The sequence below is a fragment of the Cheilinus undulatus genome, linkage group 2, assembly GCF_018320785.1.
Source record: "Cheilinus undulatus linkage group 2, ASM1832078v1, whole genome shotgun sequence".
Lineage (NCBI taxonomy): Eukaryota > Metazoa > Chordata > Actinopteri > Labriformes > Labridae > Cheilinus > Cheilinus undulatus.
Genome location: NC_054866.1, coordinates 47,528,303 through 47,600,391, shown reverse-complemented (window position 1 = coordinate 47,600,391; position 72,089 = coordinate 47,528,303). Strand labels below are relative to the sequence as shown.

Sequence of the window (72,089 nt, the reverse complement as noted above, 5' to 3'; positions counted from 1 at the left end):
CTGGCTACCACTGGTTCTGCCCTTAAAACCCCATTGGTACTGCTATAAGCCTTGGTGATCCATCAGGGCATTATAAATCAAAATATTGTTATAAAGTTAGTTGCCAAAATGTTTTCCATTGACAGTGTGGCCTTCATTTAGTCACAAAAAACTCAAATTAATCAATTCTTCTAGTCAAAATATTTGTTTACCGAGATGCATGATAGCACTGCCTTGTGCTGAAACAAAGAAAATACAATACAGTCAACTTCATGTTCGAATGTGGGCCCCATTTCATTTAATGTTTAGACCAATCAAAAATGGACCGCAGGCCATTGTTTGGACACCACTGCGTCCCTGTTCCACTTTTTCCTAACTGCATTCATTTAAATGGAAATTGCAAACCCCATTAGAAGGAAATATTCAGGTAATTTTGTGTAATTTCGTGACGATGTTTAATCACATGACTGGTGAACAGCTGATGTGATGTGCTTTATATGCTTCTTTTTCTCTCTTCACACTCTTCTCAGTGTTTTCTTTTCCAGCCATTTTCTGACACTGTAAATTTGTTTGATAACATGTAGAATAGATATTAAGGCATAAAACTGTCATTACAGCTTCAGACTTTCCTCTGTGCTCTTATTTTGCATATCTTTCATTGCATCATGTCTTTACTCCTTGACTAACTCAGGTAGAAGTTAGGGGCAAAGTGTCCAAAATTTGCTGTCACAACATTAGCACAATAAAGAGCTGTAAAGATTGTCTCACACTGTTGATTCCAGGGACACACAGTTTAGACATTCATAGGTGGACATGCTGTAGGCTGCAGCCTCTCTGGATAATTTGACTGCACAAGTGATGATTAGCAATAAGAATGTACGGTGTCTGCAGTGGCCCAGTGCGTCGGCTTGTTTTTAGTCTGTGATGTGAAAATAAGTGAAGCTTGTCTACTTGAGCGTGAGAGGCTGTCAGGCTCTCCTCAAGGAGCCCCGTTCACTCTCACACACACACATGGACTCAGAGTATGGAGCCAGCAGACATAGTAGCTCTCATTCATCCCCATGCAGCGGCCACCTCCCTCCCCCCTCCGCTGGCCTTCAATCCTTCCCTCACCTTTTTTCGTCTCTCCAGCCTCCTCCTCTTCTTCATCATACCTCTCCTCAGACCATGACCATTTTAAGGTTTTGGGAAAGTAGAAAAACAGTCTGATGGGCGAAGAGACAGGATGGACACATCCATAACACACGCTGTCTCATTAAAGACGCCATGATGTGCCAAACCATATTATCCTGCCGTGTCCACTGGCCATCTGTCTCCACAGTCCTGCCTTGTTTTTCTCTGTTTTTAGTGGAAAGGAAGAACTTCTGCCATGAAAACAGCATGGATGAGGACAGGATGTATCAGTAATGGCTGATCCAGGTCATCAGGGGTGACGTACGACGTCTGTGCCTGACCCTTAGACTAGACTTAAAATGGTTAAGGGAAAGAAATTAATAAAAGGCCCCCCAGTAGGTACCTCACAGATAATTGTTGTTTTTTTTTTTTTTTTTTAATTTTGTGATTCATCTACTACTTCATTTGAGCAACCTCACAAAAAGGACTGATCAGCTTATCAATTTATTTCACAAGGATACCCAAGGATGTCCATAAAAACACACTTTGATCAGAGCTACAACAGAACTGAAGTTTTTGTATTTTCTCCTCTACTGGATATAAGCCATCTAGTGGGCAGTTTAGAACAATTCGTCCACTGGAAGGGCACTTTATCATGTTTTGTCACATGAAAGCGCAACCTGGAGGACACTTTATCATGTTTTGTCCTCTGAGAGAAGACCCTGGAGGGCACTTAATCATGCTTTGTCCATTAGAAGAGCAACCTGGAGGGCACTTTATCATGTTTTGTCCTCATAAATGACATCCTAGAGTGCACTTAATCATGCTTTGTCCTCTGAGAGGACACTCTGGAATGCACTTTGTCATGTTTTGTCCACAGAAAGGGGAACCTTACAGTGTATTTACCATGTTTTGTCCTCTGAAACTACACCATGGGGGGCACTTTATCATGCTTTGTCCTCTAAAAAGGCAGCATAGAAGACACTTTATCATGTTTTGTCCTCTTAAATGACATCCTAGAGGGAACTTTATCATGCTTTGTCCTCTGAGAGGACACTCTGGAGTGCACTTTGTCAAGTTTTGTCCACTGGAAGGGCACCATACAGTGTATTTATCATGTTTCGTCCTCTGAAACTACACCATGGAGAGCACTTTATCATGCTTTGTTCTCTGGAAGAGTAGCAAAGAAGACACTACCATTGTTTGTCCACTTGAAGAGCAACTTGGAGGGCACTTTATCATTTCTTTGCCCCCATAAGGACACTTTAGAGTGCACTTTGTCAAGTTTTGTCCACTGGAAGGGCACCATACAGTGTATTTCTTATAATTTGTTCTCGGAAGTGAGAACCTGGAGGGCACTTTATCATGTTTCTTTCCATGAGAGGGCAACTTGGGGGGCACTTCTCATGCTTTGTGCCCTGGAAGGGCAAACCCGGAGAGCACTTTATCATGTTTTGTCCTCTGAAGAGGTAGCATAGAAAACACTATATTGTGTTTTTTTTCACTGGTGGGCACTTGGAGGGCACCTTATTGTCTTTTGTCCTCTCTGAGAGGACACCCCAAAGGGCACTTAAACACGTTTTGTTCACTGGGAGAGCAACCTGGAGGGCACTTTATTATTTTTTGGCCCCTGCAAGGACACTCTGGAGGGCTCTCTCATGTTTGGTCCACTGGAAGGGCACCATGCAGTGTATTCTTCATGTTTTGTCCCCTAAAACGTCACCCTGGAGTGCACTTTATCATGTTTCTTTCTTTGAGGGGCTACTCTGGGGGGCACTTTATCCTGTTTTGTCCACTGGAGCGGCATCAAAGATGTAACTTAACATGTTTCTTCCTCTCAGAGGGCACCATGTAGTACACTTTAGCTTGTCTTGTCCTCTGATAGGGTAGCATAGAAGGCACTTAATCATAGTTTGTAATTTGAAGGAGCATCTTTGAAGGCACTCCATGGCAGATGTCATATTGAAAACACTTTCTTTAACTAACTTTATGTTACCTTAGAAACAGATGAAGATGGAGCTGAGACAGACCTGAATCTCCTGTGTGCTGGCTAGCTGTCATATTATGTACACCCATGATTATGCATTACTCACATTCTTCTTAAAACTTAAAACAGAGAAGCTTTAAGAAGTTTTCAGTGTTTGCATCTTCATTTGTCAACACTGGAGGTTGCAGCTTGGGCGTATCTCCAGTCTTTCAGCACTCTTAGTTTATTCACATGTGCACTGAAACTGTGTTTACCCTTTCTCAGTGATCATTGTCAGGTGTGTTAATCCATGCAGGTACTGTGCAGAAACGATAAAAGAGGTATCCTGCTCTCTCTTTAATGTTTTACCTGTTATAGTATCACAATGGGTGCTAATCTGGCCCATCTGGGTGCTGCTGTAGCTTCTCTGTGAATGTATAAGTGTCTGTGTTGGGGGGGCAGGGTGTTAATTGGTTGTAGCCAGGGGGTCTGTGATTGGGGGTGGTGGAAAAACAAATGAGCATCAGTAACAGGTCAGTGAAAGTGAGAGGGAGCCTCAGATTCCTCTGTAACATGACAGCTAGGTGTGGGAAGGGGGGCAGTCTGAAGCTGTCAGTCATCCCTCATCTGAACACACTGACATTGGCCTTTGAAATAACATAGATTACGACTGAGTGCATTTGTGGATCAGCAACACTGTAGCCATGCTAAATTTTGCCAGGAGAAAGGTTTCATGGCTCGAAAGCCCGATTGAAAATTTTTTTCCACACTTTTGAGGCGTTTGCATAAAAACAGCACACACCTAGAGTCTGAAAATGTGAGGCTTATGCAGTGTCAGCGTTTGTGCTTGGATGACAGCCAGTTTTATCTATGTATATGAACTCTTGTGGGGAGATGCAGTTTGGAGATAGCTAAAAATAATACAGGGCCATCACTCTAACTTAACCAGGAAATTTGCCATTTTGAATAAAGTACCAAAAATCTGGATACTTTTGACCACTCTTTAACACTGTACCTAGTTAAGGAATATGTTGATATATCCTAAAAACTGTAGGGCTAAAAACTTGAAGAGGCTTTTAACATAGATTTAAAAAGCTGCTATAAGATACTCGTACAAACAGCATCAAAAGTAAAAACATGAAGAGCCCAGAGTTCCTGTCTTGAGCCTGATCCATCCTCACATCTGTCTCTGTATATTTTGGCTCATGGTTCTGTCTCATGTTGGCAAAGCTGTGCAGCAAATTTCCTCATAAAATCAAACAGCCCTTACTCCATAGTCATAAAGGTGTGTATTGTCCCGCCCCCTCAGATTAAAGCAACATAAGAGCTGTCAATCAAACTCTGCCCGAACATGCCTGACTGTTGCCAATGAGCTGTGCACCTGTGTCCTCCTGTGGACAGGTGCAAAGACCCAACACAGCAGCACACCTTTAACTTTTCATTCACCTCTTATTGTGTTTTCATTCAGTCTGACTGCTGCTGTTGACCTCCCCACGTTTGTAGCTAAATCATCTTTGCTCAGCAGTGAGAGGTTTCATTCCCCCGCTGGTTTCTGTGGATTCAAACCTGCATCTATAACCTCTCCTCCGGTCCCTGCAGCTCTCCAGGCCGCAGCTCCAGCTGTTGTATTGTCCTCTTTTACATATGTGTGTGTCCAGCTGTACACACACACAGCTAATGAACTCTGAGTGCTGCTGCAGTTGTCACGCTGGTGCGACCGTTTCAGTCAAAGGCCACAAAAAAGGCTTGATTTAGGTTCATTCCTGTCTGAGGTGGCGATCCCGAGAGAACAGATTCAAAGAGGAGAGGTTAGAAAAATGCTGAGAATGTGAAAGTGCTCAGTCCCACTTCTTTCTGCTTTTTGAGCTTGGTAAAATAGACCCCAACACTGTTCTCTGTCAGTAAATTTTTACCTTAATTAGCTAAGAGTAAAGCGTGTTCAGAGCATGTTCTTGCTTTCTTAAATGGTGCTGATAAAACTTTTGCTCACAAAAAGTGTTATCTGCAGAAGAATAAATCAGATGCAACTGAGTTACATTCATATTTTTAAGTAATTCGACCAAAATTATCAGTTAAACTTACATTTTTTAGGTGTCTTCCCTTTGAGCTAAGGTAGAGTTTCTGTGAAAGAAAATGTAATAAAAGCAGAACAGTTTGAGTCAAAGGGCCTAAAGCAGATGGATAAAGTTCAGATGAAAGCTCCACTAATTTTTAAGTATAGCTGGGGCAGCATTTCAGCCATAATAATTGGCTTAGATAATCTGGTTCCTAATTAGTGCTGTCAGTCAAATAAAAGATTCATCAAAATAATTAAAGGCTTTGCAATTTCGAGAATTTGAGAAAGACTGCATTACAGGTAGATTTATAGATATAGCAATCAGAAAGGACATGCTTCTGATTGCTTTCTCCTAACATTTGAAATAGGAAAAGTTGAGACAGTAAAGATTATCCACTCACTAGTTAATCTAGGATGGTTTTAATCTGTGGAATACCGATTTTATCCATGAGATTATAGAAATTAAGCGCAGAGAGAATTTTTATACAGCGCTTAACAAATTTATTAGACCACCCTAAGCCTAACCAAAGTAAGGTTTATGCCACAGCTGCCCTAAATTAACAGCTTTGATAATTACCAAAATCATTTTTTATGTTTCTGCAACGGTTAATACACCAATACGTAGAAGCTCTTTAACCCAAATGATATTTTTAATGCGAAAATATCATTATTATTGTTATCCATAAATTTTCAAATTTACTGATTTACAAAAAAACCTGAAAAAATAGTAAAGCACATTAATATTTCTTGATTAATATGTCAAATTATAGTTATTTACTTGCATTCCTGAACAGAAAAATGAGTTTTAGTGGTTGAACGTTATGGTTGATTAATTTCTGACTTCTCAGAGAAGCCCAGAGAGCCGGCTCAAATTTGGGTGAATTCAGTTTGAAATTCCTCATTCCTGTTCAAAATGGTAAAATGTAGAGAGCTCACTGAAAATGAAAGAGTCCGCGTTAAAGCATTTCATGATGCTGGGTGTTCTTTGAGACAAATTTGACAGGTGGTCTAATAGATTTGTTAAGCACTTTATGTGTTTCAAATCAAAGTTACAAAGCTACTTAAGCTAGTCATGTGATGTCATTAGAATGCGATTAAATACTGTACATTTTTTAAATCACATTTTTCACCCTGTGATTGATAAATCGAAATTAATCCAAAATTTTGACAAAACTGTTCCTTTTATTATAATCTATATTTTCTGAGGTATACTGAAAATAAGTCCACAGATCAGGATGTAGAAAAACCCTTAAGTCTTAGGAGACATTGCTGTCTCTCTCCTATGCTCTCTATCTGTTAACATTAACGTGTGCGTTTTAATGAGAGGCTTAAAAACTTATATGCCGACCACTGTGACAGAGCGGAGCAGTTCTGGCAATACCACCTAAGCATATTTATCAAACTGAACCATTTCTCCTTCTCACAACTTGACGACATTTCTTCATTAAAAGAGGGACAAAGAAGAGGAGTGAGTTGTTTTATTTTCAAAAACAACAAAAGTTGTGTACTGACATGTCTACAGTCACCATGGTTCACGTTATGCAGTTCTCTATGGAGTGTACATCCTGGTAGTGGCGCAGCTTATTAGAGTTATCAAAAGAGGTATTGCACATCACTGATGGTAAAAAAGATCATTCTTACTTTTGTAATTTAGCACATTTCATATCTTTACCTTTTTACTTTATTTAAGTAAAGGAGTTGAATAGTACTTCTACTTTACCTGAGTATTTTTTTCACACAAGTATCTTTTACTCAGGTACAGAATGTGAGGACTTCTGCCACCTCTGCTTTAACCTCTTTGTAGCTTTAACCTTCTGAGACCAACGTTATCATAAAAGGCAAGAAGAGACAGAGGTTATAAAAAGTAACTTTTGAACTATAAATCATAACCACATACTGTTTCTTCCTCTGACAGCCCTCTGTTTTTCTGTTCAAATAACACTTTCCATGCCTTTATAGCCCTTACGGTAACTTTCCAAGCAAACCTGCAACTTGGGTGACTCTCCAGGGTCTTTAAAGATGAAATCCACACCAGAGACTCCAATATTGAAGGTCTTTTTCTGTATTTTTAAATCCATTTTTGACCATTTCTGCTGCTAGCTTAGCATTAGCCATCATCTTGAGTCCCCAAAACGTCTAACCAATGGCAGGCTGTTCCTTCATCATGTCATGCTTTGCCACACAACACGTGTTTACACTTTGAAACTGTAGGAGAGAACTTGAACGACTCATAATCGAGAGAAAAAGACACGTAGAGGTTGTGACGTGGCCCTCTGTGTCACTGCAGACAATATTTAAATACTTTAAAGACTTTCTGTCACAAAATGATTATTTTTTCACTTTGTCTCCCCAAGAGATGGGAGACCAAGTTTGTGCAAAGAAAGGTCTTGGTCATTATTGGTTACCGTATCACAGATGAAAATCTTTCAGTTTTAATTTCCCTTTATTTTTTACTTTTGTCTTAATAGTCGCATAACTTTTTTCAAATTAAAGTGATATTTCCACAACGCATGTATTCTTAAAGCCCAGGTTTCATGAAAAAAAGGATGATTAGAGCTCAATTGTATCACAGGGTTGATGTTTCCAACCATTTCTCTAACTCTGACTCTGACTTTTCAGAGCTTGTAAAGGTGAACTAAACATCCGTTCCTCTGCCTCTAAATAAACAATGGAATAAAAGAGACGGGAGGATAGATGGGTAGAGTAACCCTCAGACAAACCTACAGTCTGCATGTATGTAAAGTGAATGTACATACATGTAAAGGTACTAAGACATGCTCACACAGAGGCGAGCGGTCTAATCTACATAAACACACAGTAGACTGAACACACAACCCCACACATGGACACATCCACTCCAAGAAGGAAACCGGTAATGGGTGTGGTCTCTGACATGCACACCTGTGATGACTGATAAGATAACTGTACGGCTCTGTGGTACCTGTGTACACTACCATGCACCTGTACACAGGATGTTGTCAGAGTTTATTTTACTCTATTTTCTGTGTCTGTAGATGAGCTCTGGTATTTTTCTTTCACCTCTCGGTAAAAATAAACTTTGCCGTCTTCCTCGGGGCGATCACACTCACAGCGATACTTTCCCTACTTGACTATAGGATACACAGATAAACTCAAAGTAAATTTGATTTTCAGCTGGTAGAATATTAAACAATCAGAGATTGCCTGTGCTGTAAACAAAGATTAATTCTCTGATTCGCAGCAAATATTTGCAGCAAATAATCAGTGTCATGAGGATATTTGCCGACTCACGGCTGTCTTCTTTACCATTCTACTATTTCCTCACAAACATAAAGTCCCAGACAAAGTTTATTTATACTTGATTTACCTGTGTGGACAGAGGAAGCTGTTGTCTCTGTGAAGGTTGTGTGCTGATTTAGAGACATCAGAGGTTTTATTTGCCCTCAGAGTCAAATCAGAGGAAGTTTGGAGCTGCTTTAACTCTCTGAATTATTTACAGGGTTGGGAAACGTTACTTTTCAGAGTAACTCATTACACAACAAGATTACTGCCATTAAAATATCTTATGTTACAGTGATGCACACTGAGAAAACTTATCAAAAAAAATTCAACCCTTTGTTGAGCCTACACAGCTGTGTTTAAAACTGTCTACTCTACCATCAGTGAACAGCCCATAATCTGTAATTTTACAGTCTGACAATGAAGTGTGCAGAGACATAGTGTTTGACACAGCTGCTTCCTTAAAAACAACCCATGGACTTTAAACTTGTTTTATCATGCTGTAGTTCTGGTCCCTTTCTTTAAAAAATGGAAGAAGTCTAACCTGGCTAAGCTTTGCTGCTCCCTCTGTAAGCCTCTTTTGCTACCCCCCTCCACCCCAGCTCCTCCTTTATGCTACATCTGACTTAATCAATGTCACTCTGCCTAATCTGCTAATCTGGGTTTATTCCAGCTTCTTCTCTTGCCTCAGACTCTCCTCGTATGCACAGGAAGAGCAGGAACGTGTGCTGTTCCTGCTTGATGCTTTTCACGTAGGCTCACTGAAGGGCAGGGGGATCCCAGAACAGCCACACCGTCAAACATAAATATCAGCAATGAAAGCAAATTAATAACTGCTAATGAGCTGCCTTGCCTCTGGTCTTATTGCTTCTTCTTGTCATGTGTGAAAGTTTGGATGTGAGGACAGGAAACAAACATTAAATCTGAACAAATAAAGGAAAATCTAACTCAAATGAAAAGGGAGAGTCTAGCTGGGCCAAGCTAACACTTAACTCTCTGATTCCCACCTGGTTGCCCTCAAACCTTCTAGTTTAGAAATCAGATCAGAGCCAGGATCAACAGACAGGTCTGATATCAGACTCTGCCCTTCAGTGAAGGACGGATGACTTTGTCTCAGCCTCTGACATGCTGCCTGCATCTTTATGCCAGTGATTTACAAGGCAGCGGACAGTAGCGGCCGTCATGTCAATTCAGGAACTGTTGTCTTAAGGTCTAGCCAGCAGCTTTGTCTCTCGCTGCGTGTTTGAGCCGACACATGCTCTCCAGATGTTGGAGAACATTCCTGAAGGTCTCATCACACTCATGGACATTTTATGTCTCCTCACACCATTCTGACACCGTCCTCATCCTCGTTGTAGTGTGGTCAAACTGAAGGGGACGGGATGGAGAAACAGGACGTCCACTCTACAGCAGAACAGGTCAATAATTCTTTGTCTGGACACTTTAAAGTTGTGAAAAAGGTTAAATAGAAGTACATCACATAAACAGGTTTCTGCCTCGTCCATTTCAATCATTGCCTTCTTTGCAGTTATGAAAAACACTTACAGGAATGCATGTTTTATGAATATACTACTCCGCCCAGTCAGTTGTTGATTATAAAGTGTCAAAAAGCAGGATAAAATGACGTAGATAAGAAGCATATTAATCCTGAAGAAATGTCTCAGGCTAATCCAACATTATGGTACAACAAAGTGACACAAAAGAGCATCAAATACCAGAGAAATGTATAGAAAAAGAAGTCCCCTGCTGTACTATAAAATGATGAGCAATTAGTGATGGAAATCAAAGGAACTGTGCCTTAAAAAAATAAAGGGATGATGATGGTGCTGATTGAGGACTGATAGGTGGAGTTGTGAGTAACTTTTGGATGCTCTTCAAAGCTCAATTATCTGTGGTTTCACTCTGTTTAAATGTCACGCAAGGCTTTAATTTACCACTCTGTGTGCAGGTAAACATGCTACACCAGCAATGCAGAATGGAAGACTTAAAAAAAAGACTTTTAACATGGATTTTCAGAGCTTAACCAACTGAGAAAAGTTATTTCAGTTATTTTATTTTTCAGCTAATGCAAAATCAATAACACTATATATGCCAGTATATCTCAAACAGCCAGTAAACAGTCTACGGGGCTGGTCGATATACCAGCTTCCTACTTAGTAGCTTCCCCCCCAGGAACTAATAAAAGGTGTCCGAGCCCCGGGGGAATTCTTTTACCTGAACACCCTGGGAGGAAGAGAAGAGGTAGAGGTAAGTTTTCCGCGCATTCGTATACACATTTAAATCAGTCATTCTGTTTGTTGATTTATACTCACAACTACACAATTTATTTCTACACCTGAGTAAGGCTCAACTGAGTATTTCTTTCTGCTTATAGGAGAACGATGAGGCAGAACGGCCTAGCATCCCCGCTGTGTTGGCTGGCTGACACACAAACTCCTCACCCAAACGTACAAACTCACACACACACTCACGCAATTCCTTTAACTCAATAAGTCCATAAAATACATGCCGAAAGTGTCAGCATTTACCTTGAACAAAGTTTTATTTATACTAAATAAGTGTTAAAAGTACATATCTATAAATCTCACTAGAAACACACTTAAATGGCCATCTTCAATATTACACCAGTACCTGGTAACGGCGTGCCGTCGTTACAACCCCCCTTCACCCCCTCAAACAAACCTATGATGGCACACTAAACTCATGTTGGAGCATAACATCACAGAAAAATGATCTGTGTGTTCACTTCCTTGAAACTGCACCTGTAGTTTTAAGTTTCATTTCTCTCCTGCTGTGGTGTATCAAGCTGCAACTGACATCTAGTCTTTTCCTGATGTGGGCCTTCACAATAAAAGCGCTTCAACAAGATAACAGCAGAATTTTACTGGGAAGAAACGAACAGAAATAGTGCGTTTATCATTGAATTAACTCAGCTTTAGCAGAGATGCTCAACAAATTCTGCAATAGACGCACTTTATTCAACCCATTTCTACACATCCCTTACATGTTGCACATGATGCCTTAACAATGATTTTGTATCAGTGATTCTTCTGGATGCTTTTTGTGACATATTTTACTATGTTTTAATTTATTTTATGTGCTGTCATCTGGATTTTAATGTCTTTTGTTGTTCCTGTGTTTATTCTCTTGGTGCAAGACAAATTAGGGGTAATAAAGGTGTCATTCATTCATTCATGCATTTAAGTGTACAGAGCAACTGTGTTTGCAGCTGCTTATCTGTCCTAGTTAAACCCTCTGAGCTCTACGCTAGCTTTGCACCGTTGTATCTCACCTGGACTTTTTGTCTTAAAAAGCTTGTGAAACATCAAATCTGTGGTGCACAGTCAAGCTCTAGACATCCTTTTCACAGGATAACCTGGACTTTAAGTGGGCTGCAGTAATGCCACTGGACTATTTAAAAAAAGTTATGCAACAAGACAGAAAAACTAAAAAACTAAATGGAAATTAAACTGAAAGATTTTTTTGTGTGACACACAGTGAACAATAATGACTGAGATTTTTTTGTTCAAGCTTGACTGCCCAGCTCTTGGGGACCAAAAAGTGAAAAAATTATAATTTGGAATATTCACTTCTTTGCCAACAATGTGCCAGTACTCAAAGCATTTCCTATCTGCAAAGACACAGGGAGACACGTCACAGGCTCTCTTTCTCTCACCTCTCCAATAAGCACTACTCAGGCTGTGTCCTGAATAGCTCTGAGAGTAAAGGCCTGCATTTTGGCAAAGCACAATGCAATACAGGACAGCATGCCATTGGTTGTCACAGCCCATGTGACAAAACAATATGGTGGATTGCGTTAGCTGCTAGCAGCAGTAAGGATAGTAGAATTGATGAAAAATGGATAAAAAAGCATTCATCGTCTCAGTTTCTTGAGTAGATTTAATCTTTAAATGCCCCGGAAAGTCGCCCAAGTTCCATAAGGGCTATGAAGGCGTGGATAGAGTCATTAGAACGGCAGACCAGAGGGCTTCCACAGGGAGAAAGGAAAGAGACTGTGACTCGTGGTTCAACAGTTCTTTAACTTTTTGTAATGTTTGTCTCTTCTTAGTGTACGCAACGTCTGTCTCAGATGGTTTAACTTGAAAGGGGGTGCAAGATACTTTCTAAAAAACAAGGAATATTTCAAATATATTTCAAATCGTATATTTTGCCCATTTTTAATTAAAATATATGCAGGACACTAGTTAAACATAATATAAAAACATGGTCATTGCTTGATATTTATGCTGAAATCAAAGCAATTTTTAATAGCCCTTCAAATGTAAGTCTGCACATGACTATTCTTGACATTGTTGTGTTCATTTATGCCTCAGCCACCTTCAGGTACAGTGGAGGTCCCCGGTCTTTTGCACCCTTATTTTGGAGGTTCCAGGCTGAGAAGTTTGAGAACCCTGCTCTAGTCTACAGAGACTGGCTGACAGTTTAAATGGTAACTGATACATCATTCATTCGGCTCTCCTGATCAGAAGCTCTTGCTCTGCCAATTTCCACTCCTGCTCATGTGGATGGACACTAAATAAAGTGATCAGATTAATACATGCATATCCATGCATAAAATCAGAATTAAAGCATTTATGCATGCCCAGAGATGTCCTGTCCATCTAATCTGTCAGACAGCAGTAGAAGAAACTTCCCCTTCCTGTTAGAATAAAGACAAATGTAGGAAACTGATCTTTGTTCAGCATCAACCAGTGTTATCAACATTAATGCAGTTATCGCAGTGGGATTAATGCCCATAATAAATGCATCATTTTTTTGATAGCTTTAATTGCTTTAATTGTCCCTTCAGCACTCTGCAAGCCACTTTACATCAGCCAAATCCCAGTTAGGTCCTTAACTTTGGGTAAAAGTGTCTGTAAAATTGTAACATCAGGAGTGCTGCATCCATTTCCTGAGAGGGGTGTGGTCAGGGGTGGGGTCAGAGAGCTCATTAACATTTAAAGCCACAGACACAGAAATGGCTCACTCTGAGCAGGGCTGAAACAGAGGGGTTTTTAGACATGCAAAAATCCAATACTAGAGTGTTTCTCCAGCAACAAACTTCACAGAAATCCTTTGGGGACCTCTGAGAACAATATAAAGTTGTCTTGAAAGGGCAAAATATGTCCCCTTTAAGACTGACCCGGGACTTCCAATCCTGGACTTCCACAGGACTGTTTGTCTCTGGTCCGTCAAAGTTATGCTGCAGTTTGACTGTTCTCCAGTGTCTTTTTAATTGAGCAGCACCGCCGGATTGCTCGATCCAACCGAAAAGTTCCTGCGGTAGTTACAGAATCACACCAAGCTGTGCGAGGCTGCAACAGGAGAAGAGTGGACTTGCTTGGATTTGTCTCTTTTTTTGTCCTTTCATTTGGATTTTAATCAGCGGCGTGGGTTTGATTGTGACACTGACAGGGACACAAAACTGATGCAGGAGGTGTCCCTGTCAAAATATCATTTTATTACATTAATAAATTCAGTAGGGAGCTGACTATATTGTTTATTATTTTCTCAATAAGAACATATAATTGGACATCATTTGGTCTATTAGGGTACATCACAGATCTTAAAGAAAAACTAAAGAATTTTTTTATACAAAAATATGTATATATAGTTATATTTTCTTTCAAATGTATTCAGTTTTAGACTACAACAATGAGATCAGTCCCTATATGGCAGCCAGCCACAAGGGGGCGACTGAGATATTTTAGCTAAATATTGCAGTGGCTGTCATGTTGTCTATGCTGCGTAGTGATAAATGGAAAACCCAAGCACTCCCAAAACACTTCAAAATGGCATTTTTTTTTAAATCAAGAATGAACTGATAAATACACATTTAACATGCATTATATTTGTTGATAAGGGCTTACAGGCAGATTTCTGATTAAACTTTTCATTTCTGATTAAACTGTTTCAATCCCTTTTTTTTTTCGAGTCATCACTCACCCATTGAAATGACTTGGACTGATGCGAAATTTCACATAGAATCGAGCCTGTTCCGAAAAAAATGTCAGCGTTAGTAGGGGTGAGTATTGGCAAGAACATCATGATACGATATGCATCATGATACTTGGGTCACGATACGATAGTATCACGATATATCAGGATATCATGATATTGTGATATATTGCGATATTCTACACAGTTAACTAAGAAAAATATAGAGATGATGTATATGTAAAACACACAATACGTTGGTGGTATTCCTGCTATATTTCACGGCAGCAAGACAGCATTTCCTTTCTTTAACTCGCTGTTTATGCTCACACAAACGTGTGAGCAAGTGGTATTTTACCAAAAACTCGGCTAAAATATGAATTTTTATTTTTTATCAAAAAATCCATATAAAGAGTTGAAGTATCAATATTGTATCGGATTTCAAAGTATCGCGATATATTGCCATATCAATATTTTTTCACAGCTCTAAGCATTAGTGTGCAACCTTGATTAGAACAACATGAGCTCGATTTTCTTTTTTAATGTGCGAAAAATTCGGACGAAAAAACTGACTCAGTGTGCAAAGGCCTTAATTGGTTAGAGCGAGGGCTGGACTCTGCTGTCGTTTGTACTGCGGTAGCATTTTTCGACATAGCAGCAGAAATCAGATCACCGGGATCGAGCAAAAGTATAAGTCCTGCTGAAATCTGTCGGCACGTTGCTGTGACGGAGCAGAGACGAACACACATCTGGTGGAATTTAGGAGTTAGACTACATTTTAGCTAGCTGCCAAAATTAACAATGCACATTTGGAACAAGCATATATTTGGATGCTAGCTGGCATAAATTTGACTAAAAACCATGCTCTCCTTTCAAATAAATTGTTCATTTCAGAATCATATTATGGTTTAAATATTGTACTTTTGTCCTGATCAGGCTTTTATTCAGATTATTGTGGCCATGTGAAAAGAACGATTGTCATAAGAGCGGATCACTTTGGTTAAAGTGCCTTGCTGCTGGAGCCTGGTCGGTGTAATTGTTGACTGATCTGATGTTACAGGAAATCTGCCGGTCCTATTCAAAGAAATTACAGCGTGATTAGTTAGTTTGCATACTGGGTTAGATGCCTCCTTCAGATATACAGCGTGAAATCCACAGCTCAGGAAGCAAAGCTGATTTTGCACATCCAGGTTTATTAAAGCGGTAGAGACAAGCCGTGTGGGGTTTTCCCCTTCGTCTCTGCAGGCCGAGCTCACAGCCTGTCATAAAATCCAACCTGAGGACCTCGGCACTCACAAAAGACGGAGAGCAAGTCTGGAGGATATTGAAGCACACGCCTCCTCGGCTGCATATCCAAACATCCTGAAAGTGGAGAAGAGAGGCAGGAGTCGCAGCTGAAACCCAGCCTGAGTGTTCACCTGTGAAATGACAGGTGAAATTACCGCCCTTATGTAAGCAGACACCACAATAAACAAGGAAAGTGTTCAAAAGCAAGGCACTTTATTTTGAAATCTACAGTGGATTATGTTGCAGAGTAGACTTGACAAAGCTTTGTGTGTAGTCACAACAGAGACACTGTTACTCACAGAAATTAAGATAAGATAAGATGAGACTTAAATGGTCTTTGAGGAGAAACTGGGTCAAAGCAAACAGATGCAAGGATGCAAAATTAACTATTTAAGATAAAACAGAAGAAACAGGAAATAGATGCAAAAATAGAAGAAGAAATGATACATTTTATCAGTATCTGTTCACCCTTTAGTTATTTACAACAAAGTTGACATGTTTGCACACAGCTCAGTTCAACTTTTGCTCCAGGGGCCAGAGAGCGAAGACAGAGCATCCTCTGAAGCAGTGACTCTGGGATCTGAACCAGCAACCTCTTCAGAGGGCTGCTGGCTGATCTTTGATCTGTGTGTTGTTGCTGCTGTGCCGAGAGGCCGCCTGCCTGCTGGGAGTCTGCTGTGAGTCTGCTGTGTCCCTGAGTCGATGGCCGTGTTCTGATCGATACTGTCCTTACCGTCCATCCTCCCACACACATACACAGAGTCAGGTTAAATGTAATCAGCCGCCTCCTCAGTGTTCGTCTCTCAGGCCAGCAGTTTTATCTCGGCCTTTTTGCAACACCCACGAACGACAGAGCAAAGTCCAAGCGCTTATCTGAGCTGCTGCTGGCCAACCTGTCTGTCCGTCTGTAGCCTGTCTGTCTGAATGAAACACTGGATGGCTGTCTCTCTGTAGCTCCATTTTTCTGGATGTCTCTATCTTTAAGATTTATTTACAGCTTTTTGTCCTGATAGCCTGTCTGCCTTCATCTTTATGAGCTCCATCTGACTCATACAGACTCTCTGTTTCATTCTGCACATTTCTGTTTTAAAAACATCTGTTCTTATTTCACTAGTGATGCACAACATTGGATTTTTGCAGATAACCGGTATGCTGATATTTCCAAACTCATTTTAGCTGACACTGATATATACTCACCTTCTATACAGTAAAAAACCACCAAGTGTCTCCTGTTCTAACAAAGGCTGAGTAAAGCACTGAGAGAGAAGCGGGAAAGTAGAGAGTCTGGTAGTTGTTTTAAGTTTGGGGCTTTATTCAAAATGTTCAGGCTCACGATGGGCCCCCTAGGCATCATATATACTTCAGTCAGGGACACTCTCTTCATACTATTGCAAAATCGATCTACAGTTTGACTTAGCGGAGACGGCTCTGCTCCCTGTTAGTCAAGCAGCATGCTTTAACTTTCCAGGGAACACATGACTAGAAACCCCCCTATGGACAGATACATTAATGACATGTGTGTTGAATACAATAAAATTAGTTCAAAAGCAATAAATCCATGGTGGCATGCCTATGAGGATGCAACAAGCTTTATGCTATAAAGGAGGAGGCTGGGGTGGAGGAGGTTAAGTTTTGCCAGCAGCAGTGTGGTGCATCAGCATTAATGCAAGCAGGGATTAATGAGAATATTTAAATACACTGCTGTGTTGAAATAAAGAGCTATGATTGGCTGTTATTTGGGATGAGCTAGTGGTCAGCTGATCACGGCTGGGCGTATGACTACTGTGCCCTGCATGAACTAACGCTGAGCTTCATTGGATGGTGCAGTTGTACACTTTGCCGATTTTTAATACTTTGATTTATATGATCGATACGTACAGGAGGTACAGTGCTGAAATTTATTAGATCACCACCCAAAGTAAGGTTTATGCCACAGCTGCCCTAAATTAAAAGCATTGGTAATTACCAAAACCATTTTTTTGTTTCTGCAATGGTTTATACACCAATATGTAGAAGCTCTTTAACCAAATGATATTTTTAATGCTAAAATATAATAATTATTATTATCCATGAATTTTCGAATTTACTGATTTACAAAAAAACTGAAAAAAAAATAGTAAAGCACATTATTATTTCTTGATTAATATGTCAAATTATAGTTATTTACTTGCATTCCTGAACTGAAAAATGAGTTTTAGTGGTTGAATATTATGCATGATTAATTTCTGACTTCTCAGAGAAGCCCAGTGAGCCGGCTCAAATTTGGGTGAATTCAGTTTGAAATTCCTCATTCCTGGTCAAAATGGTAAAACATGGAGAGCTCACTGAAAATGAAAGAGTCCGCATTAAAGCACTTCATGATGCTGGATGGTCTTTGAGACAAATGTGACAGGTGGTCTAATAAATATGTTAAGCACAGTACATTGGCATAAAATATCAGCAAAAATAAGCTTTTTCAGATCTTTTTAAGCCAATACCTGCCAATACGAATATTATGCCGATAATATTGTGCAACCCTATGTATTTCTCTGTATTTCTGGTTAGTTTATCCACCTTTTTTCCCCGTGATCTTTTGCATATTATATCAGGATGCTGATCCAGATTCTGTTTGGATATTGAAATATGTCAATATCATCTGTTACACCTGAAACAGGTTGGTCTCCTTTAAGGTACACAGATATATTTAGGTAACTTTATTAGCTTTATATTGGTCTTTGCATATAAATAGGGACAATTGCATTTTATTAAAGGACTTTGGACATGATCTTGTATACTTTAAAAATGACATAGAGCCCTGTCAGAGCTTTAACACTACTGTCCTTACTACCTGACCTCATAAATTCTCTGCAGAATGAATGGCCACAAATTCCCACAGAAACTTCCCAAAATCTTGTGGAAAGCCTTCCAAGGAGAGTGGAGGCTGCTATAGCTCTTATAGTATTATTCATACTTTTGCCCATATAATGTATATTGATATTCAAGATTCACTTGATCAACTCTTTGGTTCGGTAAACCTCCAAGAATTAATGTTAAATTAATATTCAAAGAAACACATCCTGGATGTATTCACAAGCAGCATGTTTCATAGTTTCAGACTCATTTAACATTGTCTCATTTTTAGTAAGACAAAGAGAGAAACGGTTACCGGAACCAAGCGATTCAGAAGATTATTATCTTCAGCTTATATTGACATTTAGTGGGATATTTGTTCTACACAAGGGAGCAGTACTTACTAAATTCAGGATTTAGTCCTTTTAAAACAACCAGCATTGGCACTAAATCAAGTCGGTTTTTCTATTGCCGTTACTTAACAGGAAGTTCCGCCCACATTCGTAGCTGCAGTAGACCTCCCAGGAATAAGATGGATACAGTGTAGGTAATCATTTTTACAGCCTGGTTCCAAGGAAAAAAACAGTATACACTGTTCAGGGGCAGATTTTTCTTCACCTCATCTTCTTTAGTTTTAAAAAGGATGTGAGTTATGATTCATTAGGGATGTGGCTGATATGACAACAGGCTGGCGTGTTGTAACTGTTTGTCAAACGGCTTTAGACCCGCTTCAGCTCCACCTCTTTGTTTCTTGGTTTATCTAAAGATCGTTTGAGCTTACCCCTTAATTCCTTAAGAATTAAAAAACAGTTTATGCAGCAACTTTAACCTTCTCAGTATATATTGAAAAACAGGTAACAGTTATGTTTTTTTGTGCCAGCGATAGCCAGGGCTTGGAGGCTTTATGTTTTCAGGTTGTTAGTCTGTAATGACACAGGTGTCCATCTGGGCCAGTCTTGTGAGACCAGGATTTCAAGAATGCTTGTGGGGATTTTGTTCAAACTTTACACAAATGTCCACTCTGACTCTGGGATAAACTTTTAAGATTTTAAATTCAAATCTTTTGAGCACAATATTTCAAGAATGCATGGAGGCATTTCTGTCAAAGGTCATTATTATGCATTAATTTGACCCTTACAGTCTGAACTAGCTCTTTTATCCAAATCTTATCACGACATATCCCCCAGTGTATTTTCACTGTCAGGATATACTATACCTCACAGAGATACTTGACCACCGGGTGGTAATTCTAGTTTACTATCGTGAGGAACTCTGACGTCTCTCAGAGGTTCTACGTCATGCGACAGCAGAGAACTCCCCTTGGGGACAAAAAGTGATTTGTACATAGAGAAACCCTACCAAAAATATTATGTTTTAAGCTGTTTACCACTATGCTAGGCATTCAAAGTGCAAAATATAATCACTCTTAACTATTAAGCTAATTTTGAGGCCCAAAGGTAGTAAAATATTCAGCCAAAAATCCATCAGGACTTAAAAAACCTGTCTAAAGCCTAGACAAGCGGTGTCACACAACGCTCATGTATGGTCTGTTTCCATGAAGCAGTCTGGTTTGGTTCAGAACAGTTTTGTCATGTGTTTCCTCAGCTGATGTTAGTCTCACCAGCCTCCAGCCTAACTCAGAAATCTGTTTCTTTTGAGAGATCCAGACCATTTGGCTCAGCTCAGTAGAGCTGGTTGTTTGGCTTAATGGCTCTTCATTTGGTACCAGTTCGACTTTTTAAATGGAGATTACGTAATGACAAAGAATAGAGGAAAGGATACTGGAACTCAAATAAAGGCAAGCTATCGTTACTTGCATAAAAAATCCATTTAGGCTTATTTATGAACATCTCATCGTTACTCAGCTCACCCTGGAAGGTTTATTTGGTTGATAGTATGTCACGGTTTCAATTAAAAGCATGTTTGTGACAAATCGTAGACTTTTTATATGTTAAAGGGGCTCAGCGTCTCTTAGCTCAGTACAAGACTCATCTAAACCATTCTTTCTCAACAGGTGGGTCAGGACCCAAAAGTGGGTCGTGAGGCTCATTCTAATGAGTCACAAAAGTGTGTTAGGAAAAAAACAGTCAGTTTACTGAAGTCTTAAGTGGACATACATCAGATCCATACATGTTTTTCATTGTCTTAAGATTTTTACCTATTTATCTCCTTTTTTTTTTTTTTTTTTTTTAAGATTTATTTTTGGGCATTTTTGTGCCTTTATTAGATAGAGGAGGACAGTGGATAGAGTCAGAAACAGGGTCAAGAGTCGGGGAGAGACATGCGGTAAGGGGCCTCAGGCTGGATTCGAACCCAGGCCGCCCGCGTATATGGGGAGCGCCTTTAACCACTTAACCACCTGCTCCTCATTTATCTCATTTTTGCTGGATAATAAAGCTGTTTTACCTGAGATAACATGGAAATTTCTCTAAGAATTTCCTTGTCCCTTGAGAAATTTCCATGTTATCTTGAAAATGGAGTAAAATAAGATGTATGCATGCAAGTCTCTCTGTAATAATGTGTTTTTAATGGTTTTGTTTAATCCTCTTCGTTCAAAAGTTTTTCTATGTGAGGCCCAAACTGCGCAAACATTTTTCATTAAAAAATGTGGAAAATCTTTCAAATGTGAACCGTGATTTCTCTTAAGGAGGAGGTGGTGGAGGTTGATCCTGATGCCTGATTGGTTAGGAACCACGGCTCTAGACTCTTGTCTCCCTTCATCTGACTATCTGATGAGTTCTGCAGGACTGAGTATATGTGATATTGATCGCCTCCATGTCAGGTGAATCTGCCAAAAATCCCTTTTTGTAAGTGTAGGGTTCATATTCAGTGTATGTAAAATGTTTCTTATGATAATTGCAGCATAGAGGTCCATTAGAGCTTTAAAGTTCTAACTTTCCTTCATATCCCTCACTTCCTGACCGCCAGCACGTGTTCTGGATTATGTGATTGCAAACAACCTATAGTTTAAGTTGAAGACTTTAAAAGTTAAATATAATATATACTGTGTATATTATCAAATTTGGCTTGTAAATCTTAAAAAAGTGAGGCGAAAGGGGGCAAATCTTTGCATTTAAGTGAAAATAATTTTGAAATAACTGATCGGGTTGATTGATTATTTGAAATGATGAGGTTGAGATTGCACACTTCACATTTAAACTGTTAAGAATCTTCAAAACTATTTTGAAGCAAATGTTTAGCTGTGGGATTTGCTTTTTTTCTCCGTTGCATTTTGATTTGTTTATTTATAAATTACTTCATTGTTCCTATTGTCTTTCTGTCTCACTGAGTTTCTCCTTGTCCGTCCGTCTTGTTCACCATCAAACTTCATTTATCTGACTGTTCACTGACTTTTCCTGACTTTTCACTCTCTGTATCATAACATGTAATATAGAATAAAGATTTATTTAGTATCATTTAATACAGCATGTTTTAATCCCCTAATGCTCCAGCTTTAAGACCAATTTAATCTGATTACTGCCTGCTACAGGTGCCTTTACATGAGTCCTCATCGTCATCTTTAACATAACAAATTCCTGCTGGAGCCCACCGTGTCCTTAAAGAGGTCTGATATGAAAAACAGCCTTTAAAATGTGCCGTCTCACTGCTGACCTAACTGTCCTACCTGTCTGTCTGTCTGTCTGACTGTCGCCTGTTCTCCTAAAAAGGGAGCGTATGGCCTCAGGCCTGAACTGAAAGTGCTCTCTCTCTCTCTCTGTCTCTCTCTTGCTCACTCGCCCTCACTCCCTCCCTCTCCTCAGGCAATAATAACAAGTGTAAACAGTAGATCCACCGAACAGGATCCAGGATGCACAACCTCATTTGCATTGCACATCTTGAAAGCACGCACCACCCTTCTTCCTTCTTTCTCTCCTTCTTTCCATCTGTCATTTGCCCTCTATTCTTTCTTTCTTTGTAGTTTTCCCTCTATTAGTCAGTAAAAACTTGAGCAGGAATCATTTCTGTAATTTTGTACTTGAAAAAACCATTCCTCTGTCCCTGACCTATAAAGTCTGCTTGATTTAAAATTGCAGCAGAGGCCCAGCGGCTTTAATATGATAAAATTAGGGTCCGAGCTTAAGTAAAGCAGCAGAAAAGTCATCTTATTTTTACATGGACTTCTTTCATTTGAGCACAGACGCTCTTTGTGCAGGTGAACAGGCTCCCAGGCTCCACGCTGCATTCGCTGTCACCAGCAGCACAGCTCGAGGGCAGCTGTCATCAAGTGTTCAACAGGGCGAAGGCAGAGACTGTTGCACCTCAGGAGATAAATATCCGTTATAGCGAGAGTGACAGGAGCGTCGCCCTCTCTGCTCTGAAGGACACATGGACTCTCCTTAAAGCTTCTTTCAGACCTTCAAAAAGCTGCAATTATGCAAAACGTGCCACGGTTTGATTCATTGCTGGATGAGATCTTATCTGTGAGAGGCTTCCCTCGCCAAAAACTGTCATCTTTCACAACAAACTGTTTCACACCTTTACCTCTTATCTCTGGAGCTGACAGATAACTCCCAATTTGGCTCCAACTCTTCACAAATCAGACAAAAGTTTGAATCTTAATGAAGAGGCACACGAGAGGCTGGAAATCATTTCAGTAAACTCAAAGCCTGGCACACATTAGAAGATGTCTAAAATATGAACTGATTTCATTAGTATGAGGGAACCCACACATGGGGAAAACAGCCAGAATCTCCTATTTAAAACACTCCAAATCTCACATGGTCAAACATGACTCATGCACAATGGTTCCCTGACTACCATTACACCATGAAGACAAAAGAACATTCCAAGCAACTCAGAGAAAAGGTTTTTGAGAAGTCTAAGTCAGGGAATGGATACAAAAAAAATCTAAGTCACTCGACATCCCTGGATTTCAGTTAAATCCATCATGTAGAAATGGAAGAAATATGGCACATTTGTAAATCTGCTTAGATCAGACCATCCTAACAAACTGAGTGAGCATGCAAGAAGGAGACTAGTGAGAGAGGCCACTAAGACACCTATGACTACTCTGAAGGAGTTACAAGCTTCAGCAGCTGAGATAGGAGAGACTCTGCAGACAACTGTTTGCTGGGTTCTTCACCAGTCAAAGGATTATGGGAGAGTGGCGAAGAGAAAGGCAATGTTGAAGAAAACTCAGATTAAATCTGGACTAGAGTTCACCAAAGGGCATGTGGGAGACTGCATAGTCAAGTGGGAGAAAGTTCTTTGGTCTGATGAACCAAAATGGTGCTTTTTGGCCATCAGACAAGACGCCAAACACTACACATCACCACAGACACATCATCCCCACTGTGAAGTACGGTGATGGCAGCATGATCATGTGGGGATGCTTCTCAGCAGCTAGCCCTGGAAGGCTTGTAAAGGTAGAGGGTAAAATGGAAAATCCTGGAGGACAATCTGATTCAGTCTGAAAGAGCTACGGCTTGGGGGGAGATTTTTTTCTTGCAATACAATGACCTGAAGCATGCAGAGAAAGCTACACAGGAATGGTTTAAAGACAACAAGGAGAATGTTCTGGAGTGACTGGGTCAAGGCTCAGACCTCAATCCAAGAGAGAATTTGTGGCTGGACTTTAAAAGTGCAGTTCATACCCAATCCCCATGCAACCTGACAGAGCCTGGGCTTGGGGTGGGCGATATATTGAGTATACTCAATGTATCGGGCTTTTGCCACTCACGATGTATAAAATTACTATATCGCGGACATCCAAGTATAAATTATATGGAAGTTTTGGGCCATCAGCGTGCTTTTCTCGCTGGAGTTTCGCTTCTCCCATTGTCCCTCAACGCATCTCTCGCATCAGAGAGCTCACTCCTCCGCCTATCCAGAAAACCTTCCTCTGCACATGCACGTTCTTCTAACAGTGGAGGAGAGAGGAGGTAAACACTGTAGGTAAATAGAGCAGTGTGGCAAGTTAGTGGCTAGTTATCTGCATTCAGAGATGGACAACGAGAAACAGTGCTGGATCTGTCATCAGCCAGGGGTTCAGCTTTAAAAAGGTCGAACTTGCGATAATCGTTAAACTACACTGCAAGATGACTTCAAGATAACGGTGGCAGTAACACAACACATTGCTAAAAACATGAGCCCAGTGTTGTTGAAAAGCCAGGATTTAAAAATTTTACAAAGACACTTAACCCAGAATACGTGATTTGCCTGGGCGCGAACATTATGCTAAAAACTCCCTGCCAGAGTCGTACATGTCAGAGAGGAGATGGCCCAGCAGCGGACAAATGTGAGCCACTTCTCCACAACAATGGAGCTTTATCTCAGCCTAACAGTTCAAAACACTGCCAACGCGGAGTTAAAAAAGTTCCTGCCTTCAAGCGAGCCTTTCCCCCATGATCACACAGGAGAGCTGCTTAAATAAGCTCTAAAGACGCTCTCATGTTCTGAACTTGTCAGAAAATGGTCCAGCGTTCATCAGCACAGATAATGGACTAATGTAGTCACAGCTGTGAACCTGAATGGTGGACTTGACTGCAGGTTTTGGCCTTCATGCAGGCTTGGTGAGTTTTGTGTAGGTTTGCTTTACTCTCAATGAAGCAAATAATCATTTTATAATCAGCAATAGTAAAAATAACAGAAAACATTTCAGGACTGTCCATACACTGTAAGAGACAGAGTATTTCATGTTTTAAGTATGTTTAATTTATTAGTAAAAGGTTGAATTAAGTCCTTTTCAAAGTAAAACTGTGTGTTAAATTTCAATTTATATTGATTTTTGCCCTTTCTGCAAACAATTTTGTTTAAAAAAAATCTTATTCATTCAGGTCATGGATTTCCAAATCTTGGTCCAAACTGGACTTGATAGGGTCCAGTTTCCCCACCTTTAGACTTAGATTTGGAAAATTGTTACATGTTAAAGAGGCTGTTTTGCATGGATGTGAATATGGTTTGGATTGAGATTTTAGTATGATATAAGATGTGACTTGGAAAAAACATCTGAAAACCACAACCTTAGAGTAAACAAGCTCCTGATGATTGTTAATATCATGGTTTTTCTCTGGGTACTCTGTCTTCCTCCCCTAGTCCAAACAACCCTTTAGGTTGATGGATGACTCTAAATTGACCGTAGATGTGAGCGTGAGCTTGGCTGCCTGTTTGCTAATGTTAGACCTGTGATCCTGGGTGTACCACGCCTCGTGCAAAATGACAGCCAAATAAAATTTGATACTTATCATCTGCTGAGGCTGTCCATGGTGTTGAAAAGTGCCCTGATAAAAATCTAATCATGCCATGATCCCATACATGTGAGTTTACAGTAAACTAGATCCACCTTTGGAGGTTTGAAATGTGGTCACTGTGAGGATAAAGCAACAACAGATTATCATCTTTTGTTTATTTAATCACTCATTTGTTTTCACCAGCAGAAGTAGTTCCGGAAGAGCTGGAACGGGACGTTTGCCAATCAACACAAACATTTAACTGCACACACACCTCTATTTTCTGTCCGATTAGTTTACTACCCGTAAAATAAGAGCCTATGAACAGTTTTATTGGTGTCCTGTGTGATACAGAGGTGGCAGCGTAATCAGATCATGACAGAGACCTTCTGCTGTCACTTTGATTAAAACTGTCATAGTTAAAACAGGCTGAAAAGTCACAGTGATCTTTTATTCTGTTGCTATGTCCCATTTCAGCTGCTGCATCCTTCAAAGGACACAGTAGGTAGAGTCGGTTGTCGCGTAATCAGAAAGTCCCAGCTCCTGCAGTCACAGCTTCGATGTGTCCTTGGGCGGGACACTTAGTCACAATTTTTTCCCACTGCTTCGTCAGTGTTGTGCAAGTGTGCATGGATGCACATGAATGAGATTAGCCAATACTCATGGTCAATTCTCCACAGCAACCTCTGTTGTCAGTGTGTGAATGTGGAGTAAATGGTGTGAAAGGATGTAGACCAGAAAAGTGCTATACTGTACAAACACAAGTCCATCTCCCATTTCCATTTGTGGACCAATAACATCACAACAGCATGTTGAAGGCTGTTCTTCAAATGCAGCAGACTCTTACATCCTTCTTTCCTGGACCAGTGCAGGATCCATTCGCTGGATTCTTTGTGGCTTATTACAATATTTCCTCAGATTTATTGCACTCAAGTTCATACAAGCCGCTGGACTCTGATGCAGCAGATAATCTGAACTTGATTTAGGGGTGAGCCTGGTTGATTGAACCTGCAAAGATAGAGGTGAATAATCTTGGTCCATCACAAGTAAAGCAGCACAAAACATGAATGAGATACAGCAACAGAACAGCAGCTTCTAGTAGCAGTTCCAACTGCCTGTTGCAGTCTTTCATTTAACCCTCTGAGGTCTAAGCATGGCGCGTTTTTGCCATGTTTTTGTTGATATCCTTTGATTTCTGTTGTCTCAAAAAATACAAACATAAATTGATCATCTCTGCATGTTCCTTTCAGTTATTCGTTTGAAAATTAGACACATATTTTTTAGAACAAACAGAGCCAGAGGCAAGGGGTGGAATAATTGTTCATTAATCGTAATCGAGGTAAAAAGCCCAATTAATCGTGATTTTGATTTTTGCCATAATCACCCAGCCCTGGTCTGAATGTTGCAGACGCCTTGGAAGCAGTGATGAAGATGACACAGCTTCATTTTGTTGAAAACAGAATGACAGACAACATTTATGCTTAAAATTGATATGACAAAATTTCATTTTAGACATGTTTTCTCTACCTACCTATTATTTTATTCAAATATTCCACTACTTTTGTGAAGCTAAGACTTTGGTGTACTTATATCAAGCACAAAAAACATTTCATACACATGAGTGAAGGTGTGTTTTCACAATTTTCAAAGATTAGATTTCAAAATTCAGCATTTGGGCCAACATAAGTCTTTACACAGTCCTCTAGGGTAAAAATGGGCCTTAGTTTACATAAAGCTGAGATTGTCCTGAACATTTTGATATAAAACACTTGGGTATTGGGTTGTTTGCAAGTACCTTAAAAGTTAAATTATGTAAAAATCAAGGAATTACCCCCAGACCTCGGAGGGTTAACATTCAGAATTTGCATGTCAATAATAAACAAGTCATACAAGACAAGTATTTTAACAGTTAGAATAAAGGAGAATTTCTCTAGCTATGAAAACTGATGGAAATATTTAAAATGATGTAAGAACTCAGCTATATATACAGTATATCACAAAGCACTAGTCATTTTTAATTAATGAAGATGTTTCAGTGCAAAAATTCTACAAATTTCAGCTTTCAGGTGAGAAATTTTCTTTGTGTCCCTTTAAAAACTGCTTGAAATATTCACGTTTTCCCCTTCAAAGTTCTGCTAGTATCCTCTTCTTTTAGGACACAGAATGGTTTCATCTGCAGCAATGTTTTGATTTCTAACTGAACTACTTTCATTTAAAAACGTGCACAAACACAATCACAACATTTGGCTAAAATAAAAGCCTTGGAAGTTTAAATGGAATCCTATCTTTAGCCGAGCTAATTCCTGTTTCTGAGAGAGGATTTATTTATTGTGACATTCAGGCTGTTATCAGCGGCGTTATCTTTTTTCTAAGAGTCTCGCTTCAGAAAGTGGGTCAGCAGAGGGTCACAGATTACGACTGGCAGAGGTTACCCCTGCAAGGGTTGTGTAGTATTTTCTCCCTTTGTACCTGGAAGTGTTTCACTCTAACTTCTTTGTTTCTCCGTGAAACCTCAAAACCGCGGTATTTTATCAGCGCACCTGATAAATCTGTTTCCTTCATGAGAAGCCGGACTGAATGCCACTCTATCAGCGTGGTCACCTGATTGGGACGTATCAGGGTGACATTTTAGAGTCAGCCAGGTTACTCATACCTGGAACGGCCTGCTGTGGTTGTGTGTGGCGGTATCAGGCGGGAGCTCTCCTATCTTATCAGGCTAACTGCTCTGAAGGGACTATTGTGTATGCAAGGTGACAGACTGCCTTACATTCCCTCTAAAAACACTTCTTTAAGGTTTGTTTCCATGGATGTGTCTGAACATTTACATGCAGTGAGAATAAGTCACGTTTTTGTGTAAGTCTGACCAAAACTGGACTATTAAAATGCATTTAACCCCTCAAAGCCTATTTATCGTATCTGATACACAATTTAATGAGACCTCTGTCTAATCAACATGATCAATAAGTTCCTTAAAACCCTTTGTACATAATCAGATTAATGATAAAAATGCCCTTTGGTGCATTATCAGTTGCAAAAAAACCCAAAAAACAAAACGCCTAATGCATCAAATGTGACACCAAAAATAAATACCTGAAATATTATGGCAGTTTTTGTTTTTATGTATTTCACTAGAAGGTTAAATAAACACCAGGCTTTTATTTGAGGTATGAGGCTAAAGGGTTAAACATGGTCACCCAACTTTAAAGTCATGCAAAGTTGATATTCTAAAAGACTAACACACCAAGATCATGAAGTTGGAGATTGATCTACTCTTGCATGTTCTGTTTACAGATGAGGACAAAATTATTAGCCTTCCCCCTTGGAAGTTTCATTTATTTAAGTATTTTTGACAAGGTTTTTTCCAAACATCCTAGTTATATTTTGGATGCTAACATCATTTTACTTTGCACACAGAAACAAAAAACAAAAATGACCAGGGTCTAAATTATAAGCCCCCCTGGTGCTAATAGTCGATAGTGTCCCAGCCCATTCTTCCTTAGCCAATCTCCCAGCCTCCTCCAGATTTGATGGCCTCTGGCATGGACCTTGGTCTTCAGTTTCCCCTACAAATTTTCATTGGGATTCAAGTCAGGGCTTTGGCCAGGCCAGTCAGTAACTGAAGGTCATTCTTCACCAGGACTGATGTACGTTTTAGGTCGTTGTGGTTTGGAAGACAAAGCGACATCCAAACACAGTTTTGCTGCTGACAGCTTCAGGTTTTCTTTCAGAATCTTCACATATCCTTCTTTCTTTGTGAGTCCTTCCATCTTTACGAGATTCCCAGTTCCAGACACTGAAGCATCCCTACAGCATGATACTCTAAATGCCATGTCTCACTGTGGGGACATTTCTTTGTGGGTTATACGCCTCTCCCTTCTTTCTCCAAACATCAGCAGAGTTCTAGTTTGGCCTCATCTGACCAAAGGACATGCTTCCAGTATGCAGAATCTCCTTGAAGGTGTTCCCTCTGCAGAAGTGGACTTTTTCTTAGTTCATTCCTGTGCAGGGCTCTAGTGACTGTCGTTGTTGAGACCACAAATCAATAAAGTTAAATGAGCTGATCGTTTTAAATGACATTTTCTGTATTGCTCAGTACCTGTTACTTTGGTCGTGGTACTAATTGCGTGACCAAGTCAAATATATGTCTTTAACAACAGTGTTTTAAACATGCTGTTCACTATTTAAATGCATTTGGGATGTAATTCTTTCAATATTAATTTATCATTAATTCAAAACTTGACATTTACCAAACTGAAGAGCTGACAACTTGAGTCATGGATAATTTTATCAATATAATTCACATATTTTAAGAGGGATTAGTTGGTGGAATAAGAATTTCAGCAACCCCACGAACTAGAAATGTTGTCTGGAGGTGGTGTCCAAACTCATTTAACAAAACGTGATTGTCTATTACTAAAGTTAGCTAAATATGCTTGTGTAGGTTATCCGAGGTAATGCCGTCACTTTGTACTCTCTTGTAGCGGGCGGACAAATAGTAATATTATCCCGTTTGAAGGGCGTAGTTTGGGATTTAGGGCTCCAGTAGGAATATTACACAGGGCCCCCCTTAAACAGCTGACCAAGCAACAAATGCATTTTAATGTTTTTTTAAACTATAATTTCCATAGTCATGAGCGATAATTTTACTATGGTTAAATTAAATTTACTTGCATTATTTCACAGCACTGGACTACAACATTTGGACATTTTTAAGGGAGGAGCAGCCCCTCATTCCATTGTATTTTACTCTATTTTATACAAATTTCTGTATTGACTGATTAATTTAGTTGCTTTTGATTCAATAATTACACGGATTACTAAGAATGAATAATAATCAAACCACACTTTTCATTGCAGGCTTCTCAAGGGCCCCTCCCTACTGTGGGCCTATAGGTAATCAGTACCACCACCACCACCCCCCCGCGCACTACGCCCATGCTTGGAATGATGAACTGTAAAAATAAAGATATTTTTGTACTCATCTGTAAACACCCCAGACTTACCCAAACTAGCCAAGTCGTTCTGAGCATGCTCTGTAGTCTCCTCTCCATCCTTTGACCCAGAAGTCAAACAGCATCAATGCCAAACATAGCAGAATGTCGTCCAGCTTAAGAGCAATGGCACGCATGGTTATTTACACCAAAAGTAAAGCATTAGGCCAGGCGTGGTGCCAGGGGAACAACTTTTTATTGGCCCATGTAATTTTGGTTGGGTCAGACTTTTCTCCGTTCTTATAGACCACAAAGTTGTACTAGTATACTCGTCAACAAAAACTGAGGTTTTTTTAATCATAAAGGCTATGATAGAGACAGCCTTTTGTGCAGCCATTTTCTCCTGGTTATAAATGATTTATATGACTGAATATAAATCAATTACAGTTTAATAAGGAAAGTCTGTTACCTCCCAAATGTTTAGGGTGGGGCCTGGGCTTAAGGTCCACCCATCACACCTGAATAAGGCATGTACGAAATGTCCAAAGCTGTGAATTTCCTTCATGTTTTCACTGACCAGTTAGCTGCTCGCTTCAGCCTAACTGTGTATGTAAGACTGTGTATGTGCCTGCTTTCATTTATTGATTTGGTTTGATAAAAAAGGGAAAATAAAAGAGAACAGTGCAATTTTCTGCTGCAACAGGCCCCAATTTGTGTCTTTAAGCATCAAGACTCTTTAACAAAACCTCTTACATGTGATGGATGTTTTTTCTGTCTGTATTTCTGAGGCCTCAGGGCTCAGGCTTGCTGATCCTGACATGACTGAAAAGAAAAGGCAGCGATGAATACGTGACTGCAACAGAGCAGGACTAGTTTTAACAACAGTAAGAGGACGGAGAGACAGACATGCAGGCCTAAAGGAAATGCAGACAGAGAGACAGACATGCAAGCAGAGAGACAGACATGCAGACAAAGAGACAGACATGCAGACAGAGAGACAGACATGCAAGCAGAGAGACAGACATGCAGACAGAGAGACAGACATGCAAGCAGAGAGACAAACATGCAAGCAGAGAGACAGACATGCAGACAGAGAGACAGACATGCAAGCAGAGAGACAAACATGCAAGCAGAGAGACAAAAATACAAGCAGAGAGACAGACATGCAGACAGAGAGACAGACATGCAGACAGAGAGATGGACATGCAGGCCTGGAGTCGGACATGCAAGCAGAGAGACAGTAATGCAGACAGAGAGACGGACATGCAGACAGAGAGACAGACATGCAAGCAGAGAGACAGACATGCCGACAGAGAGACAGACATGCAAGCAGAGAGACAGACATGCAGACAGAGAGACAGAGAGACAGACATGCAAGCAGAGAGACAGACATGCAAGCAGAGAGACAGACATGCAGACAGAGAGACAGAGAGACAGACATGCAAGCAGAGAGACAGACATGCAAGCAGAGAGACAGACATGCAGACGGGAGAGATGGACATGCAGACAGAGAGACGGACATGCAGTCAGAGAGACAGACATGCAGACAGAGAGACAGACATGCAAGCAGAGAGACAGACATGCAAGCAGAGAGACAGACATGCAAGCAGAGAGATAGACATGCAGACAGAGAGACGGACATGCAGTCAGAGAGACAGACATGCAGACAGAGAGACAGACATGCAGACAGAAATGCAAGCAGAGAGACAGACATGCAGACAGAGAGACAGACATGCAAGCAGAGAGACAGACATGCAGACAGAGAGACAGATATGCAGACAGAGAGACAGACATGCAGACAGAGAGACAGACATGCAAGCAGAGAGACAGACATGCAAGCAGAGAGACAGACATGCAAGCAGCGAGACAGACATGCAGACAGAGAGACAGACATGCAAGCAGAGAGACAGACATGCAAGCGGAGAGACAGACATGCAAGCGGAGAGACAGACATGCAGACAGAGAGACAGATATGCAAGCAGAGAGACAGACATGCAGACAGAGAGACAGACATGCAGACAGAGAGACAGACATGCAGACAGAGAGACGGACATGCAGACAGAGAGACGGACATTCAGACAGAGAGACAGACATGCAAGCAGAGAGACGGACATGCTGACAGAGAGACAGACATGCAAGCAGAGAGACAGACTTGCAGACAGAGAGACAGATATGCAGACAGAGAGACAGACATGCAGACAGAGAGACAGACATGCAAGCAGAGAGACAGACATGCAAGCAGAGAGACAGACATGCAAGCAGCGAGACAGACATGCAGACAGAGAGACAGACATGCAAGCAGAGAGACAGACATGCAAGCAGAGAGACAGACATGCAAGCGGAGAGACAGACATGCAGACAGAGAGACAGATATGCAAGCAGAGAGACAGACATGCAGACAGAGAGACAGACATGCAGACAGAGAGACAGACATGCAGACAGAGAGACGGACATGCAGACAGAGAGACGGACATGCAGACAGAGAGACGGACATTCAGACAGAGAGACGGACATTCAGACAGAGAGACAGACATGCAAGCAGAGAGACGGACATGCTGACAGAGAGACAGACATGCAAGCAGAGAGACAGACTTGCAGACAGAGAGACAGACATGCAAGCAGAGAGACAGACTTGCAGACAGAGAGACAGACATGCAAGCAGAGAGACAGACATGCAGACAGAGAGACAGACATGCAGACAGAGAGACAGACATGCAAGCAGAGAGACAGACATGCAGACAGAGAGACAGACATGCAGACAGAGAGACAGACATGCAGACAGAGAGACAGACATGCAGACAGTTATACAGGAGGCTAGTGGCGGGAATGGCAGCTGCAGGATCCAAGATCAATAAATGTTTTTTTTCTATTTTCTGCAGATGTGAGGGGATGATACCCTCTTCATGTCACTTTAGAGGTCTACACCATTTTAATGGAGATCAATACTTTTCCTTGTTTTGTGAACATTTTAAAGTAATTAAGCAGATTTTTACCCTGAAGCTGCTCTTTGAAAAAGAAAAGAATCTGGCCGAGCATTAGAGCCTTAAAAGATTTTTGTCTCTGCTGAGGGTTTTTCTAGTTCCAGGTCAGAGACGGGGCAGCAGTTTTTCAGAATAGTCGGGTCTCGCTGCGTGTCTCGTTTGAGGCTCTCAGTGTGATCCGGCCATGTTTAGTCTAACAGTCCGACATGTCACACACTACAGTCATTTGGTCAGGAGCTGTTTCAACAAGACGCTGCTATTCCTGCAGCTCCACTCACCAGCCTGGGGAAAAGAAGAGACATGTGATTGATTGACGAGACAAACTGTGTGAGCAGAACCTCACATTCACCTGCCTGACATAAATCTTATGTTTCACTCATTCTTATTGACCAACATTCATTCATTTGGTGACAAATCATTTCCTGCAAAACAAATGTGGGGAAACGTGCAAACTGAGGGATATTTGAACACTGGGCCTGTCAGATTAATCCTGGAATTTCTGTAGTTAATGTCTCCATTTTGAAATTCCACAATTTTGCATTTAAAACTTTTTTTCAAAGTTAATTTAATTTCACAAAAGCTAGTTTTAATTTCATTTTCTTAATTGTTTGACTGCCCTATCGATGACTTAAGGTGGAGAGGATTTTGACTCATCCACAGGGCCATCTGTAAATTTTATAAAGTGAAAATAGACATGAAGGAGCAGTGGTTTATTATTTTACATCACTAAAATATAGTAAACTTTTCTTCATTTGAATTGTTTGGATTTGAATTTGAATAAAGTGGTGAATGTAAGTCTATATTTCTAACCCCAAAGATGTCCTCATCTTTTATGATTTTGTCAAATTTCTGGGAATTCACTGAAAATCAGCTAAGCCTGTGAAGTTTCAGTGTTTTCTGCACCCACACTGACAACCAGGGCCCAAACTGGGGGTCCATGGAGGCCAGCGAAGTCATGGCCCATTGTAAAGTTAATTTGTGATAACCATAATTTATTTTTAACCTGAATAATAACCGCTCTTGTCAAAGCAACATTTTTGAAAGTTATTTATGCCAGAGTATATTGCCTTCTTAAAAATATAAACCCCTTTCCTTAAAAAAGAATTGAAATGGGTTAAAAATGGAAAAAACAGATTAACTAAGGCTAGTAATATGCATAAAGCAACAGTAATGGGTTTAAAGTGACAAAAAAAAACACATAGAAAAAGTGGTTGAATGGTTAACAGAGTCAAAACAATAGGAAGAGAGTTGCAAAAATGGACAGAAAAAATGTGCAAAATTAATGAAAAATGGCACCAAGACTAGCACCAATGCTACTGATCCAACACACACACATTAATATATCAGTGAATCACAGATGTGGAGGGCTTATTCTCTGGGTTTGTCAGGAGCCCAGCTAAATCTGTGAGCAGACCTGCTGACAAGTAAAATGCTATTGGCAGATATTAGCTTAGAAAGTTAATAATCAATGTCAAACATATCTGTGGATAATTACCAGTGATCAATGGGCTGTAGGACTGAGTAAATTTATGGAGTTTTAGATAAGACTGAAGTCTTAATCTCAGTTTATCCTCATTCCTTAAATTTGAATTTATATTAAAACTTTAACATGTTATGTATCTAAGTTTTAAGTTTGAACTAGGGGCTGAACAATTTGGGAAAATTGAATTGTGTTCATTTATCAACATTGCAATTGCTGTTTAATTAGGGCTGTCAAGATTAACCACATTAATTGCGATTAATTATGATCTACTATCTACTATTAAGAATCACAATTAATAGCAGGCTTTATTGTCCCTTTGGTTAAGCATGTGCTGCCACAGTGAAGTAAAATAAATCCACCACTGCTCCTGAATGTCTCATTCCACTTTAAAAACTCCCAGAAAGCTCAGTGGACAAGTCAGAAGTCAGCTCAACCATGGGTTATCAAACAGTTTTACTGTTCACTTATTTCCTTTTCAGCCCCTAACAAGTTCCTTTGTCCGTGATTAAGTCTATATAATAATAATAATAATAATAATATAATCTGTACTGAAATTACAAATCATTAACCTGTAGTTAAAGACAGTAGAAAGAGTTTTAAATGTAAAATAGTGAAACTTTTGAATGCAATAAGATAGGGTGCAATTAATCTCATAAACTTCAGAAATCCTGAGATTAATTACATTAAAAATGTTAAAATCACTATATTGTAGCCATCATAGTATTAGATGGATTAAACTAGAACTGAATGATGTTGAAAAAATATCTGTGGTTATTTTGACTCCTACCACAGATGCAGTGTGAACTGCTCAATTAAAGTGAATGATTATTTTAATATCATTCTCAGTTAGATTTAAAAAATCCCCACAAAAATAAGGATGGAAGGATATGTTTTAATTTAATCTAAAAAGGGGCATTTGAATGTTTGCATGATGTGTATAGTATAATAACTCTTCTGCAAAAACATGCATGGAACGGGTGTTTTCATTTTAATTTTTTCACTCACGTTTAGACTGCACCTTCTGTGATTTGAAAATTGCATCAGGCCATATTGTGATTTTATCTAAATATCAATAAAATACCCGGCCTAGTGTGAACTACCTTTATTTACCAGCATCAAGTAAACTAGTGACAAAAACAGATTTAAAGTGGCAAAAATGGTCAGAAAAAGTGTGCTGCATTGATGAAGACTAGCACCAATGCTCCTAATCCAACACACACATATATTGTTACTATTAATCACAGCTGGGGCGTTGTAATGTGTAAAGCATAACATCTCTTCTGTAAAGAATATGCATTAAACCGGTATTCTGACTCATATTTCAGGTTGAAGAAATATCGCACCCTCTGGATTTGAAAATTGCATCAGGATATACTGAGATTTAATCTAAATTTCAATTAACTGCCAGTCCTAGTGTGAACTGCATTTATATATCAGTATCAGTATGGGCTGAGATGAATTTTTTTGCATATTGGATATTGGCAGAAATCCAACATCTACTGAAAACAGACACTTCCTGCATTGAAAAAGAAGCACAGATGCACCGTTTCTCCCCACATTTTTGCCTTTTTAATAAGAAAAATGAAACATGGATCATCTGAATCACATTGAAACCAACAAAACAACAAAACAATATATTATATCAGCACACTTTGAATGTTTGAAAAGCTTAAATAAAACTCATTTCTTCTCCACAGAGGACGTCTTGTGACCTGAAACTTCTGCGTCCTCTCTGTGACAGAAAATCCTTCAATAGATTCATTGATCTCTGATCAGATCAGCAGTCTTTGAAGAAAAGGCACTTTAGTTTTGGACAGCGGCGGGTTATTTAACCCTCTGACATTGTTCCACTGATCTCATTGAGCTGAAGCATTGACAGCGGGAGGGGGAAGGTCCTAAGTATTGTTGTAACACACACTATCAGCCCACCTGGCCAATGGGAGCTCCATAGTGCAAAGTACTGTATGTAAATCTCCCATAGTGCATCTCTCCTCCCCTCCACTGTTTTAGTAACTGACTGAACTCCCCCGTGCTCCTCACCCGCTCTGCTTTTCCACATGTGGCAGAGTCAGGAGCGCCTCATGCCCTCGTATTAAAGGTAACAACAGGAAATGTTTGTAGGAATAAAATACAGAAACACAACATGTTTTTTTTTTTAGGTTTTACCACAGTTTCTTCACCTCTTTCCTTCTGGCTGCAAAACATTTTCTAAACTTCTCTGAGCTCCAGAATGAAATAAAAGCATCTGTTTCTTCATATCAACCAAAATAACAAACATTTTATTTTGAAAGTACGGACTCCATGAGCTGTATTTACACTGACGGACTCTGACTGTGAAATGACTGTAACACGAACAGTAACACCTGCCTGCAGCAGTAACCTGAAACTCAATCTAAAAAATAAACTCACATTGGGGTTGTAACTCATCCACAAAGCTATACAAGATATATTAAAATTTATTCCCTTCATAAATAAATGCAAATATCCTTTTACCCCCACATTACCTCTATTTACATTTGTACAGAGCTGATTTCAGCAGCAGAGCTCCTGTCACCATCGTCATCCAGCTTCACTTTTCTGTAACCAAGCAGCCTCCACGTTTGTCAGAGACGCTCAAGGGAAATCAAACTGTCCTTTTGCCTCAAACACGGCAGCCATTTTAGATGTGAGTCCCTTCAGAGGCTGTTGGATGAGAGCCAAAGAGAGAAAGAGAGAGAGAGAGAGAGAGAGAGAGAGAGAGAGAGAGAGAGAGAGAGAGAGAGAGCTCTGGTGTCCATTTTAGACAGAAAGAGAAGCCTCCATCTTGGCTCCACTGACAGTGTTTGTCCACATTAGGAGGCGTTGAGGACTGAGCGGCTGTACAGAGTTTGGTAGTAAGCACCTGAGTCCATGGAGGCGGGCCCCGGGCTGTCGTAGATCTGCTTGGCTCCTACAGGAGAGCCTCCAGCATAGCTGTTGTAGGCCATGACCTGGTCCTGGTAGGACTTGAGGTCCATCTTCTGCTCGTTGGACATGAGGTTGGTGATGGAGAACGGGTGGTTGAAGTTGTAGTGGGGGTCTAAGGACTTGAGGGCGTCGCTCTGTAGGTCCATGTGCTGCTGCATGGCGTTGGGCAGGAGGTGGGTGCCCCCCACTAAAGACTGAGGGTGAAGGAGCGGGTTGGAGGAAGAGGAGGCTGACAGGGACAGGGAGGATGGAGGGATGGAGGAAGAGGAGGAGGAGGAGGTTGGCAGGGAGATGGGCGGGCTGTGGAGGTGCGAGGAGGACAGCGGGGGGCAGTCCAGAGGAACCAGGGAGTTTCGTTGGTGCGGCTGGTCGTCTGAGGAGCCCGGGTGGGAGCTGTCTGAGTGGGCAGAGTCAGCTCCTTCGGATCCTCCTGTGGGGCTGTGGTCCTCCACCAGGTGGTCTCCGCTGTGACCTCCTTTCCCTGACCCTCCCTCCTGGTTCTTGGCGGCCTTCTTAGCCATCTTGTCCTCGATCTTGAAGCGTTTCTGGCGCCGCAGGTAGCAGCCGTTCTCGAACATGTTCCCTGACTGTGGGTGCAGAGTCCAGTACGAACCTTTGCCCGGCTTGTCTGGCGAGCGAGCTACCTTCACGAAGCAGTCGTTGAAGGAGAGTGAGTGGCGGATGGAGTTCTGCCAGCGCTGCTGGTTCTCGCGATAGTAGGGGAACAGGTCCATGATCCACTGGTAGATCTCGTTGAGGGTCAGCATCTTGCTGCCGCTCTGCTGGATCGCCATGGTGATGAGGGAGATGTAGGAGTAAGGTGGCTTGGCGTGGGTCAGGGAGCGCCGGTACGGCTTTGGTGGGATCTCCTTAGGCCCAGCCCGGCTCAGGGTGGGGGTGGACGGGTACCCCAGCTGGCTCATGGACTGGCCCATGTTCTGGTAGTGGGACAGGGAGCTCAGGGAGCCTGGGGCCGCAGGGCCCAGCTGTGTCAGAGAGCTGGAGCTGAGGGATGAAGCCACCGGGGAGAGGGACATGTGAGTGGCCCCTGAACCCATGGAAGCAAGCGGGGAGCTGCTGAGGGTGGAGCTCGGGTAGGCCATGTTCATGGCGGCGGGGTTGGCGGTGGCCGGGTTCAGGTTGATGTAGCTGTTGATGGTTCCCATGGAGCCCATCGAACCCAGAGCAGAGTTCATGGTGCTGGGAGAAGAATACATCTGCAGACACAAACAAACACAGGAGGTTAGTTACAGGGAAAGAAAGCAGAGGCAACAGTTAGAGAGAAATGATCAAATATAAGGTAGAATTTCTTAACTTCACATTTTTGCTCGTTTTTAAATAATTTTTACTTGAATTAAAAGTTAAAATAGAAACTGCTGAAGTTTGAGTCCCTGTTGAAAAAGCTGCTCTTTATCAATGCACAATGAAGCTCTCAGTGCGCGCGGAGAGGACATGGATTTCACACAGCGATGTTAACCTGAAAATGCGTAAAAAGCGCGTCATGGTGCCTCTCAGCTCAGACAGCCTCCTCCGCTGCTGGCTGGAAAAAACAAGTTAAACAAATTCTCACCTCAAGATAAAGAATTTATTCAATTCTTCCCTCCCCTAATTTCTCTTAAATTGGTCAAATATGCTCAAATTCGTTTTAAATCCGGGCTCATAATTTCTCGGCGTTTCAAAATAAAAGCTTAAATGCATAAAAAAAGTTCTTAACCGTGGAGAGCAGACTCCTCGGCGTGTCGGGCCGCTGTCTGTTAAATATTATCTCCTTCTTTCTTCTTCGTTAATTTGATCAGGCTGATCTGAGGTGAGATGTGAGGCTGCTGATCAAATGAAGCCTAATTGAATTAGTGAGAATTAACTACATTTACACCTGAGCTGTCGCGACACTTCAGCAGCTGTGGAGACACAAAGGGAGGACCATCGAGATAAAAACGTGATAAACTTCATTAAACGTACCTTAAAACGTACAGTGATATCAGAGTATATTTAAAGCAGGCTGCAACATGCGTCAAAGAGGAATTTCATCAATAATTGGCATTGATGATTAACTTTTTCTGAGGCCTGATTTCCAAAGGCTTTGGAATAAATTTCAAATGCTTACAAAGATCCTACAGAAGAATTATTATTTAATATATTTCTAAGATTTTGTCTTTTAATAACATTTCTAATTCTGCTGTTAAAGTCAAAGTGCGCATCCATCCTTTTTGCTGCTGCGTAAAACCCAAATTTCCTTGGATGGACCTTGTATTCAACATTGATTTTCCTTTGGAGCAAGTGGTAAATAATTTCTAATATCCTCTAGAATCATGTTTTATTTTTTAAAGGATAGCGCTGTTTGTTTCCTGATGAAATGCGCGCTGATAAGAATTCACATGCGCCTGCTTTGACTCCAGGGGAAGCCCTGGGCCTTTTTGGAGACGACTTAATAAAACAGTTTTGGTCGTTTTTTTCTTGCCGTTCTGATGTGTGATCGTGTGTTTACCTCGCTGGCCTCGCTGTAGAAAGTATTCCACTCTGGTAGATCGTGGGCTTCCATTTTCACAGAGTTCAACATCCCCAACACAAGTCTTTGAAGGAGAAACTCTGATCTATCAACGAGCTTTTGGTTTGTTTATGTGTAAAAATAAATATGAAATCCTTGGCAAAGTTTGAAGTTGTCAGGTAAAGAAAATCCAAGAGAACAAAAGTGTCTCCTTTGCGTCGAAAAAGAAAATCTTTGCTGTGAAATCTGTCAGAAAAAGTGACGTGACGCTTTGCTCCTGAGGAAAAAATGAAGTCTTATTGGTCATCCATTGTTTGAGAAGTTGAATGTCGCCACAGATCAGCAGATGTTCACTTCTTCTTCTTCTTCTTCTTCTCGTGGCCCGTTTTTTTTTTTTTTTTTTTTTTTTTTTAAATTCTGCGCTCCGGCACCCTGCAGCAGGCGGAGGTGAGGCGCGCAGATCCAGCCCAGGACCTGGACGTCCTGCTCTTATAAGGTGCTCCCGGGGCCCGCCCCGCTCCGCACATTTGAATGTCGTGTTAGGATCCAGGAAGGGCCCCGCAAAAAGGCCGATGTGGCCCCCTGGCGTGCTGTTTATTGGCCCGGCGGCTGCTCCGGGGCCACCCGGACGAGGGACTGTCCCACAATCCTTCAGTGACAGACATGAGTGGATTTTTGTTTTTAGGTTTATCAGAGGGAGTTTCAATCTGGACACTTTAACAAACAGCAGATTATGAAGGAGTTTATTGTCCTTTATTAATAGAGCATGATCTTCATTTATTGTTTATTTTTCTTCATAAAAAATAATAGTTTTGAAATCTGTTTTTTAATCGTATCTTGATCAGATGTTCTGTAAAATCATCTAAATAAAGCTGCCTTTATTTTAGTGCGGGTGTGCTCCTGTCTGTGCGTAAACTGAGGGGTGTCAAAGTCGTTAATTCCCTTGGCTATCACTTCTCTGGGCCCTTAACCCTTTAACACATTCTCTGAGGGTCTGTAACCGCCAAACTTGCTCCAGATTCTGGGTTTGATAGTCAAATATTCCCCCGATTTAAAAAAAGATAAAATCCGTTAAGAGGAATATTTGACTATGAAAAGATTGGAGATCTTAATCACCAGCAGACACACCCAGAGTGAAGTAAAGCCCCCCCCCACCCACCCACACACACACACACAGACAGATGAATTAAATCGGATTTTTCTTCATGTGTGAATCTTTGTGCGCTGATATGCAACAAATAAATGAGGACATGCAACTCTCCTTTACGCGAGGGAGAGTTTTATTCGTGCGTAAAGTGTGCGTAATGAAAGACCTGCTGTTTTCTTTACATTTCTGTTTTTTTTAATGTGCGCAATCTGTGCGTAAATTTGGCACAGTGAAGTCTGAGAGGCCTTCCTCCCTGAGAACATCTTTGAGATCTTTTCTCCTCTCTCTCTCTCTGAGGCCTCTGCGACCTGCCGCCACTCACAATTACAATAACTAATGTCAGCCTGGTGTAATGCACAGGGCCGGACCGCTGTGTTGGGGAATACACATCTGCCCGGGTGCAGACGGAGGCCTGTGAATGTCAATGCCTCTACTAATGGCCAGTCAATGGACATGTAATTGATGCGCAGGCAGGAGGTCGACGGGATTAGACTGTGAGAAAAGATCCAGGAATCAGAAATAACAGGAAGGGCAGATACAGCAGACTTATGAGCACATGTGATGGGCACACTTGGACCACAGTGACATGCCTGGCAGATGTGTGGCCTCCAGCTGACGTCTTTGTTACTTTTACAACTTCATTTGCGTCGTTTTATTAATTTTTTTTTTCTTTAGCAGCTAATTTCTGACAAGTCTATGCGCATTTTCCACATTATTATTTATGATCTGTTGTATTCTTGTATTCATTTTCAGCCACACTGTCCACAGGCCCTCCTCTGTGACGATGGCCTGTTTGGGAAAAGCCGTCAGGTCGATTAGGATAATCTCACACCTCCCTGAGTGTAATGATGTAATTAAGGCTGGAAGAGATGAGCTTTTTCATTTGCGCAGTGATAAACTCTGAGATAAGAAACTCTGAGTTTAAACTTGTGATCAAACAGACAAATCAAACCAATGTTAAGGAGCTTCAGTTTCTCATGAGCTAAGATGTTTATAAAACCCATGGAGACAGATGGAATGGTGGATTTTGGTCCAAGTGCGCATCGTGCAGTATTTTGTTGGTGATGTGGTCCAGAATTCTACCTCAGACAAAAAGACAAGGAACCAAAGGAGAGTTTTACATCTACAAATCAATGAAAGAAGGAATCATTAAAAAAAAACAATCTCATCACTGCCAATCACAGATCAGAGTCTAATTATGGTGGGAGTATAAATGTCTTTGTTTGTGGCATTAGTGTAGTGAGGATCAATCATATTTCTGATCAAAGATATTCTACTGGAGTAAAGCGGGCCTATCAGACCTCCAACTAACCCATTAAAGTCTGCTGTATCATATTTGATACATGCTTTTACAATACCTCTATCTAATCAATATGATCAATAAATTAATTTAAAAATTCTGAATAAAATCTGATAAATGATAAAAATGCCCTCAAGTAGATTATCAGTTACAAAAACACCTGACGAATCAGATGAGATACAAAAATGATATATGTTACATTTTATGGAAATTTGGATTTTTTTTTATTTCAGTAGGAAGTGAAATAAACATTTCAGTTCCAAAAAATGAGAATTTTCTGCCTGTAATTTGTGTATTCAGGCTTTAAAGGGTTAAATTAACCTTGGTGAAATGTAATAGTGTAGATATTCATTTAGAACCTTTTATTATTTTATTGAAATTAAAGTATAGTTTAACCATCAGCAGCATTTCTTGTTATAGTAGTTTGGAATAATGTGCAATAATGTTTGAATTATAACAACAAAACATACTGAACCATTTTGCTTAGGCAGCATATTCCATTATTCCATCTTTTAATATTTAACTAAACATTGTGATGTGTAACAACATGCTGTTCTTTTCTCATTAATAATAAAATAAACGTCTTGTTGGAAATAAAATCTTGTTAACTAAAATAAGGCATTTTGAAAGAAGATTGTGTACTTTCAAGCATGATACATAGAGCACCTCTAAATATCTGATCTTATTACCCCTTGACTTCTTCTTCACCGTCTTGCATTTTGCTGCTTTCAAGTGCCAGTGGGAAATCTGAGATTCTGTATTTGCAGCACAGTTTTGCTCTTTTCTTCAAAGGTAAGAGAGTACCGTAAAACTTGTAATAGAAGCCAGTCACAATTTAAAGCCCATTCCTTTTTGGTGTTGCTGCACATTTTGACAAATTACGGCAGATTTCAGTTAGATGATAGAAAGAAACTTTATTAATCCAGAGGGTGAAGCTTCCTGGAGCCCAGAGTCATGGAGGTGAGCAAAGACGTGGCCCATCCTACATCTAAGCTACTTTTATTTTACATCTAAATACCCAACATTACTTATTAAAGCAACAAAAATGCACTTAAAAAAAAAAGAGTGTGATTAGAGATTAGATTAGGGTAATTATAATAATCATACTTTTAAAAAGTTAGATGTTCTTTCTGACAGTCTCATTGTCTTTGTTGTGAACCTGTTTTGTATGAAAATAAGTGAAGGCCTGTCACATATATATCCAGAATAAAGGCAGGGTAATTTTATAGTAAATAAAAGCAGGGGCTCTTAACTGAAGTTGAATGGTAAATTGATGCTCTGATTGCTGGTTTTATTGCCTGTAATCCACGGATGGATGCGGATTTGTTCCACACTCCGGTCTGAGCTCTGTATTTTCAGCCTTAAGCTTCAACCCTCCTCTACAATAATCATCTTTTATTATGTTGTTGTAATTGTCCTTTAACGTCCCATTTCTCCCCAACTCACATTTAGCCACATCCTCTCTCTGCGGGCTGTTTCTCATGCCAATAGGCCTGCATCGTCCATTAACACCTCTATAATTGGTTTAACAAAAGCTGTAATGAGCTGACACTAATGGAGGAAACGGCGCATCGGCCTGCCAGCAGCACGACGGGAACTTAACTCCCCCTCCCCTCTTTTTATTCACGTTAAAACGAGCAGCGTCATTCATGAGACTCACTGCGTCATTTTACCTGGAACTTCATCCACAGGCCGTTCACCCTCTCAGTCAGGCTCACGCGACGTTGACGAGCTTTTCATTTCCCTGGTAAAAACTTTATTTAAACACCGTTCCCTCTCTCTGTTTACACCTTTTTTTTTCATGAGAACTTTCGAGGAATGGCCGAGCTCTACAGGCCGTGATGTTCACCTCCATCTGATAAGAGACAAACATTCTCTTTTCCCAGCAGTCACAAAAAGATGAAGGTCAGCAGAGCAGCAGCGCCACCCTGTGGACACCACGAAGCACACAATAGTTCCAACAGATGGGGCGACGTTAAAGTTCATTTCACTGAATAAAGTTCAGACCGGACTCCGCAGGTCACATCAGACCCTGTTGATGTGCTACAGCCCCCTGAACTACAACAATAACTTCACAGCAGCTAATATCACACCAGCTTTTTGAAATCTTCAATATTTCCTCCTGTCTGGATTAATCCAGACAGGAGGAAATAAGGTGATGTTATTGTTTACTGGCAGGGGCTCCTTTAGCATAAATTACTGCATCAATGCAGTCATGCATGGAGCCAATCAGTCCGTGGCACTTCTGGGGTGTAATGAAGCCCAGGTTGCTCTGATAGCAGCCTTCAGCTCGTCTGCATTGCTGAGACTTGTGTCTCTCATCTTCCCTTTTGAAAATACTCCAGAGATTCTCTACGGGGTTCAGGTCGGACCAGTGGGCTGGCCGATCAAGCCCAGGAACACCATGGTCAGCAAACCAGTTTCTGGTGGTTTTGGCTTCACTCTAGTCAGTTGCCAATCCTGCTGGAAAATGAAGTCAGAATCTCTGTAAAGCTTCTCAGCAGATGGAAGCATGATGGTCTCTAAAATATCCTGGTCGGCGGCTGACAGTGATGACTCTGGACTTGATAAACACCAGTGGATCAACAGCAGCAGATGACATGACATTTCTGCATTATAAATCCTTTTTCAGTGGACTGATTTTTATATTCTGAGACACAGGACTTTTAATTTTCCATAGTAGAAATCATAAAGATTAAGTACAAAAGACTGGAAATATTTCATGTTGTGTGTAATAAATCTAGACTGTGCTGCGTTCTTGAGAGGGAGATGCTTTTCTGCAGTGAAGCGTCTCTAGTTCATAAAATTTAAATAAATACATAAATATAAAATAAATAAATTCCACACTGAGAGTATACTCAGCTGGTCAGAAATAATCATGACTGCTGAAATTATGGCACTCTGGATTTTAAGCAACATTCAGTTTCAGTCAGGTTTGTTTAAACTCCAACTTTATATTTAAACTAAGAAATTATTGAAACTTTGGGTCTTGATTATTTTAGCTTTGAGTTTTTTCCCCTGATGTACAGCATCCTAAACATGATTAAATATAGGAAATAAAATTCAAGAAGAGACAAACAGTTACAAGTTTCCATCCCATTTTATTCCTGGTTTCTATTTTGTACATGAAGCTGCAATAAAACCAACAAGTCTAAAAACAGACACATGAATGAAGGAAAACTCAGCGCGATGCAGGGAGAGCGCGTATCAAACAATGAACGGAAAGCCGACTTTACAAAAGCTTGAGATAAAAGCAAAGCCGTCTGATGGCGACAGAAGGGAAACAGATTCAGGTTAATCATTGACTGAACAATAAAAAAGCCATTGCACTCCTACTTCCCCTGAGGTTCCCAGACACACAAACAGACGGTAAACATTTGAAAAAGGCACTTAACAAGGGATTGCATGATGTATCAGTGCATATTCAACTCAAATTCCACTTCTTCGAGGAGATTTCTTTATAACAGACCTGATCTGAGGGATGTTCTTCATATAGAGAAGCTAAATACGATAGACTTTTATAAGCAACATCCCAGAAGTACAGTAGACCGCGTGGGCCTGTTTCCTGTAACTGTTTAATGAAGAAAGCCAGTTTAGACCTGGCCAAGAAATATAGCAATATATATTTTTAATAAAACATTTACATCCAGAAACATCAGTTGGGCATAAATTTACCTTTGGTTTGTCTGTGCATCTGTACTGAGGAGTACAAACTGCACATAAAGGAAGAATCCACCCAAAAATCAAGACCTGAATATGTGTGTATTAAAATGTTGAACTTCAGTCTTAGCTTGAAATTCACTCCTTTGCTTCCCATCACTGGAATCATCTCACATAGCACACCTGTTCATTTCAATCCTAGGACCTCGCTTAAATTTAGTTGTAGGTTTTTGAAATGTCTGTCCTCATCTTTGTGGTCATTATACCATATTTACATTTGTGTATGTAAAAAGAGTGATTTTTTTTTTACATTAAATAATGTTTTTCTTTTTTAAAAGTCCTGCTCACTCAATACGTTTACATTTATAGAAAACCAAGCTATGGTTAGAGCTTGATCATACATTTTAACTGGACTACTGTACTTGTCCCTGCACACATGCACAATTGGAAAATGAATTATTGACACTAGCATGTCTGCCTCTGCTACAAAGATGGAGATACTGCCTTTTTCAGCTAAGATGGACCTTCTTCCTTTTGACAATTCTAACAAGATAGCATGCGGCAAGCATGTAAAAATATGGAAAAACTTCAAAGCTCTGCACATTTCAGACATACTGCTTAACTTTTTGTTTTTACAAATGAAACAGATGCCATACTGCTTTCCTTTGGTGATATTTGAAGGCAGGCAACAGAGTTCCTGCTATGTTTAGACTTGGGGCTGAACTGAATATTGTTTTTCAACAATGGTGGCGATGTGTGCAGTAGTCACATGGCAGCCTGTGTGTCTCCTGCATGCTAATGGTGAGGCTTACACCTGATGACGCTTGAAGTAAACCTTCACTTACACGAGTCCAATCCTAGGTGAGGGGATTCTCGCTCTATGCAGTGCCCTGTCCTGGTGCTCACTGATATATGCTTTGTTTACAGCATGGACATACTATTGTTTACTTTTCAGCTGCAGCTCTGCACTACAGTGTGGGAGAATCTCTGCTAAACAAAGTGAGCTTTTGTTAAATCATCAGTCACACTAATGATCATGAGGACTAAACGTTACACTGAATCTACGGTTACACAATAATGAGTTTATCTATAAAGTTTATTAAGAAACGAGTCTCTCTGTCCACCTGCTCTATCTCTCCTCTTTGTGCAAGTGTCAGAGCTGCTGTCAGAGGGCTGACCCACTGTATATCTGAAATCTACAAGAGGACTTAGAAGATCCAGGTACAAAAAATATATAATATTTGGGTTCAAATTATTATACATAAAAGGAAATACATTGATCTTGATTAGTTTCCTTTTTAATTAAAAGAAATGCGAATAAATTTTGCAATGTAAATTTTTCCAATATCATTTAGCCCTATGTAGCATTTCTTCTGAACAATTTGGGAAAATAATATAATTGCAATTGTTTCTTTCATTCATTTTTTTTCCTAGGGTTACTCATCTTATGTATTTTTCGACAAAACACAGCAATAAATCCTGCTGTTATGACAAACACAGATAAGACAGATTAAACAAGGGCTGAACGGTTCTGAAAAATATTTTACTGGGATTATTTTGATTCACATTGGATGGATTTTAATATTTGTAATTATCACTATCAAGGTGGTCATCATTTCCTTGCCATTCTCCTTTTGATTGAGAAAAACACGCAAAAACAAGTAAAGCAGGATTTTCTGCAAACTATTCTTAGAAATTGAAACTTGAATGTTTGCACAGTATGTAGAGCATAACATCTGCTGCAACATATGTATCTAACTGATATTCTGGCACACATTTCAGGTTAAACAAATATTGCACCTTCTGTGATTTAGAAGTTGCAGTAGGCCTTAATGCAATTTAAACTAGATTTTGATTAATTGCCCAGCCCGACTTGGTGTTTGTTCTTTTAAACTTCTCAAACCCTCTTGAGGACTGTGGAGCATGTGCAGAACACCTTGTCTGATTTGGGTCCAAATGAGGTGTATTCATGTAAAGTCAATCCATCTCCGTCTCTTGAAGTGTTAGCCTGACTTTGAGAAATTTAAACTAGTTCTATTTTAATAAGGCTAACATGCTTACATGCATTCTTAAGCCCAGTTTTAGACTAACGCAATAACTTGACTTCTAACTTCATGTAAACGTACTGACAGACAAAGGAAGTATGTGGAGCCTCTCTGGATGATGTGCAGTTAAAGATAACTACAGATAATAAATAGAGAGCAAATCTTAGAAGCAATGACACTGATTTATCTACCAAACTAATTTCACTGCAGCGTTGGTGATTTCAGAGCTGCTATCAACCTTTCCAAGGTGTCACTTAAAAAGGAGCTTGCTCCAATTTAGGAAATCTAATCTGTAAACGCTAAACTTTTCAGGATGACAGGTGAACATTTCTGCTTTTGAGTGGATTCTCACTTTAGAAAACAAAGGGTTAAGAAATGATACACAAATGCTTTTAATTACATTTTCCAAATTGTTGCATATACTATGACGAAGGATTGCACGTACATACTATAATAGATCTATAGAGTATATAACATTTAACATTCTAGTATAAAATATAGTCCTAGGCCTATCATAGATATCTTTTCATATACATTCGTGGTAAAGCGTAGGCTGGGCTGGATCTTGTATGAAAGCAACATTTAAATACAGTTAAACACAGAGAGTCTGTGGCTGGTTGACAGATTCACTGAATGATTTTTTTTCTCTGAGTCAAAGCCAGCTTCGTGTGAAGCTATCAAGAACAAAAAAAACAAGGACACACAGAGAAATGTCACCACTGGCATTAAGTCCACATCTCCTGTTGGTTTTGCCTGCTCTGGTGTTTCAGTAAAGTTTGAACCAATGTCATGAAAAAAAATCAGATGTGTACCAGGACACAGATTCAGTCAGGAACAACAAAAACATGTCTTGGAAATTTCAGGTACACGCTGTCGTTATAAGTCGACATTTTCTGTCAGTTGTAAATATAAATTTGATTTTTAAAGCAGAAATTTAATTTGGCATTCTGTCAGATGGTTGACTACCAAATCTTTCATTTCAGACCAGGCTGGGTTTAATCATGAACAGTGGGATATCTGACCTCTGTGTGCAGCCAACCGTGGCTATGGTTTCATATTTTAAACTTGTTGGAGGTTTTAAAACAAACTCTTGTGCTTTCTGGTGCTGACACAACATCAACGATACAGTGAAAATCAACGCTGGACTGTGGCTACTTTCTGAGAGTTCAGATCATTTAAAAGAATTCTGCTAACACGCTAACACTGGCAGATATGTAAACTTCCCAAAGCAAGAAAGGCCCATTTTCTGTGAATACACTGGTGACCATACAGAGACATTTCAGTGGCACTGGTGGTATCTTAAGGTGCATGTTCAAGTTGCCATGTGACTGATATTTCATTAGTATTTAATAGTGGTGTCATTTTTGTACACAGAAAAGTAGAACTGTAACTCCAAGGAAAGTTTTCTTTACTTTAGCAGATTTATTTCCAGCTACACACAGTAGCCAGCTTGTTGAGCTCATTTTGGGGCTTATCAGTTGTTCAACTGTACAGAACTTCACAAAAAGTAGCCACAGTTCAGCTGTTAAGTGATTGTCAATCTCTGACTGTGGCGTTATTTTACAAAAAACTCTGCTTGTTGCTGGAGCATGAGAGGAAATGTGGTTTGATTAATGGATAAGTTATCACATTCATAATACATATAAAAACTTTTGCAGAGTAAAGAAAAGAATAGATGACGTGTGAAGGCAGTCTTTGCAACATTAGTCAAATATCTGGTGAGGTCTGATTATGTTACTGAGATTGGGCGCTGTGAGTAAAGACCTGTGTAATGGAGGTTTTCTGAGCTGTGTATCACTTTGTCGCTTCTCTTCTGGATCTCGCCGCAGTCCAGTGCAGATGTCTCCTTCTGATGTGTGACACGACTCTGTTGACACAATGCAGGAGAAATAAAAACAATATTACACAGAAGAACCTTAATATCAACTCTATGTTGCATGGATGAATCAAATCCTCTGGAATTTTTTGTTACAATGATGAATATTATTCATCTTTTCAGTCACATTAAAGCAGCGTTTCTCTACCTTTTTCTGTAAAGGCACCAGAAAAAAAAATGTTGAAAAAAACCTTTAGTCACTCTAGTCAAAAAATAATAAAGAAAATCAACAAATTACATCCCTAAGACTGCCAAGGGATCTATGTAATAATGGAATTAATATTATAATCTCTAAAGCTCCCTCTTAAAGCTATTTAAATGCCTTGGGTGTCAAGCATTGTGGCCATGTAGACCTTAATAACACACTTTTGATGAATTTCTCACTCCTTTAATACTTGCCTAACTGAAAATAACTGCATTACCTCTACAATGATGCGATTTTATGGGCATATTAAGCAATGTTGATTATGTATGTAGGGATATCTGATAATTTGTATCTTCATGAAAATTGTTAGTTATATATAAAGCATTTTGAGGGCACCCCTGAGGGTACCACAGGCTGCCGCAGCACCCCTGTTGAAAAAGGCTGCATTAAAGTATCCTTCCTGCTGCTCTATATTTCATCCATCTACCTGATTCTTTCTTCATATTTGCTCTACTGATGATCGTAAGATTTTAAAGAATAAAGATCTCAAAACAGAATCTTCATACAATATTAGAAATGCCTACTCCATTAAAATTAACAATGGTTACGGCATCACTTGAAGATGGAGTAAACTAAAGTGTTTTCTTTAAAAATGATCCTTATCTTAAAGGCTGTCAGACTTTAGTTTTCCTGGTTCAGAAATGACTGTAGACCTGCCTGTTGCTGTGTTGGGTCCTGGTTTCCATAAAAATCCTCATCACGTTTCTCTCTCTTTCTTGACAGTGACATCTCCACTCGACGATCCGCCTCCACCTGCAGGTCCAGTCCCGGCCCCTGAAGCAGATGCTCCTGCAGCTCCAGGTCCAGGTCCAGGTCCGGGTCCAGGTCCAGGCCCGCTCCCAGCTCCAGATGCAGATGCAGGAGCTGGTGCAGCACCTGCCCCACCTGTGCCCAATATGGTAGAGACCTCACCCTGCATGAAGGCCCAAGGGGGACTGTTGGGAGAGTTATCCAACGGACAGCGCTCTCCGCTGGGGCAGTACACCTCGCCATCTCCCCGCCGGCTCTGGATGTACACTCTGGTGCAGGGGAAGCAGAACCTAAATGAGGTAAAGGAAGAGAAGAGAGCCGATTAAAGCAGATCACATTCTCTAAGATGTATTTAGGATTTCTGATCACAAACCACCAAAATTCAACCGACACGTTACAAAAACAGGGTTCCTGCACACTTTCAAATATCACCTTCAAGATTTCTGAAGACCTAAACGGAAAAAATCGAGACTGTTTTTTGTGCGGCAAATGATAAAACATGAAAGGCACTTAAGATTTTTGATACATCAGACCAGAGCTGAATTTTCTGATTGAATAAACTGTTTATGAAATTTTAAATGGTATAGGACAAAGATTTTTTTTGGTCATAAATGCCCAAATTTGATCCTTTTCAGACCATTTAATGCCTCTACTCTATGAATATACTACATTTTGATATTTATCATAACACATAAATATCAGGTTTTAAGTGGATTCCAAACAACACAAGAAGGAAGGATTAAAGTCAAATACATTTTGCCAGAAAATGAAGATTGGATGAGGACAGGTTTAATCAAGCATTCTAAAAATGTCATACCACTCACAAGAAAATATAAAACTTGTTCTGGTGTTAAATTTCAAAAGTCCAATTTAGACTTTTTAAGAATTTACAAAGATCAGCAGGAAACCTTAATAAGAGGCTCGGCCATACTCAAACCCCTCAAGAAGACTTACTGGTTAAATACAGGGCTGAACGATTTTAGAAAAAAATATAGTTTGCAATTTCTTTCCCCAATATTGCAATTTAATATGTAATTGCTTTTTTTAAGTTACCCATCTTAAGTATTTCTCAGCAAACACAAACAATAAATAATTCTATATTATAACAAACACAATAGTTGGTAGATTAAACTTAGGCTGAACATATTAGAAAAAAAATATATCTATTCTGCATCACGGAAAATTTGATTTGAATTGTTGTGTAGAAGGGAATTATGATTTCATGGCTCTTATTTTTAATAACACAAATCAATACAAATAAAAGTAAATCATGGTTTCTAGTAAACTATTCTAAAATGTTGGCACTTGAGTATTTGCATAAAGAAAATAACTTTCAACCTAAACCACTTGAAGAAGGAAAATAAACTGCAAATCTACAAACCTGTGCCCTGGCACTGATGGACATTGAACAAAGTGTGTGTCCTCGAGCCTCTCATGACACAAGGTGCAGGAAAGCGTGTTCCCCGTTGAATGGGTGTTGCTGGCAGATGCAGATCCCAGCTCTGAGGCACCACTGTGGGGTAATGCTGCAGCAGTGGTTGCTGCCTCTGCAGAGTTGCTGGATCCCAGGGGCTCACCTCCAGATCTGGCTGTGGGGGGGCGTGGCTGCCTGGCTGGAGAGGAGGCAGGTTTGGGGCTTGTCTGGCTGACACCTCCAGCCATAGACGAGGATGAAGAAGGCAGGCCCGAACTTTTGCTGGCGCTGCTTCCAGCCACAGCAGTGTGAACCTGCGACTGTATTTTAGGCTGGTTCTGGGATGAACTGAGCTCTCGCTCCAGCTCTGGAGTGATGAAGGGGGCTATCCCCATCCCTATACCCAACTGTCTACGGCTCATCTCTGCCAGCACAGGGGCAGGGAAGATCATAGGGTTACTCATGGGGGCTGTCCGGGCAGTCAGACCCGCAGGCATGCCTGCAAGAAGCCCATGAGGAATCCCTGCAATGCTTTGAGTCACTAGATTAGGAGGGATGGCAGCTCCTAGCATAGGTCTCCGGCTGCCGCTGGGACTCTGACGGTTCACTTCTGGAGGCGGCTGGCCGTCACGGTGCAGCCCATTCGGCGGCACACGTATCGTTGAGCCTGTACCTTCTCCTCTTCCTCCCCGCTCAAATCGGTCTGTGTGTGGCCTACCTCCGTCAGCAGCCCCCTCTCCTCGCCCAGATGTGCCGTGTTTATTTGGAGATGGACCAGGTGACCTGACGTTTCCATCCTGCATCCCGTGTGTCCGTTTTAACTGTCGGGCGCTCGCGATCAGGAATTCAATCTGGTTAGCTCCCTCGTAGTTCACGCAGCCACGGCAGACGACCTCGCTGAAGTCCCATACCACAGTCCACGGCATCTTTGGCAGGTCGCACAGATAGCACCATTGGCGCCTGGAGGAGGAGGGGGACGACATGTCTGGAAAACAAGCTACCCAACCTGAGCCAAGCGAGCCAGCTAGCTTGCTAACGTGCTAGCAGACGTTAGCTTCGTTAACCTATTTATCTTCGACAGGTGCACGCCCTCTCTTTGCTAACTACTTCCACGCTCAACGGACTTCGAACTGCTTGAGAATAAAGTTAAACATTCTAAATTTATTCAGCAAAGTCAAACTTTGGAGTAATTTCGCCTTTTCTTCCTTGTTTGTTTTGTTTGCCCACTTCGGCCTGCTCTTGGCGGCTGTTGTCAACTGCTTCCCCGACGGACGCTGAAACGTTACGTAATATGCGTGGTGCACTGTGGGTGTTTGAGTTTTCCGAACAGGTTCACTCAACTAAAAGCCACACGCCATGCCAAACTTTGGAACTACAACGAAAACTGACACGGAAGTGGAATAATTAAAGGTCACAGTTCATTTGGTGTCAACACATGTGCGTTCTACTTAGCCATGCGTTTGGAGAGCTAGAAAACTTTAAGTTTTAATTTTTAGGGTTATTTTCAAAGTTTAAAATGCCCAGAGACATTTCTTCCTCATCAAGCGAAGATGAAGCGGACGCTCATACCGCAAGTGTACCAGAACAGCAGAATGAAAACGGTAAGTTGCACAAAGCTAGTGTTTGGTTGATTTTCTTATCTTCATTTAATCGTTTTGACTCAGAAATACAATGCGAGCCAGCAATAATTCAGAATATAACAGACTGTGAGTGACTTAGCACCAGAGCCTCACGATTAACACTCCTGTTTTCACGGTTTGACTCTCAAAGCTTTACGTTGTTTTTATTGTATTTACCCCAGGTGTATATTTGTAACCTGTGAATATGCTCTGCATTCTTGTCATTCAGTCCTTATGCCAAGACAAGACAAGACATTTAAGCCACACAGTGAACGTTTGTCCAAACCTCAGTTTTGTGTCAAAACCTCAGCTCCTGTTTTTCGTCTCTTGACTATTTTTGTTCCCATTCCTCCGTGTTATTTCACTAATGAATGGATATGATAATTTGTTTATATCCACAGCTAAGAAGGCTTCCAGGTACCAGTGTCCAAGTGACTTTGTGTCTTTCAGCCATAAGCCCTGCAGCAGCACTCTGACAGAGAGTCTGAAGAACAACAATAATGAGCTGTGGCTCATCAAAGCTCCTGCAAACTTTAAATCAGAAAGGTTTGTCCAGTCTATTCTTTTGAGTTTCATGCAGTTATGATTGTGCACACATGAATGTGTTTTGTCAGTGTACTTATTAAGGGAATTTAATCAGGTGATTTCCAAACATTTAAGTTGGGAGAAAATTTGCTCAGTCTTTCAGTTTCATCAGCCTGATACTGGTATCAGCAGATATGAAAATTCCTGCTGATATTTGTACTCAATATATCAGCTGTACATTTCAGCAGAATATATTGATAAATTGGTGGAGCTTTAAACAGAATCAACAGACATACCTCAGCTGAAATTCATTACTTAATTGTCAACATTTCTAATTATTCTTTATATCACATTTTTAAGGTTATTTTTTTACAGGCTTTTTTTGTGTTTTGATGAAGAGAGATGGGAAATATGGAAGAGAGTGAGGAGAAGGCATGCACCAAACAGTGCAGAGACTGGGAATTGATGGGTGCCTGCTCTACCAATCGAGCCAAACCAGTGCAATATATCAACTTTTTAAAATATTTTTTATTACCATTTCAGCAAGCAATAAGCACTGTGCACTACAGAGATCTATTTTATCCACTTAAAAAGCAGATGAAGCTCTGTTTTACTGTCTGTAAAAACACACTTTGTTTGTGAAGTACATGTAATACCAAGCAGTACTTTCTTTTCAATTACTTAATACCTGTATTTGAAAAAGAATCTGTTTTTACAGGAAAGACTTGGTCTTCTTTACATTAAAATGCATGTATGTATCTTTTCCAGTATGGATGTTGGATAAAACTAATTATATTTAAGTAGCAGTGTGTGTTTGTGTACTGCAGTGCAGTATTTTGTATTTAAGGTTTTTCCTAATTTTTGCCCTCTAAATTAACATATTATTAATTACGAAACAAAATAAGGCATACAAATAAACTATGTTTTATTCCAGTACACAACCATAAACCACTACGAATTTAGTGTTCAGTTCCATGTAAAAATATCACCTTCTGACCAATGTCAGCATGTCCCAGCTACAGGTCATTAAAAATATCATGGCAGAGAGATTTGTACCAGAAAACAGTAAATTTAATCCCTAACTTTTGTCTCTGTGCTGGCACAGAGCCAGGCAGCTGCACTCTGATCAGAAACATTTTGTGAAATTTGAGAGGACTGCTTTTCTCCTGAGTGGGCGTGGCTTCAGCTCATTCAACCAACACGCCCACATCACTCTAGAGCAGATTTTACTACCTCAGTGTTCATGATTTTGAAGCTTATTTCATAAACTTAGAGATGATTTCATGACTCAGATTTGCCCTGGTAGTTTAACACAGTCATACAACAAACCTAAAGTAAAGATTTTTTTTTTATCATTATACAGGGACTTTAAATTAGATGATTTTTTTAACTTTCAAAATGTCATTAATACGCTGGTGAATGTGAGAAAAATCTTAGCAGGCAGGCAGACTATACAGCTCCTTCTGTTACAGAGGGCTGTAGAAACACAATAACAGTCTGACATTTGACCACTATAATGTTTAATCCTATTGCACCTTCAGACACGGAGCTTCTTTTCACCCAGACTGGAGTGGGGTCAGTCTGGAGCGCAGGACTTGATGAAGCGCTGTTCTGTCAAATGCTCAGTCATCATTTTGTGGCTGATGGGTTTATACCTAAAGTATGTATATATTAGCTTATTTTAGCCATCATAAACTACTACTGGTATCAGAACATGAAGAGCTGTGAAGGTGCAATCTTGAATATCATGAATAAGCCGTTGTATATTTCATCTAAAAATAAGGGATCATATCTTATAGCAGTTGTGCAGTTTTACCATAAACAGTCATTGCAGGATTAGCTCTTGCTGCAAAAGATCAAAGACAGGCTCAACTTGTATTTTCATCAGTGTGTTGAGGCCAGAAGGTGAAACTTGAGACGGCTCCATTTAGAAGCTCCAAAAAATCAAATGCAGTCACAGAAAAGTTGAAGCTGATTAAGTTTTCCCCTAAGTCCTTAGTGTTAGAGATGCCTAACCTTGTCTCTCATCTCTATATCCAGTTTTAGGAACATCAAGGTACCGCTGTCTGGTCTCCAGACTGTAAAGGTTCCTACACAGACTGGGAGCAGCCAGCAGATCTACAGCGTCCTGGCATCTTCACATGGAGTGTCAGAGCTCTGCTTGCTCACCAGCGATAAGCCGGGGTCAAATAACGTTGTCTTTGGCCCCACTTTCTCCGGCCTGCTGAATGTATGTGAGAGCTATGGTGACAGCAGCACCAACCAGACCCCTCAGGTCATCCCTGCCGCTCCTGCACCCTCCATCCCACCGGGGCTCAAACAGAGGTTCCACCCTTTTGGCAGTAAGACCCCTACGCTGACCTCAGTGGCAGAGAGCGAGGCGGATGGAGCCGTGTTAGGGCCCTCGTCTACAACGCTGCGCCCCCTTGTGGTCAAACGATTCGTTGAGGAAACATGGCAGGAGGAACAGGGGGAAGAAGGGAGGAAGAAGAAGAAGAAAAAGAAAGAAAAGAGTGTAAAGACAGAGTGCTTAGAAGTGTATTTGGAGGATCAGGTGAGGGTGAAGGTGGAGCCTGTGACTGAAATTCAGGAGGAAGTGATGATGGAGCTCCCGACAGAGGAGGGTGATGTGGTGGGGGAGAAAAGGAAGAAGAAGAGGAAAAAGAAGGACAGGGAGCGAGAGGAAGTGGAGGAGGGCATAGAGCCCAGTGTGAGGGTGAAAGTGGAACCAGAAAGAGTGAAAACTGAGCCCATAGACATTCTGTATGGAGATGTAATGGAGGAGTCGGGGAGGAAGAAGAAAAAGAAGAAGAAAAACAGAACTGATGATGACTGATCTGTTGTCACTGTGGTGTAAGCTGTTTGGTTTTGTTAATTTTGACCTCCTGAACCCATCACTGAGCCGGTATTTTTCTAATAAACTCCAGATTATTGATCTGTTTCACAATGTTTGGCTCGGTTTGGCAGGATATTGCATTCAGAGAGCAGCAAACATCAGAAATCAATTCAATAGTGACATGAAAATAAAGTCTTATGGCGAATCTTCTTGTCATTTTGAGGTTTTCTGCACAAAGAATGTGAACAACCACAGGCGTCAGCAAGCACATTGACATTTCCTTCCAGTATGTTTGAAGTTCACAGGAAGTTTCCTCTCTACATTGTACTGATCTATTTGTGTACATATTTCCACTTCAGGCTGGTACACTGCTGGTTTGTAGCAGGTTAAAAAACAGGAAGAAGAGTGATTCATCATAAAGTAATCTTTTTTTAATAAAAGATCTGAGTCATGTGTTGGATGAATGATTTGTGTGCAGAAAACCACATGCTATAAAATAAACTCCAAAATTGATGAAATGAAGTAAAATGAAAAACGTGTTTATGTTTTTGCCCTGCAGTTGATCCCGTGTTCCAGTACAGTTCAACATTTTCCTCTCGTGCCTTGTTAGAGCGGTGATTTCATCCTCTAAGAATGAGACTTGAACTCATGTTGGAGGCTTGAAACTGTGCAGAGAGAAAGGGAACAACATGCGCTCCCAAAACTCTTCTTAAAATTGGGGCTTTCAGCATTAATGCAATGATTGAAACACAATTAAGGTTAACTATTAGTGCATTTATTAAAAAAAAAAACAAAAAACAATAATGCCTGCTCTGTTATTGCTTTCTACACATTTTGTTCAAGCCACTGCAACATCTATTTGCAGGCCTGGCTGCCAGTGAGAATTTGGAAAAAGAAAAAGTGTTTTCTTTTTGTCTTTATGTTTCACAAAATGACAACGGGGGGGGGGGCCAGTGAGGGTTCTCATGCAGTCCTTGTTGATCGCGGACCTGCTACTTTTCGTAAACGACACAACAAATATCCAGCCTCAACCCATGGTGGCAACTTTGGTGGTAATTGGTGCTTCTTGCAGAGTGAGGTAGATGAATCTCCTCAAAAACTGCTGCCCTTGAAATACACTATATGAACAAAAGCATTGCACCAACAAGGACTGCAATGAGGTTGTACTAAAATTCCTGTACTTTAATATGGCCCCCCTTTTGTAGCCAACAGCTTCCACTTTTCTTTGATAGTTTTCAATGAGATTCTGGAGTGTTTCTGTGGGAATTTGTGCCCATTTATTCTGTACAGCATTTATGAGGTCAGGCTCACAATCTCCGTTCCAGTTCATCCCAAATGTCTTGATGGGGTTGAGGTCAAGGCTCTGTGCTGTCCAGTCACGTTCTTCCACACCAAACTCCTCAAACCATGTCTTTATAGTCATTTCTTTACCATGTTTGAATAAAAAAGGGCCTTTCTCAAATTGTTGCCACAAAGTTGGAAGCATAGCATTGTCTAAAATGTCTTGGTATGCTGAAGCATTAAGATTGGCTTTCACTGGAGGAAAGGGGCCTAGTCTGAACACAGAAAACAGCCTCATACCATGATCCCTCCTCCACCAAACTTCACAGTTGGTCTGGGACTTTATGTGGTCTTCTGCTTTGTGGTTGAGTTGCTGTTGTTCCTAAATGCTTCCACTTTCTGATAATATCACTTACAGTTGACTGTGGAATATCCAGCAGGGCTGAATTTTCTCAAACTGCCTTATTGCAAAGGTGGCATCCATTACAGTACTACACTTGAAGTCAGTGAGCTCTTCACAAATCACAAATATTTGCAAATGGAGACTGAATGGGGAGGTAACTGGTTTTACACACATGACAACAAGTCTGATTGAAACACCTGAGTTCATTTGTTAACAGATGTGGTTTTCTCTGACAGTTTTTGGCATTGTTGCAATTATGTGTAAATACTGTATGATAGAGGTGTTGATTTTGCCATACAGGTAGTGTAAATCCTGTAAAAGCTACAGGTTTTCCAACAAATATCAGCCCATAATTCAAACCCTGCTTCCATGCATATGTGTGGCCGGGCCCTCCAAGACTTTATTGCCTATGAGCCCCTGTGTTCTCAATCTTGGCCTGCTGATGATCATTTTCCTTGATCACTGCTACAGAGATAGTTTAAAATCTTATCACTTTCTTGGTTCATTTCAAACACTCATATCTGCTTTGCCCTTTCATAAATAATTTTAGTGCAAAGTTTCACATTGATCTTAATTTGTTTTCAGTGGCTTTTGAGCTGCCATGACTTTAACTCTGCAACTTTTATGGATTCAGTCTGTTGGCATTAGAAGATTCCTTTTAGAAGGACTGCACGTCTGCACAAAATACTGGCTCCCAAAATGGACGTCAGCTGATACCACGGCGATAAATCTCTGTGAACTCCTGGCCAACAGAAGTTTCTGTGAAGAGCACGGGGAGGTGAAAGCAGAGAAATGAACAGCTCTGACAGGGAGATGGCGCCACACTCCAGCCTGTGTGCCACATGAAGCACGAGCTTGTGAACAACCTCAGAGCTTCTTATTTACATGCTACCATTCATCTCCACTAATGTAACACAGATCTTCTGCTGCTGTCCAGACACACACAAAGAAAGATTTAGAATTTTCTCTTTTTCCGACGGCAGCAAATCAGCTCTGTGTGACACTCAGGTGAAAAATTTCAGCACAGGCTCTGCATCCTCCACCCCCCTCCCTCCCTCCCCTGCTCCCCTCTCTCTGCACCGAGGTATGGTCCTGCCTTTTAATGAGCTCAGGCACCTCTGGCGCTATCACACTCTCGCCATCTGTAACCCTCTGCACATGCTGCAAGGCTTTATTGATCCAGCATACATGCACATCTTTTACAAGCTTCACTCCCTCTGAGGGTCAGTGGGACACAAAGTAAAGCCAACCATGCTGGAGTTAAAACATACCAAAGAGACTGTTAAAATAGTTTGAGACTCTCTGACACAGGCCTGGCTCTCCATCATGACGTATAGTTTTTGCTGCAGCAGGCAGCCATTAGAGCAGGGAGCCACAGATGTCAGATGTTGGATCAAGCGTTTCCCTGTGAGTCACATCTGATGCCAGATTTCTGTGTATCCTCACAGGTATGTCGAATGTGTGTGTGTGAGCGTCTGCACTCCTTAGTCTGCAGGCTTCACTGCTTTTTGTGCACGGGTGCATGCGCCTATGTATGAGTGAGTGTGTGCTACTGGCTGAGCTTAAAGTCAGTGAAATGTGAAATGATTTCAACTCTGTTGGCTAAATCTCCCCAACATGCTGCTTTTAAACACAACATTTATGTTTCTTGTCCTGTTTTTTCCCTAAAAGGAAGTTTCTTTTTTCCAAGCTGTATTTTTGCTCCTCACTCATGTGAGCAAAACCAAACCTATATTTTAGAGACTATCAACATCATGATAACAGTAGCTGTTAGCTTCAAAAGGCTTGGCCGACATGAACATTTCTGCTGATGTTTACAACCAATATGAAATTGTGGCATTTAAGAACAAACAGTCATACAGTAACTTTCAAAAGTAGTGGATGTTTCACCTTTTTATTGATTTTATATATCAGTCAGGGTTGATATAATTTAGCTTTAAAAAAACATAAAAATACAAAGAAATATTTTTAATTCCAAAGTGAAAAAAGATTTCTACAAATTTTTGTCAATTAGATTAAAATATGTAAGGTAAAATAGCTGTTTGCATGAATATTCACCCCCTTTATTCGTGGAAAGTCCAGACAATAGGTGCTAGTAGTCTCACAATTAATAAAATGGAGATCACCTGAGTTCAGTGAATGTGTCTCAAGTGTTTGTGTCATAAAGACACCTGTGCTCCAGTCACTGGATTATCAGTATTTGTGGCTACTATTACACCATGAAGACAAAGGAACACTCCAAGCAACTCAGAGAAAAGGTAATTGAAAAGTGAAAGTCAGTAGCCTGACACGCCAGATAGATTGTTTCACACATCCATCTGGGAAAGCTTCAGTAGGAAACGTTTTGGAAAAGGCAGAGGATTTGAAAAAAAACTTGGAGTGTGATTGGGTGAACCTTCTGTCTGTCACATCTCTATGGGCCAATCAGAGCAACAAAACACGTGACGTAGCTGCTATCGGGGTGCACATGCGCAGCTACTGAGGTATAACATGAAGCGTGGCGACTAAAGACATGTAAGTACTCGACTTTTGTGGTTTTTGAAAAGAAAACAACTCGTTGACTGTTGCTCTTCTTTTAACAAAAAAATGTCATCAAATTCTGATAAAACTGGCGCTTTAGCAACATCCACGCTAATGTCTTCTGCCATAATTGCACTGGCCTCTTGCTGCTGCTTGTTTACGTCACGACTCTGCTGCGCCTGAAAGTACTGCCCCTCGTCACTGATCGGTCCTGTCACAACAGTTCAGATGGGAGCTTTGCAAGATGAGAGTCACCAGTGAAAAACAAGGAAATGGGCGTATCCATCTGCTTTGCAAGGTTAGAAAGTCAGGGGATGGATACAATCCAAGGCACTGAACATCCACCAGAGTTTAATTAACCCATCATCAAGAAATGGAAGGAATATGGCACATGTGTAAATCTGCCTAGATCAGACCGTCCTCACAAACTGAGTGAAGTAGACTAGTGAGAGAGACAGCCAAGACACCTGTGACTACTCTGAAGGAGTTACAAGCTTCAGCAACAGGGACGTGAGAGACTCCATGGTCAAGTGGAAGAAAGTTAAAAGTAACTTCCACCTAACGTGGCACACCAGATGGATTTGTTTCACACATCTTTCTGGAAAACCACTCAAAGACAGTGTTTGGGAAAGGCCAGAGCCTTTGAAAAAATAAAACTCGGAGAGTGATTGGATGAACGTTTTATCTGTCACATCTATACGGGCCAATCAGAGCAACAAAATATGTGACATAGCCGCTGCCGAGCTGCACACCGGCGCCCCTTCCGAAGGAGTAAACTCCATAGAGAACTGCATGATGCCGCGAACCATGGTGTCTGTAGACATGTCAGTACATGACTTTCGTCATTTTTGAAAATGAAAACAACTCACTGCTGTTCTTTTTTCTTCTTTTAACGAAGAAATGTCATCAATCTGATAAAACTGGGGTGTTATTTTCAGACGGGAGCTTTGTAAGATGGATTCGCCAGTGAGAAACATGGAAACCGCTGTATCCATCTGCTTTGCAAGGTTAACTTCCAACTATATCATTGCTAACCTTAATGGGCCCCAAGACAGTCTGGCTTCAGACCGTACATCTCTGACATCCAGTGTTGCAAGGGGGTAGGCAACCCAAACAACTGCCCAGGTCCTCGAGATGGAGGGGGGCCTCCAAGTGATAGCTGACATTAGTCAACATGGAATCACCTTTAAACACTGCAACAACTACCTCCAAGGTACCTTCCGCTTTGGGCCTCCAGAGTGCCTAGAAACACCCCTGCTGACAGCCAGACCATTAATATGAGACGCTGTCATTTTCAGAACATAACTGCCATGATTTGCTGGTACAACATCATAGATTTATAAAAATTCAACTTTATTCATAAACAGAGTCTGGGAGTGACATTATAGGGGTAACCAGGTCGCAAACATCACAGGCTAAATACTTCATAAAGAAAACAGAGGAAAAGGTTAGACATGTAGTCCATGATTAAATTATGTATAGACCTGTTTTTGATATAGTTACACGAGCAGTAGCTTGTTTTAGCTTTGTTAGCTTATGCTAAACCTAACATAGCTATGCTAGCTACATTATTAATGTTACTATATAAGTCAATGTATATACGTTGGCTTTATCAATGTGAGTTTTAGCAAACATAGCGAAAGTAATGTAGCTACATAGATTATGTAGTTGCTTTGTAAGCTTTGCTCTGGCCACGTTAGCTACCATGGCCACCTTATCTACATAGCTTAGCAGACTGTTTACTCGGCTTTATTAGATGTTTTGTGATCAGGATTTTACAGGTCAGGTTTACTTTTGGTACCCTAACCCTTAGTAGAAGTTTAATACAGTTTTTGTTTTTTGTTTGTTTTTTTATTTTTTACAGAAGTTTTAGCGAGTATTTCCATTCTGAGAGAGACAGCGTCTCACATGTCTGTGAGAGTAGCTGTCAGAGTACTGTCTGCAGCCGGACCACTCTCTAAATGGCAGATGGGCTCTAAAAAGCTTTCCCCTCTTATTGGTGCATTATTCCATGGCTGATTCAAAAGACAGTAAAACATCCACACACCAAAAATATCCTTCTTCAAGATGAATTATGTCTCTAATGGAACAGTGATACACACACTTGAGACTGAGGTAGTAAGTGGAAAGCTATCCATCTTCTTGCAAAGCTGCACCATCCCAAAACCATCAAAGTCTGCTTCATGCCGGATCTTTTTCCTGAAAGGAAGGACTATCTGAATAATCTTTTAGACACCTTTAGTGAACATACTGTTCTTTATTTTTATCCGTACTGCATCTGAAATTTAAATTCATGTGTTTTACATTTTATGCATTACACTGATATATTTTATTAAGTAGATGATTTTTTTGCCTTCAGGCAGTTTTTCCTTATTGATGTGATGTATTGGATTTTCCAAGTCTTTGGATTGCTGAGGGTTTTTGGCTGCCTGCATTTCTGCAGCTTGGGGTCAATTCATTGTGGATCTGCGTCATCCTGCTTCTGCTTTCTGTTCAGTCTGTAACCACCTGAAGTGACTCAGCCGTCAGTGATGCTGCTGCTCTCGTCTGGAAACATGTTCTATTAAGAAAAGTCATCTTAAATTCTTCTTTTTTTACAAAGTAACAATTATAAATTAAGTATTTCAATTTGGACCCCATACAACCTTGCCAGGACCTGATGGGATACTGGAAAAGAAATGACAAAAAAAGGAGGTACTATATGACCCCAATGACGAGGTGTTAACACACCTTTTTCAGTTACTTTCCAAATAGATCCAAGCCTGGCCATGGGAGTGGATGGTAGCCTGGAGGCTGGTGTTAACAATGCTGATCCATGCATTGATATTATCAAATCTGACTGGGAAAGGGCCCTTAAATTGAGTCTGTGAGGGGGTCAGTAATTTCTGTGGGTGGGCCTGAGTACAAGCCCTGTGTAGTTTATATCTAAATATCTAAATTACTTTTAGATATTTGGATAAGATAGTTCAAGAAAGACAGGAAATTTGGGGAGAGAGATTAGAGGGGGAGACATGCACTAAACCATGCTAAGACCTGGGAATCAGTCCCTTACCCAGTGCACCGAGGACAATAGCGTCTGTATATGGGCACCTGCTGTCCCAAGTCAGCCATACCAGCGCCCGAGCCCTGTGTTTTTATGGAGAATGAAGTGAATATAGAAAGTAAAGTTACATCATGCCACTGGGCTGTAAGTGAATTGTTCACAACCCTGCCACTTGTAGGACTGATACAGTTGGCCAAAGCAGATCACTTATAAGCTGGCTAAAACTGATGATGGTGTACAATTTTTCCATCCATCCATCCATGCCATCTAGCCAGCTCACCTTTGACTGACTATGTCTGTTTGTGTTGTGGTTTGTGTATGTGTCAGTGGTTATGAGGTTGGATTTCCTTCTGTTTGTCTTTGGGTCCTGAGATGATTTGAAATTTCTTCTTACCTGCTAGCCAGCCGTCCATGTATTGATCTGCCTTATTGATCTGGCCATTTCTTTAATCCATCAGTCCTTTGATCCTCTGATTCTCCAATCCATCCATCCTGCAAAGGAAGCTTATTAACCATTTTCTGCCTGTGTGATTATGTTTGAAGTCTGGTGCCTGCACCCCCTGGAGGTTTTATCCATAGAGTCTGGGTTCACAGCCCCAAAAGACCGACACTGCATACTGACCTGACTACCTACAATACCTGTGTCTTCCTGACTCTCCATCGATCCATTGATGATTGGAAAAGAAAGTGGGTTAGGATGAATTGATAAAGCAAGGGTTAAAGGAGGTGGATCAGACCCATGACCCATGAGAAAGTTTTCTCATTTTCATCATTGTTGACTCCTGTTCGGTTCATTTTTGGGTATCATTGGAAAGACCATGTGTCTAATGCTGGCGTACTCAGACGATGGCCATCAGGACCATGGTTGATGCAGCAAAGTACTGAACCGGCATATGCGCCCATACCTGACCTGATCTGGCTCTGAGTGAACTGCTCTGCCATACAGTAAGGGCTGCTATTGACATGGTGAGCTCTTTACAGCTTGCAGCTAAAAGTGTGTTTTTGTGTTTCCATGTGGATGAAGATGTGTTGTAGATGGGATTATTTTTGAAAACAGAGGAGTAAAAACTTAATTTTAAATATACCCACCTACATGTGGACTTGGCCTAAGGAACAGGACTTTGAATAACCCTTTTTAATCACTGAGGTTCTGGTAAAGCCTCCTGCTGACATTTCAAGCTGAATGAAGCAGGAGCAGCTCAGTCAGGTCTGAGCAGAATCCCATTTACATCCCTTGTTAAGCAGTTTCTGTCATTTCTGACTCTTTCATTGGGGTTGCATCAGTTGTCTGTGTGAAAGTGTGTTTTTGGTGCACAGTAACGTGGTCAAGATGATTCCTCTGATTTCCATTTTATTTCAGTCACATTCAGAGTCAACCATCATCCTGATTTCATCATAAACACACAGAGGACAATGCTACAGAATGTCTCTCTGTACATCCACTCTCACAGCCATCACTTCCTCTCCCGTGTTTCTCTGTCTTTGCTGAACATAGCCACATCGTCATTTACACCGTTCACACGGCTTTCCCCCTCAGGGAACGGTAAAATAATTGGCTTCTTTTTAGAAGAGAAAGTTGGAGAGTAGAAGGTTCAGATTGACTCACCTGCTGTGAAAACTTCAGAGTGGAGGGAAAGTCAAGAGTGATGGTCTGCTTCTTTAACCATGTCTGCTGTAGTGCCCTCAGGCAGGGCACTTTCTCCTTCCTTCCTTCTTTCCTTCTTTTCCTCCTACTTCTCCAGATGAACATAGCTGTATGTTCCACTTGTTGGTGTGAATGTTCTACTGCTGTGTCTTAAATATTAAATATTAAATATTTAAATCTACCATCATCGCTTCACATGAATAAGAGTTCAGAGGATGACTGTGAACTTATGTTAGAACTATCATGCTGTTTTATGTAATTGATATTTTGAAATCTGATATTCATTTTTGGCTATTGTGTCACAGCATATACCTAGGAATTAAGTTTGATATCCTGAGTATGATGTCATAGGCCAGGAGCCCGCAAAAAATAGGGATAACAATTACTATCTGCAGAGCTACTCTGGTGACATTCAACTCTCACACAGTTACTCCCATGACAACTAAACAGTAACAGAGTTACTCTGATGGCATTCAACAGTCGTAGAGTTACTGTGATGACATTCAACAGTCACAGAGTTACTCTGATGACATTCAGGAGTCACAGAGTTACTCTGATGACATTCAACGGTCACAGAGTTACTCTGATGACATTCAGCAGTCAAAGAGTTACTCTGATGACATTCAACAGTCCCAGAGTTACTCTGATGACATTCGACAGTCACAGAGTTATTCTGATGAAATTCGACAGTCATAGGGTTACTCTGATGACATTCAACAGTCAAAGAGTTACTATGATGACATTCAAAAGGCACAGAGTCACTCAGATGACATTCAACAGTCATAGAGTTGCTCTGATGACAGTCAACAGTCACAGAGTCACTCTGATGACATTCAACAGTCACACTGTTGCTTTGATGACATTCAACAGTCACAGAGTCACTCTGATGACATTTAACAGTCACACTGTTGCTTTGATGACATTCAACAGTCACAGAGTTGCTCTGATGACATTCAACAGTCACAGAGTTACTCTGATGACATTCAACAGTCAAAGTTACTCTGATGACATTCAGCAGTCACAGAGTCACTGATGACATTTAACAATCACAGAGTTACTCTGATGGCATTCAACAGTCACAGAGTCACTCTGATGACATTCAACAGTCACACTGTTGCTTTGATGACATTCAACAGTCACATAGTCACTCCGATGACATTTAACAGTCACACTGTTGCTTTGATGACATTCAACAGTCACAGAGTTGCTCTGATGACATTCAACAGTCACAGAGTTACTCTGATGACATTCAACAGTCAAAGTTACTCTGATGACATTCAGCAGTCACAGAGTCACTGATGACATTTAACAATCACAGAGTTACTCTGATGGCATTCAACAGTTACAGAGTTACTCTGGTGACATTCAGCAGTCACACTGTTGCTCTTATGACATTCAACAGTCAAAGAGTTCCTCTGATGACATTCAACAGTCACAGAGTTACTCTGATGACATTCAACAGTCATAGAGTTACTCTGATGACATTCGACAGTCACAGAGTTATTCTGATATTCGACAGTCATAGAGTTACTCTGATGACATTCAACAGTCACAGAGTTACTCTGATGGCATTCAAAAGGCACAGAGTCTCTCAGATGACATTCAACAGTCATAGAGTTGCTCTGATGAAATTCAACAGTCACAGAGTCACTCTGATGACATTCAACAGTCACACTGTTGCTTTGATGACATTCAACAGTCACAGAGTCACTCTGATGACATTTAACAGTCACACTGTTGCTTTGATGACATTCAACAGTCACAGAGTCACTCTGATGACATTCAACAGTCACAGAGTTGCTCTGATGACATTCAACAGTCACAGAGTTACTCTGATGACATTCAACAGTCACAGTTACTCTGATGACATTCAGCAGTCACAGAGTCACTGATGACATTTAACAATCACAGAGTTACTCTGATGGCATTCAACAGTTACAGAGTTACTCTGGTGACATTCAGCAGTCACAGAGTTCCTCTGATGACATTCAACAATCACAGAGTTACTCTGATGACATTCAACAGTCACAGAGTTACTCTGATGACATTCAACAGTCATAGAGTTACTCTGACGACATTCAACAGTCTTAGAGTTACTCTGATGACATTCAACAGTCACAGAGTTACTCTGGGGACATTCATTAGTCACAGAGTGTCAGAAAATAGATTTTTCATTTTAGCTCTCTAGCCCTGCTTAATGTGAATATCATGCACTGTCTCTTACTGTTTTACTCTATTTTAAATACTGTAAGACAGCTCACTGAGGTAAAAGCCTCACCTCATTTGCACTAATTAATCTGTTCACTGTGACTTGAATCTCTGTGGTTATATTCCTTACCTTGTATGCATATTTTCACTAATTAAACCACTTATTGTACTTATGATCAACTTAATCTGTTTACTGTACTCATCAGCTGCAAGTTTGAATCTATTCACTGTAATTTTAATGCTGTAAGAAGGCTTACAATGGTAAAACTCCTCACCTCATATTCAAATTTGCACTAATCAACTATCTTGAATGATCTTATCTCCCTCATGTAAATCAGCGAACATCCTAGCATTTTTTTTCTCTAATCATGTCTAGTCAGCATCTTTTCACTCTTTGCACATCTTGCAGCCAAGATGCTTGTTTGTGAACTTTTGTTTGTGTCTTTAGATCTTCATTGTTTTTGCCTTCTTAATTTGAGCCTTGGGTGAAAAACCTCTCTGACAGTTGCCGTGAGTTTGCTCTCGTCAGCTACTGTACGTACCTGGAGAAAAAGCTGCATAAAGTCGATGCTGTGTGCAGCAGCAGCAGAGAGGAGGGAGACATCCAAACATATCAGCCTGATTATGTAAGGTGAATCACTGTGGCTCTTTCCCAAACCTGTCTCTTCCCTCCAGCTCTCCTCTGCAGTGTCACTTCACATGAAGTCACACCTGCAGCTGTGGAGGAAGCTCCGTCTGTGTAAACAAACAGGTAAACTCTTCACTGTAGAGAGGCGGCTCACGTCACTGCACCTACCACAGGACTCTGTTTGCATCCAGCTGTTGTGTCACATCAGGAACTGTTTCCATGCAAAGGCAAAAACATCCTCCAAATGTGCTGAAAAAGACACAGGCTGTTCTGTTTTTTTGGGATAAATATAACTGGGAACATAAACCATATCTCAGACATGTCCCAACTGTATGCCAAATGTATTGAATAAGCCTCCAGACTCTGGGACCTTGATTTACAAATGAAATGCTGGATTAACTTTCATCTAAAGACAAGACTTTGGACCACTGAGCAACGAGCCAGTTCTTTTTCTCCTTAGCCCTGGTCAGACTCTTATGATGACATCTGTGGTTCAGGAGAGGCTCAACACTAAGAACATGAGGCTTGTGGCCCATTTCCTTGACCGTCTGTGTGGTGGCTCTTCATCCACTGACTCCAGCCTCATTCTACTCCTTCAGAAGCTCCCCTAAGTTCCTGAATCTGCTTTGTTTGACAATCTTCTGAACAAGGCTGCCCATACGGGGGAAAAAGGGGAAAGCTTTCTGGGGCCCAGCCAAATGGGGGACCCATGAGATTCAGGAAAATCATGATCTGTTATAAATCTAATTTGTGAAAACCATATTTTACATTTAACCTGAATAATAACCACTCTCATCAAAGCAACAAAAAAAGAGTGTTTTTCATTTATGCTGCAGTACAATATTACCTTTTTCGAATGTAAACCCATTTCCTTAAAACAGACTTACCTTATTCTTGTAATGTTAACAGTGTGGATGGGCACACTGAACTAAATCAGATGTAAAAATAATGTCAGACTTCATAGCTAAGCCATGATGTGCACAAATATCAGGATACCAGAACATTAACTTGAAGAGACTTAGACAGCTTTAAGAGAATAAAACATAAAATAATTGCAAAAGAAAGGCGAAAAGGCAAAAAGCAGTTATAAAGGTGGCAAAAATTGGTTTATAGTGGCAAAAACTAATGGAAGTAAGTGGTTAAAGTGGCGAAAATAGGTTAAAATAGACAAATGTGATATAAGGAAGGAAGAAAGTGACAAAAAATGGCTGTAAAAATGGTAAAAAAGAAGTTAAAAGGGACAAATGTGGGTTAAGGAAGGAAGAAAATGACAAAAATTGGCTGTGAAAATGGTGAAAAGCAGTAAAAAATGGCAACAATGTGCCAAAAGTGGCAAAAATGGGCTGTGAAAACAGGAGCCAAAAATGGTGAAAAGCAGTTAAAAAGTGGTCAAAATAGGTGGTAAAATGGTGAAACGCAGTTGAAACGTGGGAAAACTGGTGCAAAAGGGGAAAACTGTGTGGCTAAAATAGTGAATAGGGCTAAAGGTTGCAAAAAATGTCTTAAAGTGGCAAACATGGGTGCTATGGGGAAACAAATGTGGTAAAATGGGCCGACAGTGATGAAAAGGTGTTACAAAGTGGCATGGATTAATAATTTGAACATTGGAATACTACATAAGGTTGACACACTTTTCAGCACTAAAGTAAGGCAGCTGTTTGCCAGGATGCTAGCACCAATTCTCCTGATCCAACACACATGCTCTGAGAGCAGCCTGACCTTTCAGCTGAGACCTTCTTTGGATTACCCTCTTGTGGAGGTTGTCAGTCATTGTCTTCTGGACAAGAGTCAAGTCAGCAGTCTTCTCCATGATTGTTGTTGTGTGAACTGAACCAAAGTGAGAGAATGAAGACTCAGGAAACATTTGCCATCATGCCTTAAACCCATGGTACAACCTTCTCTTACAATTTTGGTATTATTGGTGCAGCCCTTTGTTAAAGTTAATTTGGAGGTAAATCTCCATATTGATCTGGTCTGGTATGCCTCAGTCAGACTGACCTTTGACCTCTGAAACAGTGTGGCTCACCAAGGTGTGCGACATTAACCTCCAGATCTGCAGGTATTGATCACTGTCTCTTCTTGGTGCTAAACCTGCACTGTTAAAGAAAACAAGAAGCACAGCTGCAGGCTTTGAAAAACCCTCACACATTCATCACTTTCCTGCTTTTTACATTTTTCTACCTGTGATCACAGTAAATATCCTGATCTCTGACGTTACTGCAGCTTAGACACACCAGCAGGAGGACAGAGAAAGAATAAAAGCATTAACATTAACAACAGAAAGTTTTTTTTTTCTCTTAGAAAAATGCCGATTTTTCATAGGAGGTGGTGCAAGTTCTGTTTTTCTTCACAATATAAATATAAATTAAATGCTAACATTGAATAAAATCAAGGAGAGTGTTATAATATTCTACATACTGGAATAAGAGCTCTGTAAGCATTTGATTTACTTTATTTTGTCTAGTTTTGCAGTACAGCAGAACCATATCAAAGTCAGCGAGTTTACAAGAGAACAGAGTGTTGCTCTACATTTCTGTGTCCTTAAAAACAACCATTAAAACATC

The 72,089-nt window shown here is 40.5% G+C and overlaps 3 protein-coding genes across 3 annotated transcripts; 1 reads left to right on the top strand and 2 right to left on the bottom strand.

Moving 5' to 3' along the window:
- Nucleotides 1–36,542: 36,542 nt before the first annotated feature.
- Nucleotides 36,543–40,866, bottom strand: foxa3 (forkhead box A3). The gene is made up of 2 exons (XM_041800074.1): nucleotides 40,421–40,866; nucleotides 36,543–39,152 (listed from the first exon to the last, which is right to left on the bottom strand). The coding sequence occupies exons 1-2, from the start codon at nucleotides 40,490–40,492 to the stop codon at nucleotides 37,821–37,823; spliced, it is 1,404 nt and encodes a 467-aa protein (XP_041656008.1). The 5' UTR covers nucleotides 40,493–40,866; the 3' UTR covers nucleotides 36,543–37,820.
- A 5,082-nt stretch (nucleotides 40,867–45,948) lies between these two features.
- Nucleotides 45,949–54,100, bottom strand: irf2bp1 (interferon regulatory factor 2 binding protein 1). Its single transcript, XM_041801566.1, has 3 exons — nucleotides 52,785–54,100; nucleotides 51,311–51,693; nucleotides 45,949–50,439 (listed from the first exon to the last, which is right to left on the bottom strand). Exons 1-2 carry the CDS (start codon nucleotides 53,798–53,800, stop codon nucleotides 51,351–51,353), a joined length of 1,359 nt encoding a protein of 452 aa, XP_041657500.1. The 5' UTR covers nucleotides 53,801–54,100; the 3' UTR covers nucleotides 45,949–50,439; nucleotides 51,311–51,350.
- A 99-nt stretch (nucleotides 54,101–54,199) lies between these two features.
- polr1g (RNA polymerase I subunit G) lies at nucleotides 54,200–58,332 on the top strand. The gene is made up of 3 exons (XM_041801578.1): nucleotides 54,200–54,418; nucleotides 54,838–54,982; nucleotides 57,002–58,332. Exons 1-3 carry the CDS (start codon nucleotides 54,334–54,336, stop codon nucleotides 57,795–57,797), a joined length of 1,026 nt encoding a protein of 341 aa, XP_041657512.1. The 5' UTR covers nucleotides 54,200–54,333; the 3' UTR covers nucleotides 57,798–58,332.
- Nucleotides 58,333–72,089: the final 13,757 nt, after the last annotated feature.

Excerpts from the sequence above, each read along its gene's own strand:
- polr1g (XM_041801578.1), top strand. The coding sequence starts at position 54,334 with ATGCCCAGAGACATTTCTTCCTCATCAAGCGAAGATGAAGCGGACGCT. Across the intron at positions 54,419-54,837 it reads AGAACAGCAGAATGAAAACG|CTAAGAAGGCTTCCAGGTAC; the intron begins GTAAGTTGCACA and ends TTATATCCACAG. Across the intron at positions 54,983-57,001 it reads GCAAACTTTAAATCAGAAAG|TTTTAGGAACATCAAGGTAC; the intron begins GTTTGTCCAGTC and ends CTCTATATCCAG.
- irf2bp1 (XM_041801566.1), bottom strand. The coding sequence starts at position 53,800 with ATGTCGTCCCCCTCCTCCTCCAGGCGCCAATGGTGCTATCTGTGCGAC. Across the intron at positions 51,694-52,784 it reads CCATCAGTGCCAGGGCACAG|GTTCTGCTTCCCCTGCACCA; the intron begins GTTTGTAGATTT and ends TACCTCATTTAG.
- foxa3 (XM_041800074.1), bottom strand. The coding sequence starts at position 40,492 with ATGTTGAACTCTGTGAAAATGGAAGCCCACGATCTACCAGAGTGGAAT. Across the intron at positions 39,153-40,420 it reads TCTACAGCGAGGCCAGCGAG|ATGTATTCTTCTCCCAGCAC; the intron begins GTAAACACACGA and ends TTGTGTCTGCAG.